We start from the raw sequence: 72,089 nt of genomic DNA, 5'->3' as shown, positions 1-72,089 counted from the left end.
TAATTGGGCCTCCTGGCCTATTGTGGTGCAAAAATAAATAAAATAATATTTCTCATCTTCGAAAAAGTTCAAAAGGTTTGTTCTATAGTAACAACACCCAACACTAAATATATCAGATACGTGGGAATAACTATTGCCGAGTTCATAAAATCTAGTTAATACGGCATTACAAGTATACACTGTCCGTAAATTGTTGCTACAAAACGGTGGCACCTGTCTAGTCATTCTTCCAGGCACCCTGAAGTTGATGAGAGATAATAGTTCAGGGCAATCCCATATTGAATTTACAATTTTGAATAAATTTAAAAGGTCTATATTTTTTCTTCTATCGTTAAGTTTTAACAAATTTAATGTTTTTAGTAAAAAATCGTAATTTAAAAATTCATGACTTATTCTAAGTTTAAAATTTAACTACCGTAAGAATTTTTTTGGACTCTTTCAAGAGAATTTTGGTGACAGTTGTAGTAAGGAGTCCATATTGTAGAGTTATACTCTAACTGGCTTCTCACTAATGAAGTATACATCAACTTCAAAGTGCCTATGTTTTTGAATTCCTTAATTACACGTAACATAAAGCCTAACTTTTAGAGATTTACTAGTAATATTAATTATGTGCCTAATACAGAATAATTTTTTATTAAAAACGATACCCAGGTCGCGCACCTCAGAAGTAGAGCCTAATTGCATATTACCCCTCAAATAATCAAATAAAATTGGGTTTTTTATTCTAAAAAATCTTATTATATGTCATTTTTTGATATTTAATTGTAGTTTATTGGTGGAGCACCACTGGAACTTTTTTATCTAAATACGTCGCAGAGTCACACAATCATTTACGGAATTAATAACATTTAAAATATTCATGTCATCGGCAAACAGAAATATTTCCACATCATCAAATACATCGACATCATATAACACAAGACTTGATATATCTCTCTTATTTTTAAAATGATGAAATCGTAATTTTTTGTAATCTTCAAATGGACATTTTCACTGCGAATTTGAAAAGTAAAATTTGTATAACTATGCTGGATGGTAATACAAAAAAATATTTATCCTTGCTACGTGAAGAATGAATGTCCGCTAACTCAGCAACACATCTGTATAAGAGAGAGCACGAAGATACAACTCATAACAAGGAAGACATAGACGCTTTTCTGTGGCGGATGTTGTAGTGTAAAACAGATTCAGTCGGTTAATGAAAGTTATTAATAAATTAGTTTTTAAATAAATTAAGACTCCTTATTTCTGGCTGCGATACGATCTTACTTACTATTTAATGATGCTCACACTTACACACACCTGAACACTTACTCCAATAATAATACACATAAACACACATCTACACTTACTCTCATGCAAATAGACATAAACACACCCTTTTGTTGTAACTCAATTTAATAATATGTATGATTCTTATTTAGAAACTTCGCTGGTCTGTCTTTAAACCGTATTTTTTGTAATGTTACCATATCATTGTCGACTGTTTGTTTCTTTAAAATAATACCCGCACTCTCTCATGCAGAGATATCTCAGAAGCTTCTTTTGGATTTTCTCTATCATAAAAGAGGATTTTAGTTATCCTCAACTGTAAAGCCGTTACTACCAGTTTTACACTCCTCGTTTTTTTTGCAATATGCCAACAATAGGAATAATATTAAATACTAAATGCTATTAAAGTAACTTCAATTATCGCTATTTATCTTGCGCTTCGAAACTCCGTAACAATGCTCAACATGTTTTGTTGTTTTATGTATGTAAAACAACTAAAATAATAATTAACGTAAAGTTGGCGCCGAAGAGCAACCACTAAGCCAAGAATGTAGGGTTTATGAGTTGTGGTTTGCGTTTTTACTCAGTTGTAAGGAAAAACAATAAAACATACAAGGTTATTGATGACGTTAACACCGTTATATATTTTTTAGTTGTAAACTGGTAGACAAAAGAAATAAAGTTGTAGTAGCCAGAAGCTCAATCACAAATAAATATCGACGTGCTAATAAGCGACGTGATAACAATTTCTCACCATGGTTGTTTATTGTATTTGCGATCAAAATTAAACATCTGTGAACACCTAATATTAATTAATGATTTCAATAATTAATTTATTTATTTACATACATAAGTTTATTGTACATTATTAGAGACATTAGTCCCAACTCCATGGGACTAAAAGTCCTGTGTTGACACTGTAGGAATCATTGGGAGAATTCAGCCAATACAGCACAAATTCAAACAAAAAAAAAAAATATTTCGCCTTCCAAAGCGCATGAGTAAAAGTATAAAAGTACCCCTTTAAATACTTAAAAATCCATTTTTAAGACAATCAACAGGTCTTCCTACCGGTTACGCTTATACAAAAAGCAATGTTTTTTGTCAACAAAGCGCGTTATTCTTTTAAATTTTTTAATTTTTTAATTTCATAAACCGTGATTTTAATGAGATTTATTTTGAAGAATAATAACACAAATAAAAGTGGTGCCAAAACCACAATGCATCTGTTGTACTGCATAAGAAAGCGCACGAGAATAAAACTTACAACAAGGAAGACAGAGACGCTGTTCTGTGGCCGGTGTTTGTGTGAAAGAGACAAAAATGAAAGAAGAAATTCGTTCAATCAGTCGGTTATTGAGAGTTTGCGGGAGTGCACGCTAGTTGATATAAATATGACTGGCGTATTTATTTATTTATTCACATACATAGTATGGACATAATTCCCAACTCCATGGGACTAAAATTCCTGTGTTAAGATGGGACTAGCTATTAGTTGACACAGACACATGCGTATATCACCAAAAATATAGGATTAGAAAAATATTTTTTTTTTTTTAAATACATATATATATGGCACATCAATATGGTAAACAGTAAACTCAAACATTCGAAAAATCATCAAGGAGTTTCCTACTCAAATCCCTCCCACTTAGGAAAATCCGGTTCTTAACTACTTTCTTGAAAATAGTTTTTGTCCTTGAGAGCTTAATACGCTCTTCCGAAATATTGAACCCTCTCGGTGCGATAAATGAGAGATGTCTCTGAGCTAAAATCGTACGGGTTTTGCGTTTGACATAATTTATGCTCTGGGAAAACCTCGTACGGACATTTTGCTGAGACCTCATCTTATTGCTCGACCAAAAGAGTGTAAGTGCTTATTTTAGGTACACTTGTCTCATATCCAGCACCCTCATGTATTGGAAGAACTGTTCTGACGGGTATGTTGGAGGGCGCCTGAATATTTTTCTCAATAATATTTTCTGTGAAATTATTTATTTTTTTATTTTATTTTTATTTACATTACATTTACATTTTTTTTGCACCACAACAGCCCAGGAGGCCTAATTGCAGTGGTGAATTACATCACAGAGCACCCAGGCTTGAGAAAAATAACATTTTAATTTTTACGTTCTCACCGGGAATCGAACCCGGAACCTTCCGCGCGTGAGTCAAGCGTCTTGACCACTACACCACGGAGGCCGCACAACCCCCCCAGCCAGCTATTCCATATATTATATTTAATATTAAATGTCAAAATATTTATGTTTCGCGACTATAATCCTGCTGCGCAATCACATATTTGAATTTTACTTGTCTAAATATGGAAAATATTCCAAAACTTCTATTTTTATTAATTTATTTATTATTAATCATGCTATTTATCGCGTTCAGCCGGCAGTGGCGGTTGGAAAGCCAAATGACAAGAAAAGCAGTCGCCATAGTAATTGAATTACTTATACACTAATCAGTGGCCGACGGACACAAGATTTTCAGCCAAAATCGAAACCGAAATTCGGCTTCTGTTCTCATCTCTGTTGTAATATGTGAATGTTATCATCTCCCCAGAGAGTTGAATCCAGTCCTGGTCGACAAACATTTTGACAAACTTAAAATATTGTTGATAAATCCACTTGGTCCATGAAGAAGTATCGAAATTGAAAAAAATAAAGCTTTCAGGCGTTCCCTGGTGGAATAATTCAATTAGATAAATCTCACCCGCGTAAATAAAGGTCAAACAAACATCAACAGATGAAATAATTGAAGGAACAAATATGTTAAAATATGGGCAGAATGGTGAATGTTACACATTGTGTAAAGTGGCCACTTAAACCAGCCAATGACAGGTCATAAGCCCTGTAAATGCCTAGACTTCCATATTTCTTTATTTAAGGTATTTTCCATCCCTTTTGTAATTTGTTAGACTTTTTTTATGTATTCTTTTTATTCTTTATTTGGGTAACTAACAGCTATATTCATTTTAAATACAAAACACGTTTTCACTTTAAAGTGGCCACTTAAACCAGCCAATGACACGTCATAAGCCTTGTAAATGCCTAGACTTCCATATTCCTTTATCAATTATGTTTTACCTCTCTGTTGCAATAAATTTAAATATGAATAACTCCCTAGGGAGAAAATCCTGCCAGTTTGCAACATTTGGACATACTCAAACATTGTTGAATTAACTACCCGATAAAAAAAGAAATATAAAAATTGGAATATTGTTTTCAGGTGTTGCCTAGTAGGTGATTTGGTTCAGCCGGATGTATCTCACCCGCATGATAAAGATTTCAGCTCCTTCACAAAAGTCAACAGATGGAAGAGTTGAGGAAACGTAGATGTTTAAACATGGGCAGAATGGTGAATTTTACACAGTGTGTAAAGTGGCCACTTAAACCAGCCAATGACAGGTCATAAGCCCTGTAAATGCCTAGACTTCCACATTCACTTATTTAAGGTATTCTCCGTCCCCGTTATAATTTCTTAATCTTAATGACTCCCGAGGGGGCGAAATCCAGTCTTTTGTCTACGAACATTTGGACAAACTCAAATATTGTAATAAAAGTCTGTCCATCTTGTGAAACTTCTCCGCGAGATCAATATCACATTTAATTACTGTGTCTTTCAAAACATCCAGAAGACTCTCAAAATCTACAATGCTTAGTTCCTGAGTTGACACTAGCCTAATTCGAATTATAACAGACCATTATGTAACTCAAGCACTTGTGTGTAGTTTGTGACGTGTTTATAAAATTCCCGTCCATTCCGTTACGCTTGGTCTTCCAAACTCCAACGTCTCACCAGTTCGGTGACAGACGAGCAGTTTTGGGATCGTCATCACTCCTTTTCATCACTTGCTCCGCCCACGAAAGTCAAGTAGTGATGACCACGTAGCAATAGCATTGCGAATTGCGAATTGTATTTGTTTATTTTACTCTTAAAAGACTATGCTCAAAGATCCCCTTGCAAATGGTGCTGTTACGTCTCACATACTTTGATTTAATTGATTTAGGCGGTTAAAATTATTTTACAGTGCATTTTGACTTGAACCTTTCCCTTTCTGTCCTAAAAACATCCGCGCAGTACGGTGCTGTGTAGTCACTACACATGCAAAAAATTAGAGATTTTAAATCGTCAAAGTGTAATATTCATCGGTAATTGCTTCAATTGTTTCTAGTTGAAGTCAAAACTGATAATATTTTTTATCCAATGAGGAAGTTCAGTGTCTTTTTTATTTTTTTTTATTTGTTAATAAAATATTGAACTAAGCCAAAAATATTTATTTTTTATTTTTATGTATTGTATTATCAGCGGTATGATTTTTTAAAGTTTTGTATTTCTGAAATAACTCCACGTGTGACGTCAGAGCTTGTTCTATAACAGTTCTTCTGATTGGTTCGTTTACGGTGACCAAACCGGTTATCCTTCAAAGCTCTCATATCATTGGATGGTTCACATGAACCAGTGACGTCATTCAAAGTAGTGCGTTTTTATTAAAATACATTTTTTTTTCGTACATTTTAAAGAAATTTTACCGTACATATTAATGCTCTAATTTTTACCGCGCGCAAGAAAACATTTTTTGTATCCAATTTCCCGTAGGGCTTAAGTACTTCATTGCTAAAAATATGAAAAAATTCATACTCTCAGTGCGCTCAAAAGAACCGCTTCCAACGAAACGGGAGCTATTAACCCAGCTAACGGGCGTCTAGGAGAAGTACAAGAAATTTTGCCGTTCGCGCGTGTGACGTATAAAAATTGTTTTTCTCTCTCCCAAATATACCCGTATTATCTAAAGTGAGACGTAAAGAGTGTGCGAGACAATTATATATTAGGATACTGTTTTACTACGAACACAACATGCGACACATTGGAAAACATTCTATTGTATAGGTGATATCTCCGATTTTTGATAAAACGCTTTTTGTGTTCCCAATATGCATTCATTATTTAATAAAAAAAACATTTTTATTGATACGTAAAGGTATAACGAAGGAATAATCTCAACCCATCATTTATTGTATTTATGGAGTACTAATACCCGTATGCAGAGACAAAACTTAAGGTGAGGAAAGTACATTGTAATTTCAAATGCAGAGAATAACCCGCACGTGAAGACAATTGAATGTACTCTCCTCACCTTAAGGTTTGTCTCTGCATACGGGTATAAGACTAGTCTTGGGGCTAGTTGACCCAATAATTCAATATGGATTAAGAATATGGGAACTTAGTTTCAAATCTTATACCGTCAGAGTCTTGAACTTACAGGTACAAATCTTAAATAACTATCGTACCTGTAAAAATAAAGATTGAGGCAAAAGACAACAATAAAATATTATTTGTTTATGTTAACGTTTTGCCAATTAACAAACAGTGTCAGTATAAGATAGTGAGAGATTTCCTCGATTGCAGTTTTAAATCCAAAGTAACCCACCAGATCGTGACCCGACAAGTATCGGCACAGCAGCTGACGGTACCACGACAAAAGAACTACTATAGAGATAGAACAATGGGGAGTGTTGTACCAAAACTGTACAATTTAATACCAGCTGTGAGGAAAAAAACCTAAATTATTTTTTTTAAATAGTCAAAACATTAATAAAAACAGCAAGTGAAACTTAAGTGTGCATATAAATATATGTTATTCTTTATTTATTATTAAACTACGTACTTGCATGTAATTTTTTTTTTTAAATGTAATGTAACCCGCAGACAAGCATCAGCTTTGCGGGAACAAATATACAATTATGTGTGTTACTGATTTGTTAAAATAAATAAAACTTTAAAAAAATAAATATTGAAGTTATTATGTGCAATGTGTAAAAGCTACACATCACCGGGAAGGGATAGTTAAATCATACATTTTACTGTAAAGTTTTGTTAAATAAGCATATTTTTCGCGCCAAAAAGGGGAAAGAAACGTAAACTTAAAAAACACAAAATTTATTTTTAATGACCAATTTTGCGAACAAAATAATATTTTAGGTACATATTAATATTAAATTGTCCTGACGAAGAGACGAGTACGTCTGAAAACCGGTAGACATAGAAAAGTTGGTAAGTGGTTATACAGGATGTTCTTTAAATCCTGTCACATCTGAAACCACGATGATCAGTATGGGCAAGAAGACATATTAGCATATTTAAAAAAATAATTAGAACGTAGATTTTGTTAAAAATAAAATATTTAAAAAAACAAATGGTGTCTTACTTCTGCAGGGAAGAAGAGAGGGGGCGTGGCCATGTGATTGAGGGTGTATTAAACTCCCCCTCCCCTCTCCTCGCTTCTTCCTTGCAGAAGTAAGCAACCATTTGTTTTTTTTAATATATTATTTTTGTAAATTCAATTCGTTCTAAATATTTATTTTAATATGCCAATATGTCTTCTTGCTTATACTGATCATCATGGTTTCGGATGTGACGGGGTTTTAAAAACACCTGTATACAAATAAAACATTTATTAAAATGTTTGACTACAAGCTTTAAATATTAACAATACACATTTATAATTTAGATGTATATATATATTTTCGATTTATTTATAGATAATTCATGATCCGTGTCTGAAATTTAACTACCAGCTGACCCGAAAATCGGATTCGATATATGGGTCAGCTGGTAGTAACATATTGATTGTTTCCGGGCAAAATGATCTTCGTTTAATCTTTTTTTTGTTATTTGATTTATTTTTGAAACCAATACAGTCATAGTTATAAACAATAAATACAGAGTAACAACAAATAACAAGAAAGTGGATTTATCAACAATATTTTGAGTTTGTCCGAATTTTTGTAGACAAGGACTGAAAAGGTTGACTGACAAGGTTGATAAATCCACCTGGTCCATGAAGAAGAATAGAAATTGAAAAAATAACATTTTTAGGCGTTGCCTAGTATGTAGGTGAAATAATTCAATTAGATGAATCTCACCCGCATAAATAAATGTTTCAGCTGTTTTACTTCACAAAAATCAACAGATGAAAGAATTGAAGGAATATAGATGTTCGAATATGGGCAGAATGGTGAATGTTACACAGTGTGTAAAATGTTCACTTAAACCAGCCATTGACAGGTCATAAGCCCTCTGTAGATGCCTAGACTTCTATGTTACCTTCTCTGAAATGTTCTTCATCTCTGTTGTAATGTGTTAATACAAAAGTTTAGACAAACTGAAAACATTGTTGATCTTTTTTTAGCTAGGCCACTTTAAGAAATTGCTCTACAATTGCCATATGGCAGTAAGATATAATATTATATTACGTACGAAAAGTTTAATAAACAAAAATGAGTATGGGTGAATAAAAGCGAAATGAGCAATATTAAGTACACGGTACACGCATACATGCCACGAGTTTGAGAAGATATGGGAAAAATATTTTTAGCAATGTTCCGCGAAGCTTATTTTCGTCTGCCGCATCGTCTGACTACAAAATCAACCAAAAGGAATGATTTTTTTCCATTTCCTTTGCATGTTTATCAACATCTTTACAAAATTTTAAAACCAATGAATATATTCGAAACGAAATCCAGTCTTTTGTCTACGAACATTTGGACAAACTCAAATATTGTAGTGAAACCAACTGGTCCAAGAAAAGGTTTAAAAATTGGAAAATTGTTTTCAGGCGTTGCCTAGTATGTGAAATAATTCAGTTAGATAAATCTCTTCGCAACAATAAAGGTTTTAGCTCTTTGACTCCACTAAAATCAACAGATGGAAGAATTGAAGAAATATGGATTTTCAAACATAGGCAAAATGGTGAATGTTACACAGTGTGTAAAGTGGCCACTTAAACCAGCCAATGACAGGTCATAAACCCTGTAAATACCTAGACTTCTATATTCCCTTATTTGAGGTATTCTCCATCCCTGTTGTAATTTGTTAATCTTAATGACTCCTGAGGGGGTGAAATCCAGTCTTTTGTGTACGAACATTTGGACAAACTCAAATATTGTGATGCACTTTTATTTTCTATGAAGCAGAAAAACATGTATTATTTTGTATAATTAATATTTTGTGGTTTATTAAGGAGGGGCCTATTGTCGAGGTCACGTGACCATAACTTAATCACAAATAACTACCGACGTGTTAATTAGCGACGTGATAATATCTCACCATGGTTGTTTATTGTATTTGCGATCACAATGCAACATCCGTGAAAACCTAATATTAAATGTCAAAATATTTACGTTTCGCGACGTATAATCCTGCTGCGCAATCACAATTTTACCGGTGTAAATATGGAAAATATTCCAAAACTGCCATTTTCATTTATCGATTAATTATTTATCATGTTATTTATTGCATTTAGCTGGTGGTTGGCAAGCCAAATGTCATAAAAAGCAGTCGCCATAGTAATTGTAATTTAATTTTTACTTTTTATAAGATACTCCTTACAAACGCGTTGACTTATGACTGCGATAACTTAAGCATATTTATTATTGTTCATTGTGATCGCTGAGAAGGCTCATCGATAGATCTTTTTAATTCAGTAAATAACGTTTAACCTTTAGTATTGGTTTCCAAACATTTGGCAAATAAAATTTCTTGGAAAATTTCTTCTTCTTTTATAAATCTCACATAAGCTTCGTAAAGCTTCGTTTCCTGGTAATGTTGATTCGTCAAGCTGTATAGAGAATTTAGATGTTTTTAAATAGTCACATTAACGATTTTCTACACACTGATCATATAATTTTTATTTTATATTTCACCTTGCGTGGACCCCCTGAATTGTTTAGGGACCCCGAAATCAATTTAAATTTTCCACGGACCCCCTGAATGAACCTGGGGACCCCTGAGGGTCCGTAAGGACCACTTTGGGAAGCACTGATTTAGACGATGCATGTGAAATAGGCCTATAGTGGACTGTCAGTGACGTATTTTGAGAAGAAGTAAATATTTATGTTCTAAAAATATTGCCAGTGATAAAACTACATGGCAAAAAATACAATTATGTACGATATGGTAATACAAGAAGACTGTAACACACAATATGGAAAATTTCATTCATGTATCGCCAACGCTAAAAAACATCCGTTTGAACTTTTTAAGAATCGTTAAAAACGTTTTGTAGACAAAGACCGAATCATCAATATTTATAAAAATCTATGCTTTTACTGGGATTATAACCAATTTAAGTCAAGAATTGAAGAATTGACGTTTAAACTTATTTATGTATTCATTAGACTAAGAAATATTTTATCTCTAAAACTTATAAAAACAGTCTATTATGCTTTAATACAGTCAATCCTGCAGTATGGAATTATAGGCTGGGGAGGAGCTTATAGGACAAACTTAAAATCACTCTCTATTATTCAAAAAAAGATTGCAAAAATAATTCTTAAAAAGCCCAGAACCCATCAAAACTAGTATTCGAAAAACTTAATATACCAACAATTGAAGAAATTTTTAATAAAGCCTCTATCTTACAAACTTTTAAAGAAAAAACAATTGAAGTGCAAAATTCAAGTAACTCTAGATTTTCTAATAATTTAATTTTGCACAGATGTAAAACAACAGCAGCGTTAAACCATTATACGTACATAGGTAAAAAAAACTTTAATAAACTTCCGGAAAACTTAAAATCTATAAAAAAATTATCAAACTTTTAAAACTAAAATTAAAAAACATTTAAGACTCACCCCTTCCTAGACTCCATAGCAAAGAATGTTTATTTTTAATTTACCTTGTTTATTTTTAATTTTAATTTTAATTTACTTTGTTTTAATTTACTTAGTTTATAAAAAAAAAAATGTGAAACGAACTCCCGATCTCTAAACACAAGTATCTATTTTATTAGAGAGGTAGAAACGTTATATATAAGATGTTCTGTATTTACCTATTTTGTATTTCAAAAATGTATTTTGTAAAAAAAAAAAAAAAAACATAGGCAGAATTAAAGAAATTACCGCTAGACAATAGGCCACCAATGAGCAAATATGATTTAACAAAAAGTCAAAAAAATAAATTATTAAATTAATTTATATCATTAGAGTACACATGAGAACATGTTCATGTGTGCCCTATTTCTAGATTCAAAAATAAAAATAAAATAAATAACACAAAGTGCCAATATCTATCACCCTTGTAAGAAATACGTTGGGTTTTAGGATATCTGTAAACAAAAGGCCTGGTGGTGTAGGGGTCAGCATATTTGCCTACCATGCGAGAGGTCTCAGGTTCGATTCCCGACAAAGTTGACATAAAATACTTATTTAAAAAATGTGTTTCTACACTAGAATATTTCATAGTCCCTGGATTGGCACCTGAAGCGTACGACTGGTCATATTACCCTCATGTAACAAAAACGATCAAGATACGCTGCGATTGGTTTACCAATGCAGTGCCCTATGCAATATTAGGTGCGGAAAGGAAATGATGTTGATGATGATGTAAACAAAAATGTTTTTAAACGAAACCGAATTTTCCTATGATAAGGTGGAGTGTTTTTCAAAATTTATTTTTATTTTTTAATAGACTACCTATTAAAATAAGCTAACACTAAAAAAACATATTTTTGTGTATCGTAATATCATTGCTTAGATTTTTGAAGTTAAGTTAAGAAAATATTTTTTACCCAATTTTCCGTGGTGCTGAATTTTCTCATTTTTAAGGAAAATTAAAGTTTAAGTAATCTTTGATTTTCTCTCTGTACCTAATAAAGACGCTGCATTTTTTGTATTGTGGAAAAAAAGGTGTACACCCATAGAATAAGGAATAGTCCAGAAGGAGCGTAGAATCATATTTGAATACATCGGACTGTGTCCAATAATTCCCCCACTTAGACACACTTTCGCCGCGCGCATACTTAAAGTCAGATTGATATTACCGAGTAATATTGTCAGATCGCGAAGAATATAACCATAACACAAATGTAAGGTAAAAAAAAAACAATTTGTTAATTTATCTAAAACTTTATTGTGCACTCGGAAATTTTGATTGACACAACAGAGTAGATAAGTAAAGGGTCATTTTATAAGAGTAATTGATTTCATGATCTTTGAACTTAAAATATAAAATAAATTTTATTTTACATAAAACGGATATTTTTATGTCATGTTAAATAATATTTTATGTTTTAAAGATAATGTCGGCCAAATGTCCACCACGGCGTTGTTTATTCCGAGGTTTAATTTTCATTATTTATCTTATAATATGAGCAAAGTAGGGTTAACATTTTTACTACCCTAGCAATACTATCGAAATTTCCATTTTGTTTCTTCGACAATCTGACAGATGGAAAAATAATTAAATTTTTACGTAATGCATTTGTGACAAACACATTCATTTGATAATTACACATGAAATGTGATTGCATCGTGTTTCTTTACGATCCTAGCAGTATTTCTACACTTTAAAAGGACACAACACGGCATGGTTAAATTCGAATCAGGAGTTGCGTACTGAGCGACGTCTACAAAGAAACTAATGAGTCAAAACGTAAACATACTCATTTATGAGTAGTTGAGTCGCCTTCTGTTTGATGTGCGTGTGCGGTTTCTGGACTATTCTTAACTCTATGTGTGCACCATTAGGTTATGAAAAGATAATGAAATTGATGATTCAAATATTTATAAAATCAAATATTGTAAGATGGAAACACCATCCTTATTCTAATACTATAATCGCCGACAATCTGTATTGAATACCGCAGCGAGACTTATTTTCGGAATCTCTAAGTTCAGTCATATCACTCCACTACTTCGGGAACTACACTGGCTACGTTTTCTACAGAGGGTCGAATACAAACTCTGTTGGCTTATGTATAAGTCACTGCACAACTCTGCTCCGCAATATCTAAGGGAACTATGCATTCCAGATGAACTAGCTGACAGGTGTCTCACGCTTAGATCAGCTACGTCTACGGCGAAAGGAAAAGTTATTTTACCTCTACGCAAACAGCGCACTAAATTTAGTGAACGCGCATTTGCGGTCGTAGGCCCTATGGCATGGAATGCTCTCCCAGCAAGGCTGTGAAAGTGAAGTGATGTTTCGGAAAAAACTTAAAACCCACTTTTTCTCTAAATCAAAATAAATTATTTTAATCAAATTACAAATTCAAAAGAATCACTATGTAAAGCGCCCTTGGGGTATTTTATTACGAAAATGGCGCTGTATAAGTTATTCATAATAATTATAATATTAATAATAATAAGGATGGTATTCCCATCTGTATTCTAACACTATGCCTAGGTGTAATTTTATACCAAGTTTATGAGTAAGGCCCAATGTGATTCACATTTCAGTGGATTGAAAATATATGCGTAAACTGTCCATAATATTTCTATATGCCGACGAGTGCGTATGACGGGATAAGCTTGGAGATTGTGAATGATCGTATTAATAAAATAATTTGGGTGATGGGTTATTTTAGCGGCATGACTTCAGAATATGTGAAGATGATGCATAAAGTGTCCCGACCAGCAAACAAATCTCACGAAAATTTACATATGCCTCATAAACACAATCGTTCGCCCCGTGATCCAGCTGTACGGTTAGGTTATGTTGCGTACTAGGTTAACGAATATCAAGTAAAGAAAATTAAACGCAGCCTCCATGGTGTAATGGCTAAGACGCTTGACTCACGCTTGGCAAAGGCTGTGAAATTAACTCTCGGTGAGAAAATTAAATTTTAAATCTGATTTTTACCAAGCTTAAGTGTTCTGTGCAACTGGGCCTTCTGGCCTGTTGTGGCGCAGAAAAAATAGCTTTGTCCGCCTTGTTGTCTGTTGAACTTCATATTACATTAACGAAAATTAAAAAAATCATAGCATTGATGGCCTCGTGGTACAGATGCAAGGTTTAAATAGGTTCAACAAAGGTTAACAAAAATATTAAAATTATTTATTGACATAAAAGGTGAAATTGGTCAAATAAATAAGTAGAAGTGTACCAACAACAACAACAAACCATCACACCGTTTCCCCGTTAGGGTAGGCAGAGAGGATCGAACGCCACATCACTCTATCTTTGCATACAGATCTCGCTTCCTCTACGTTCATACATCTTCTCATGCACGCGCGCCGATTATTCCGACTTTTGACATGTCCATCTTCAAGTATTTGGTCATGCCATGTCTTCCTCGGTCTTCCTCTATTTCTGCATCCATCAACATTCGCATTGTAAATACTCTTAGCCGTTCTTTCGCTGTCCATTCGTTCTACATGTCCAAACCAGCGCAGAGCTCCTTTATTGATTTTGTCGATAATGCTTGTCTCAGCCTTACATAAGGTACGTGTCTCAACATTTGTGCATCTATCGTACATATTTTTACCACACATTCGCCTGAGAAATCGCATTTTGACAGCATTCAGCCTGCTTTCATCCCTGTTTTTCCAAGTCCTTACTTCGCACCCATACATCAGGGTCGGGACCAGGACTCCGTTGTGATTTGCTAATTTACCAACTATTTTTAAATGAATAACTTATATGTAAATATACTTATATGTAAATATAAGTTATTACATCAAATAATCATGGGTTTTCCCGTTTTTTTTTCCCGATCGTTTAATCTTCGGCCTCCGTGGTGTAGTGGTCAAGACGCTTGACTCACGCACGGAAGGTTCCGGGTTCGATTCCCGGTGAGAACACAAAAATTAAAATGAGATTTTTCTCAAGCCTGGGTGCTCTGTGATGTAATTCACCACTGTGATTAGGCCTCCTGGCCTGTTGTGGTGCAAAAAAAAAAAATGTAAAAATGTAAAATGTAAAAAAAAAAACTTATTTTATCGGGCCTACTCATGATTTACAACACCTGCTTGCACTTGTATATAACATCGAAATTTGTTTAGTCTCCCGCCAGTCTGACGATGTCGGTCACGACGAAACCCGGTCACTGGTAAAAAATTATAAATAAAAGTGGAATAAAACCAGATACATATTTTTATTATTATAATATCTGTTATCTGTTCATTAACTTATAACTTATATTTACAGTAGTTTTCATTACACGATGGGTTTAACAGTCTGTAAAATAATGGCAATTATCAATAAAATAAATGACAAAACTTTGATGATAATAAATGATCACCTTATCAACATCAAAATATGCAAACGTATAAATATAAAATTTATAATAGTGTTTTGAGTATGTCCAAATCTTTGCGGACACGCTGAATTTCCTCCCTAGGGAGTTATTAAGATTTAAATTTGTTGCAACAGAAAGGGGATGTCTTGGCTATGTTAAACGTCTACATTTCCCCAACTCTTTTATCTGTTGACATGTTTGAAGTAAAAGAGCTGAAACTTTTATTAGAGTAGGTGACATTCATCTGGCTGAATTATTTTACCTACTAGGCAACGCCTGAAAACGTAAATTAAATTTAAAAAAAACGGCATGCTAGCTTTTGGAGCTTAAATTTGAATAACGTGTCTGTTTATTATACGTCAGTGGTACAACAACGGCTTTTTACTGAATTTTGAGTCACTACATAAAACAGAAACAGAGAATTGTCACATCCATCACAAGACAGGATGACACGTGAACGACTTCTTAATATTAATTTTATCATGAAAAGGATTGGAAAAGTGTCAAATAATGGAATAGTATGCGCTGAACTTGGCGTCATATTTGCACGAAATTAGTATCAAAATAAATTTTTACGGAGCGGTTAGTAAAATATATATTTTCTTTTTGAATTTTTTATTAATCAAATAAATATCTTTATTTATATATTCATTCATTTATAAAAATGAAAAATAGTTCACATTGACATTTATCATGAGAGTAAACGATTGTAAAAAAATATTGCTGTGTTTCTGTAATCAAATGTCTAATGTTTTAGATTTTAATACATATTAGTAAATATAAGTATTTGATCACTTACCAACTTTTAATGTCTACCGGTTTCAAGACGTACCCGTCTTTTCGTTTAAATAGTAATAATTTTTCAGAGTTCGCCAATCATCTCATAAATTCAAATCACGATTTTAATAAGATCATAATTTAACACTTTGTATACCGGAGCCGTGTAAACACGTGATTATATAACCACGCGGTGTGTTCCGGTCCCGTGAGTTCACGTGATTTACCAGCAGTTCAAAAAAGTGCATTTCATTGACATCTAGTGACTTTTGTAAGTACTTTATCACTGCCAGTAAACTACGTGAAAACACGGGACCGGGACACAACGCGTGGGTATTATAATCACGTGTTTACACGGCTCCGGGATACAAAGCACAAAAAAAGAGTGAGACGCTGTAGGTATATGTGCGAACATTGCAATGCGGCTCTCCATAAAGGCCAATGTTGGCAAAACTATCATGCAAAAATGACTTATTAAATTGTGTCGAATAAATTTGAGAAGTTAACATTGATTTAACCTAGTATTTTCATAATTATTACACGTTTAAGAAACCCTTCACAAAGCATGAAATTTCACAAAAATATGCCGGGCACAGGATAAATTCTATGTGTATTTGGCCGGTACTCAAAGTGTTAACAGGAGTTAAAATCTTACATTTAATTAATAAAAAAGTACTTTAATCAAACAACACGGAGGTGTTTTACATTTAAAAAGCTTTAAAATATGTTTTTTTCCCTAATAAATAATCAAATATCTTTTCAAAATAGTGGAATTTTTTTTTTTTAATTAACTAATCGTGTAATGCCCCTCCCCTTCCAACCCACCCACACTTTTTGGGACATGTCTCCTAATTTTAGTGCATGTTCGGACATGGTGGTTGCATCCTCTTTAACTCTGAATGTAGTTTATGTTTTTTTCGTTAATACTCTGTATACTACAGTGATGGTAAAGGTGAAAGTGTATTTTAGTATTTGCATGTTGGTGTAGTAAGTGTCCTGACGAAGAGACAGGTACTTCTCGAAACCGGTAGACATTAAAAGCCGGTAAGTGGTTTAATACTTACATTAACTAACATTTACTAAAATACATCATTGTAGCTAAATTTGTGGGCAAGTTTATGTTTTACTGAATAGGTGAATTAGTACTAGATTACGTTTGTTAATATTAGATATGGCAGCCAGTGTTTGTTGCGTACAAGTTTTAGAGACATTTAAAGTTATGAGATTTGATAAAGCAAAGACGTCCACTCAGCCAATTAAAATTTTATAAGAAACTAGCGGACCTGACAGACGTTGTCCTGCCCAAACGTTGGCTTGCCTGCTATTCGCTTGGAAAAAGATTTTCATTGATAAGTAGGTACCTAGGTACTTGTTTATGGTTGAATTCCAAAGCATAAAATAAATATTTTTTCAAATATGGCATTCTTTTTGCAAACGTCAAACTACGGTCTTCTCACCAACAGAGGGGTGTACTTATGTAGGGATACGAATTTTAAAATGTATTGAATTTAATATTATTTTAGTATTGCCGAAAATCCAGTAAAAATAAATAAATGGGTAGTAATTATAAGGAATTTAAGGAAAGAATTTGATTGATATCCACAAAAAACAAATGCAGTTTGTAAACATTAAAAAACAAACTGTTTTTACACAAAAAACAACATCTTTCATTTTTTTTTGTAAATGCATTCTCTTCGAATGCAACCCTGGTAGATCGATGAATAAATCATTTATGCTCCTTACTTTTTTTTTACATATTCGATTAAGATTTTAATATCTACGAACACGCACAGCGCAAAGATCTATATTTCTCTGAAAACCGCACGTAGATCGGTTAAGCCGTTTAAGAGGAGTTCAGTGACATCACACGTACAGAGGAATTATATATATAAAGACTAGCGGACCCGATTGACGTTGTCCTGCCCGAATGATAGCTTGTCTGCTATTAATTGGTTCAGCCTACGCAAAATCTCGAAAAATGAAAATTTTCGATAAACTATATACTTAGTGACATTTGACATTGAGATCGCAGCGCCACCTACCGGGTCCAATTGTGAATCATAACCACCCAGGGACCCACCGACAGGGGTGCGCTTTATTCATGAATGCGATTTTCAAAAAGTATTAAATGGCAGTTCATATTATTTTAGTATTACCAGATATCCAGTAAAAAAAAAATTAGGAAGAAATTTTTAGGAATGACTAGGATCCATAAAAAGCGAATGTTTTTCTGTAAACATTCAAAAACAAACTCAAAAATAACAACATCCTTTTTTGTACATGCATTCTCGTCGAATGCAACCCCGGTAGTTCGACGCAAAAAATATTTATGATTCTAACTTCGACAGATTCGATTAAAAATTTGAATGTCTACAAACACGCGCAGCGCAAAGGTCTACATTTCGCTGATAACCGCACATAAATCAGTCAAACCGTTTAGGAGTAGTTCAGTGATATCACGCGTACAAAAGAATTATAAATATATTAATATAAAGATAATTAAATCACTTTTTGTCTTACTATATAGTAATCATAGAATTATAATGTACCAGAAGGCGCGTAGAATCAAGTTTGCATACATCGTACTGTGTCCAAAAGTCCCCCCTTTACCCGATATCCCGCCTGCGCGCATGCGTGAAGTTGACGCGTAATGTTGCCAAACCGCGAACAATATATTATCATAACACAAATATAAGATAAATTTGTGTTTTGTTTTGCTATCTATTCATCAATTTATCGTTTTTTTAATATATTTTTTTCCCATTATAAACAATTATTAATATAAAAATAATGTGACCTAACTGGGGTTACCCGTATCGGGGACACTTACAATATACTTTTAAAATCATTTTTACATGTGAGAATATACAAAGAAGACTTAATATACAGAGATAATTTATTTTATTTTATTATTTTTTACGCCCATAAGGCTTTAACATACATGGAAGTTATATAAAAACAACATAAAATTTAAAAATTACAATATAAAGCAATAAAAATAAGAAGATGAGTATATAAACAACATAAATTTAAAAAATACAATATAAAGAAATAAAAGATAACAACAGTGTTTAGAAGTACAGTTGGTATAAAAATATAACAAAAGGCTCAGACAGTTTTAGACACTACGTATTTATGTTTATATTTAATTTATGTATACCTAAATATTTTTATTATTTATTCAGAAAAACAACAGCAATACAAAAAATATATACAACATTATAAAAAAACATAAAGTAAAGCCAATTAAATTTTCCACATAAACATAATTATAAAAATCAAGTTAAGTTAGATATTCATACATGTATTATTTATAGTATAAAACGCACAATAAAATAACAAAAACATAAATTATTATGAAAATAAAACTTTGTTATCAGTGTTACACAATTTTATTCTTTTACAAGAACACAACTATAGTTTCGGGAGAGCACTCCTCCCATCGACGGGTGATATGCCAACACCTTAGATAAGAATAAAAACCCCCTGCTCTAAGTTTCACTGATTAATCTGTTTATTTTTTGTTTAGATTCGATGACATTGTGAACAATATTCTGTGTTTATTATATTAGTTTTATATCACCCGTCGATGGGAGGAGTGCTCTCCCGAAACTATAGTTGTGTTCTTGTAAAAGAATAAAATTGTGTAACACTGATAACAAAGTTTTATTTTCATAATAATTTATAATGAAGTGTTACGAAGTGAATGCCGATTCAATTAAAAATAACAAAAACATAACTTAAAGTCTATTTTTCGTGAAGCAGTTTATTCAATATTAGTTTGGGCGAATGAGACAATACATCTATCTTTAAAGTAAAATCGAAAAAAATATTACAACAGAGATGAAGAACATTAAAAAGAAGATATTATAGATGTCTAGGCATCTACAGGGCTTATAACCTGTCATTGGCTGGTTAAAGAGGCCACTTTACACACTGTGTAACATTCACCATTCTTCCCAGATTTGAACATCTATATTCCTTCAATTCTTTCATCTGTTGATGTTTGTTAAGTTAAGGAGCTGAAACCTTTATTTATGCGGGTGAGATTTATCTAATTGAATTATCTCTTTTACTTCACAAACATTAATAGATAAAAGCATTGAAGGAATATAGATGTTCAAATATGGGCAGAATGGTGAATGTTACACAGTGTGTAAAGCGGCCACTCAAACCAGTTAATGACAGGTCATAAGCCCTGTAGATGCCAAGACTTATATATTACCTTCTCTTAAATGTTCTTCATCTCTATTGTAATTTGTAAATGTTGACAGCTCCCAGGGAGGAATCCAGTTCTTGTCTACAAAAATTTGGACAAACTCAAAATTTTATCGATAATTATGTACGAAACTGTGTGTATTTGTATTAAAATTTAATGTTAACTTCTCACTGTAATATAGGCTCTGATCTCATAATGGTATAACTAATATGTAATTCACCGATTTTATTTTTGTGAGAATTTTAGGGAAGATTCAGTAGAAAAGTCAACGTGTGAAATAAAACCAGAATATAATAATTTATCATATACAGCGTTTTAAATTTATGTTGACGATCGAATAACATCAATCTCCATTACTCATTTTTTTGAAACCCTCAAACAAATTAAAACAATAGCATGCTCTAAACATAAAAAACTTTGCATTTTATGCTCCAGATAACTTTTTGTTCCTGATCCCGATTCTGTTAAGAAAGTGTAAAAATAAACGGATATGAATATATTTTACAAAGAAAACATATTGTATTATGTACGTGACTAATTAGAATGTATATTATATTATTTTTTGTATTGTTATTCTTCATAAGTATTTTTGTTTTATCATATATAATTATTATTCATTTTAAGATATCTTTTTTTTTCGTCGTTTATTATTATGGCTTAACATGGGCCTTAAAAGCCAATTTATGTTAGTAAATATGTAAACAGATATTATAAATTTACAAATAAAACAAACTAATAATACACGTGATTAGAATAAAACGATAATTAAAAAAATATGTATTTGTATAAAAACGCATGCTTTGTACATTTCTGGCACTTATTAATCTAGAGTATTATATGATTAGAAAACTTCTAATTCTTTAACAAAATGTTTCTTTTTTACTCTATTGCTCGACGGTTAATACGTACACCCACATTTTTTGTTGAGTGAATTTTAACAGTATGATCTCAGATATAGTAACTATGTTAGCGCATTGAACAAATTTTAACTATTTTATACAGGTTACTGTTATCAATGTGTTTCTTTTTTGGGTGATACCGTGTGTGTTGGATGTGTTCCGACTTTTCGGCTACCATTGCAGGAGCCATTTTCAGGGTAAACTGAATGTTTTCTAGACAAAAAGTGTGTGTTTTCTATTCATTTTTGTAGTTTAATTTAAGCCCGTCCGTATTATTAAATACACAGACACCTAAATAACATAAACAAAGATGACGGGCTTAAATTAAACTGAACATGGTTCCCAGTAGTACATACTACAAAAATGAACAGAAATATGCCTACTTCCGACTGCGACACGGTACAAATTACTAGTACTTAAACACACACTTTTCGTCTACAAAACACTCAACTTAACCTGAAGATGGCTCCTGCAATGGTAGCCGAAACGTCGAGGCAAATCCAACACACACGGTATCACCCAAAAAAGAAACACATTGATAACAGGTTACCTGTATAAAATAGTTAAAATTTGTTCAATGCGTTAACATAGTTACTATATCTGAGATCATACTGTTAAAATTCACTAAACAAAAAATGTGGGTGTACGTATTAACCGTCGAGCAATAGAGTCGCCCCTGCGGAGAAAGCCCATTCTATGACGACCACGAACTTAGCTACAGATTACAGCAATAGATACAGATTGTAGGTACTTGCGTTGAGATGTTGAGAATTGCGAGCGCAAGCTGAAACCGTCCATTACACGTTTGTTGTTAAACAAAAACTAAACAATAAGAGCTTAAATGGCAAAAATGCCGTATATAAATAAATAAATACTTGTAAAACGTAATTCCATTATTATTTCGCTATTTAAAATTACAACGTTGAGAATTCCATTAATATTATTCAATAATGAAACACAAACAAACCTACTTTGTCAAATCATCCACGTTTATTACGAGCGGAAAAAAAATACTCACATTTCAAAAATTGACGGCACCGCTTTCCTCACATCAAACTATAAACGCCCACCAAATTTTCACAGTCGCTAGAAAAATCACATCAAACAAAAACCGAACACTCCATAAATAAATAAAAACTTCAACACTCTTTATATTTTATTCGCGTTTACAGCGAAAAGATCACACAGAAATGGAAAAAGCCAATATACGAGATAAAAAGTTAACAAAGTACCCCAAATTTTTATGTAAGTATTTTGCTGAAATTGCGTTCAATAGCCAACTTTGAAAATTTAGTTCTTTTTTTCGTACTGGCAACTTTTAAGCTAATTTCTGTCAAAATTTTTGGTTGAAATGACCGGTGAAATGGAAAATGGCGCCCAGCGTGTGTTTTCCGCGACACGTCCGCGCGGTCGGAAGCGTCGACACTAACTGCTCGGATGGTCAGCGTTTGTGCCAAGTTTTCTTTGTGGTCATCACAGGGGTTGACTACATTTTATTTTAAGACATGTTAATCAACTTAATAAGAATTAAAAACGATTCGGGGATATTTTTTGTAACGCTGTTTGACAGATGGCTCAACAAGTGAGCGGGAGTTTGGGGCAGGTTAGATTAGTTTTCGGAAGTGTTGATTTTTGTAAGAAGCAACATGCGAAATGTTGTACTTTTAATTCTCAGAATTAAATTCATGGAGTTAATTCCATGATAAATAACGTTTTATAAGATCTTAATATGAGTTTTTTTTTTGAATTGTTGAGGAAGTTAAGAGAAAAATATACAAATTTATGATTATATCTATCTATCAAGCATCATAATGCATTGTATATTAAACAATACCTAAGGGAGAAAACATTTTTTATATGATGTTTTAAGTAAATAAAAATAAAGATAACGCAGTTTATTAGAAATGGTAAAAATCATAAATTCTTAATTTGTTGGTATTGTTGCAATGTCTTGATATTAAATGCTCTAGGTATAATACAAACAATCTTTGGCTGAAACTTTATGAGTTCAGAACAATTAAAAAAATAAAATAATTAAAATATAAAAATATAAATAAACCTATTTATTTATTTTTTAATAAAGTTGCAAGAATCTAATCATACGTACATATATATTTAACATGTATTTATTTTTACATTTATATTTTTTTCTTTCTACAAATTAATATAAATATTCATATAGTTAGATTCCTAAACTATTTCTTTAATAGCAAGTTTAAACTTGATTTGGCTAATGTGAAAAATGACAATACAACTGATCTGGTTCCCTAGACTGTGCAATCTTAGAATAGGTGAATTAAAAGTATAATTTGTTGTAGCAATTTCTATATGAAATGGCACATTGTGTCTGGGCTGGTATTTCAAACGCTTTCGCGGCCGTAGAAAATACATTTATCTCGTGTATTTATATAAACAATACACGAAATGTTTTCTACGGCCGCGAGAGCGGTTGAGAAGAGCACCCCCGATTGTCCTTAAAGGTATTCGGAATTTTATCATATTTAGTATGTCGAGTCATTTAAATTGGCTCTTAATAAGTTTATTATATAAAACGCACTTGGTAGAACAAAAAAGAGTATAAGCTTTTTAAATTTAACATGTTCAAATAAATAAATTCAATTTAAAAAAAAGGATAACACATGTTTACTTTTTAATTTTTTTTTTTTTTTTTTTCATTGTAAAATTATCAATATCAATTATACATAAAAATATATTCATAGAATTAAGAATAGTCCAGAAACCGCATACGCACATCAAACAGAAGGCGACTCAACTACTCATAAATGAGTAGGTTTACGTTTTGACCCATTAGTTTCTTTGTAGACGTCGCTCAGTACACAGCTCCTGATTTGAATTCAACTATGCCGTGTTGTGTCCTTTTAAAGTGAAGAAATACTACTAGGATCTTAAAGAAACAGGATGCAATCACATTTCATGTGTAATTAGCTAATGAATGTGTGTATAACAAATGCATTACTTAAAAATTAAATTATTTTTCCATCTGTCAGATTGTCTAAAAAACAAAATGGAAATTTCGTTAGTGTTGCCAGGGTAGTAAATTTTTTTACCCTACTTTGCTCATCTAATGAGAGAATTAATGAAAATTGAACTTCGGATTAAACAACGCCGTGGTGAACATTTGGCCGACATTATCTTCAAAACATAAAATATTATTTAACATGATATAAAAATATTCGTTTTATGTAAAATAAAAATTGTTTTATATTTTAAGTTCAAAATTCATTAATTCAATTACTCTTATTAAATGACGCTTTACTTATCTACTCTGTTGTTACAATCAATATTTCCGAGTGCACAATAAAGTTTTAGAAAAATTAACAAATTGTTTTTTTTTTCCTTACATTTGTGTTATGGTTATATTCTTCGCGATCTGGCAATATTACTCGAGGACTTCAAGTATGCATGCGGCGAAAGTGTGTCTAAGTCCCCACTTAGACACCCGAGTTATTGAACACAGTCCGATGTATTCAAATATGATTTTACGCATCTTCTGGGCTATTTTTAATTTTATGAATATATGTTTACTATTGATAATTTGAGAAGAAAGTTTTTGAGTAAAAAATTAAATTAAATTGAAATAAAAGCTCCATGTTCTAAACCAGACGTCAAAAATACCCTGGGAATATTAATTTAAATTACAAAAAGTTAGTTGCCGTTTGCAATAAATACCTATAAAACTTGTCGGCAATTTAGTCAAAGAAAGCATGTATTGCGCATAAACACATTTAAAAATAATTGTTATCATGTTATCCATAGATTGATATTAATTCGCAACAATACGTTAGGCATCTTACAGAAGTGTTATATTGTGTTTAGGATAAACACATCGATGTATTAGAGAGAATTCTGACATTACTCATTTGTGGAATACTTTTCAGTCTCGATGTCTCCCTAGTTAATAGAATCCAGCCGGGTCTGCAAGCATTTGAACATCCTCAAAACATTTATTTATACATTTTTTCAACGGCCTGTGCCTTTTATGAATATATTTTCCATACTTTATGGAAAATGTATTCATAAAAACCGTATGTAAAATATTTTCATAAAAAACAAAATACAAAACTTTCGTTTATGTAAACAAAATGAGCATCAAAAAGAGACAAAAATGGAAGAAAAAAAACATAAATTTTTCAATACATTACTTGAGCATTTAAGACAAAATATTAAAAAAGTTTCAGAGTTACAGAGACAAATTTTTTTTTTTACATTTTATTTTTGCACCACAACAGGCCAGGAGGCCTAATCACAGTGGTGAATTACATCACAGAGCATCCAGGCTTGAGAAAAATCACATTTTTATTTTTTGTGTTCTCACCGGAAATCGAACCCGGAACCTTCCGTGCGTGAGTCAAGCGTCTTGACCATTACACCACGGAGGCCGCACAATGTATTATAATGCATTCCTTTATGTTATTAACCCTTTGCTTCCTGAAAGTGCAAATTTGTCCCGGTGTAAAATAAGTCGTATATCACTTAAAATGCATTTAATTTTATTTAATTTTATTTGGAAAATCAACAGTTCTACATACATATTATTAGTAAACAAACAGATAGTGTATAAACTCAGAACTAATAACAGATTTCCACGTAGTATACAAAGTTAGCAAAGAAAATATATTACATATCAAATAAATACATAAAATATAAAAATGTTATTTTCATGTACTCAATAATCAAAGATTTTTAAAATATTAATTTTAAGAACATTAAGTTACTGTAAATTGGGCGGGATAAGGACAAAAATGCTTGAAGAGAGGATAAGGAGGGGAGGGGAGATGTACTTATTTATTATTATAATGTCTACTAAGTAACATAATACATTTTTAGTGTAAATTTTAAATCTGACAGAGTGATGTTTGTGTAATCTATATTTTTAAATTTTGTATTGTACACTGAAAAAGTCCTACGAAAAAAAAGCATTTTTAACATACGATGTTTTATTTATTGGTACATGAAACAGGTGGTACCGTCTACAAATCCTGGCTGGCACATGTATTGTTATTAAACCAAGCAGCTCTGTACAGTCAACCATTCCTGTCATAATTTTGTAAAGCAGTAGTTGGTCCGCACACACTCTGCGGTATTGTAGAGAAATGATTCCATGGAAGGTGAAGGCAGTGAGAGTAGATACATAAGAAATACCGGTTTTGTATTTAAGGTACTTTACAAATTTGATTTGAATATTTTCTATTCTACTTATATATATGGCATACTGGGGATTCCATATCTGAGAGGCGTATTCCAAATGGCTTCTGACAAATGTATAATATATTGAAATAAGAGCCTTTGGATTATCAAAGTGTTTACTCATTTGAATTATGAAACCTAACATGCTCAATGCTTTGGAGGTAATTTTATTGATATGCGATTCAAAAAGTAGCTTTGAGTCTAAAAAAATCCCAAGATCTTTAATTTCGTGCTTTCTCATTAGTACATTATTGTTTAGTTTGATATCACAAATCACTGTCAGTCTAAGACTAACTAACTACTGACAGACTACTCCAAAGTAATAATCTAATAGAGTCGCCCACGGAGAAAAACCAATCTATGATTATTGACCACGAAGTTAGCTACATTTATTGTATCGCGGTGTATTGTTTTACTTCTTCTTTGAGACTGATATCTTTATTATGAAATTCAATTTATTTATACAAAGCAGAGATAAGCAAAGAGAATTGAAAATTACATGACAGTAAATTAAATTCAATTGTTTTTTTATGTAATAGTTACTTATAGAAAATACTTGGTACACTTCCACTAGTTTATTCGACTAATGAGGAAGTTCAGTGGTTTTTTTATATTTTTTTATTTGTTAACCTATTAAACTAAGTCAATTTTTTTTTATTTTAATTTTTTTACATCGTATTATCAGCGTTACGATTTTTTGAAGTTTTGTATTTTTGAAATAACTCCGCGTGTAACGTCAGAGGTTCATTTCCGCTTATTCTTATTCAGTTCTTCCCATTGGTCCAGAAGAGACAAGCAGACGGGAAATCTTCCATAGCTCTCAGATCATAGGTTGATTCACATGAACCAGTGACGTCATTCAAAGTAGTGCGTTTTTATTAAATTTTTTATTTTTTCCGTACATTTTCAAGAAACTTTAGGCTACAATTTAATGTTCTAATTTTTACCCCACGCAAGAAAATCTTTTTTTGTATCCAATTTTCCCTAGGGCTGAAGTTCCTCATTGGCGCTTTCACCCTCTAATGGGCATCTTCAGACTGGTCTGATTTCACCCTCTAATGGGCATATTCAGACTGGTCTGATTTCACCCTCTAGTGGGCATCTTCAGACTATTCTGAAGATGCCCAATAGAGATTTCCAATAGAGGGCGAAAACGCTTATTGATCGAAAAAACACGTGGAAGTTTACCAAGTATTTTTAATTCGTAAATTACATACAAATAAAAGCAATTGCATAATTACAATGGAATTTCATCAAAAATAATTATTGTCAACAAATAACTTAAATCAAATATATTGTTTTTGTCTTAAGGATCATAAACAAAGTCTTTCGTGTTAACTAATGAGTTGCATTGAATTTCAAAATAAAAATACTAGTCTCGAAGATTTCGCGAAAGCGATAAAACCGGTCACCGTATATTCCAAATTAGTGGATTAAAGTATCACTCGTCTTATATTTCTATAATAAATAACAATGAACTGTCATCAAGAATTTTCACCTACAAACATAAATGTTTTACAAATCAATATATTTTTTTTAATATTTACGATATCTCTCAAAATCAAATGTTTTGTTTGCTTACAGTTCACGAAAATAAAAATACCGGTTAAAAGAAAAATGTTTATTATTCAGGAAAATTTGATTATATTAAAGTATGATTCGTGTATAATATAATTCGTATTTTTAGTGTAAAAGCCTCTCCCCGACCGGAACAGCGAAAAGTGGTCGGATAGCGTGTTTGGGGCGGTGACAATTTTCTTTTTCCAAAGGTTTCACCTGTGAAAAAACACATTTAATTAGCATCACGGGGTTGTCGAGGGTAAATTAATATCTTTGTTATTCATGTAGACGTTAATTGTTTAATTGTTCAAAAACTAGGGCTGATATTTATTTAGTTCGGAACTTGTGTTAAATATATGCTTGAGACCTTACTGGGTACTGCAGATTGAATGAACCCTGTTAGAATGAACCATTTTGAAACTTTTAAATGTAGGTTCGGTTCAAAACGGTATTAAATGTTTAAATTCACATGTGTAGTATTGATGTGTTGCGTGTTGTCTAGAATTGTTAATTTTTAGTATAATAATCAATTCAAAGAAAACCAAACTTATGCGCATAAGATCACCAAACTATAAAACTCACACAACACCGTCAATTGTACCACATAACTATGCAAGTATCCATAGTGATATTATGCAACCGTGCACGTGTGAAAATATTGAGCAGCATGTTTATTTAGATTTAACTATAGACTGTAGTTTTAAATGGGATGTACATATTAGCAAATTGTGTAAGCGATTAAGAACAATAAGTAATAGAATGTATATATTAAAATATTATGTCCCCGTTGAGGCTGTAGTCTGGTAAAACGCGCGCAAAATTAGGAAATCATACGATTTTGCTATTTTAGAACGAATGTTTTTTTTAATCACGTAATAAAAAAAAATAAAAAAACATGAATTAGATACAACAAATAATTTTTAAATGTATTTCTAGTAAAAAATATACTTAAAAGTTTTATGTAACTAAAATAGAATTCAACAATATTTTGAGTTTGTCCAAATTTTTGTAGACAAGAACTGGATTCAACTCCCTGGGGAGCTGTTTATATTAACATATTACAACAGACATGAAGAACATTTAAGAGAAGTTCAAAAAAAGAAGATGTTCAAATATAGGCAGAATGGTGAATGTTACACAGTGTGTAAAGTGGCCACTTAAACCAGCCATTGACAGGTCATAAGCCTTGTAGATGCCTAGACTTCTATATTACCTTCTCTTAAATGTTCTTCATGTCTGTTGTAATATGTTAAAATAGAATTACTTTTAAACCGGCAGATTACGCCATTTCAAATTAAGACTTACCTTAGGTATCTGGGATCTCAATGAAGACTGAGTATTGAACTAAAATTTGTTTCAATAATTTGAAGATAATAAATTTGACATGAAAGTGACCGCAGCAAAATCTTATTTTTTTGTTTTCGAAAAGAAATACAAGCATTTTAAATCACATACATTTTTGTGACCTTTTTCTTTATTTCTACGTAAAATTATGCCTTCGTTACCGAAAGTATTACTACTTTAAAAAAATATATTTATTGAAATATTTTAGTTAAAACCTTTTTTCATAGAATTGTTTTTTCAATTTTTTTAATGAGGATAATTCTGGTTTAATATTTAATTTATAACAACATCTTATTAACGTTTTTCGACCTTCATACCTGCCCTAACCGCTAGCACATTTGTTTTAAAATAGCAAAATCATATGATTTCCTCATTTTGCGCGCGTTTTACCAGACTACAGCCTTAATACTTTACGAATTATCTCTCTCTGAATCAATTATACGATACGCCATAACTTCCTGGGGGTTATCAAGTGAAACTAATATTAATTTTATTTAAACTTTGCAAAATTCTATGATCAAATTGCTACTACATAAAGATGTATACTACCAGAGACACAATATTTCAATATCGTTGATGTATAAATCTGTAAAAAAAATATTAGTTAGGGCTCTACTTTGGTATAACTTAATTTGTCAACGTGCGTCGCACTCCGCGTATAAACACAAATTGGTACATGATTACAGCACCAGGTTTGCTAGTATGGAAGGGCTAGCTGTTAATAGATATTGCAATAAATATGGCGAAAGGACACTGCAATACAGTATACCGAAAATATTTAACGTGTTACCAAAAAATATTTAAAATACTGAGTTAAATACGGGAGTGAGACGTATGCTCAAATTATGGTTAATCGAAAAAAGATTTTTGTATTAGAGACAGTTTTTAGTTTTTGATAGTGTAATAAAGTATGCTATTATATGTAACGTTTTTCAAGTAAAATTATTATAAATAAAGGTTAAGTATGAATAATCGAAGCAATTTATAAGAACCCGCTGACAAGTTGTATGTATACAACTCAGCGGGACGTTCATTTAAGACTATTGTTTAAATATTAAAAAAAAAAAAATTAAACATTCTTATCACAAAATCGTTTACGTTTTCATATAAAACTTATTTCTCAAATATCAAACGTATTTTAAATGTATTTAGGTCGTTTTATTATCTCAATGTGGGCAAGTTATACTTTTAAATTTATATATATTTTTGAAATTTCTGCACCATGTCTAGTGTACTTGCTGACGAATAATCAAATTAAATGGACAATTAAAACAAAAAAGTATTACACTCACCAAGTGATCTCGCATAAAGATGTATCCCTGTTGACCAATATCCTCTTGGTATATGGAAAATCCGCATTGATAAGTTGAAGGCGTCGAATAACCCAAAACTAAAAAAAAATAAGACAAATTCTATAGGCCCTTTTCACACATGCCACGCAAATCCACCCGGCCCGGTAATTTTACCGCGTTTGTCATACAAACGCATACACAACGTGTCACCTTTTGTAGGGTGAACCCGGAAAATTACCGGGCTGGGTGGATTGGCGCGGCATGCGTGAAAAGGGCCAAAGGGTTTAAGGCATTGCTATATTAACACACATAGACATGCCCTGAGCCTTCAAAAATGATGACACTTAACTCATACCCAAACGCTCAGTCATGCTTAACGCGTATTTATTTTACTCGTTCTTCGACCCAGGCGTGACGTTTAGAATCGAAACCAAAATACCTGCTTATGTCATGAAAACGTAGAAAAATCATGCGGAAAAATTTAAAAAAATAATTATGTAACTTTTTATTGGTAAATATTTATTCACGAGTTAAAAAAAAGCTTAAAACGATTAAAATTCAGATATATATACTGTTTTTTGTAAAAATTTCTTACTTACAGGGCTGCACTGAAAGAAATACGTTTTTAAAAATATAATAAATATCAGGTACCATTATATTTGCATTCCCCAAAACCAGTCAAAAGAAATAAATTAGTCGAAATTATAAGGAATTTAAGAAAATATTCCGTTTAAGACCCACCAAAATCGAATATTGATTTTCAACGTGGAAATAAAAACTTTTTTATAAAAGTACCAAAAATAAGTATCCTCCAATTTTATTATAGATATTTCCTTATAAATTTTTTAAAGTCCATTTTACGTATTTTAAACGATTCTAATTGCAAAAGTTCAGATACATTGAATGGTTTCATCTTTTTGAAGAGTTCATTGGTTGGTGGTAGGCTCAGAGTAATAATGCGTAACCTAGAAAGAAGCCTTATCGCCATGTTTCATAGAACGCAAGCGAGTTGGTTTGTTGGTTAGCAACCAATTGGTGGCCATTTTGTTTTATTTGACAACATAAACATAACGGTTTGATCGGATGCCTTTGTAGCTGTGTTTGGCTTTGTTTGTAAATAACTTGGATATTTACCATACCTATAGTTTTTATCGAGTAGAGGTCGATTAAATTTTACTCGAAAATAGCAACGTTAACATTGAAATCGCATCTAAAATGACGTGTCAAAATTTCAGGCCGCTACGACTCGCCATTTCGGAGATGTGACGGACAAACAAACAAACTCAACACAGAACTTTAGTTCAATGGAGTTGGGTTAATGTAAATAACTCACTATTAGGAAATGGAATCAAGTTGGGGTAAAGTGGAAATCCAACCACGGAACTTTGGTCGGAGACACTAGCCACAGAACCACAACACGATTTAAAGTTAAAGTCCATTTTTAAATTAAAGTCCATTTTACGTATTTTTAACGATTCTGATTACAAAAGTTCAGATACATTAAATGGTTGAATTTTTTTGAGGAGTTCATTGGTTGGTGTTAGGTAAAGGAAGTCATATACCAACTTTAATATTTTACTATGTTGTCGTTGTAGAATGTTTAAGTCATTTTGGTTGAAAAGGCTTTAGAGTTATTATTAGTACGGTATCAAATATTTGTAAAACTGAGATTTCCAGCCGGAAAGCGAGCGACCGTGAATCGACCAGTAACATTAACAAGCCGCAATAAATCTCGGACCAAATGGGCTGCCATAGTGATAGGTGCGCAAATATTGACTGTTTACAGCGCCGACCGAACGAGACACCGAAGGTTGATAATAAATAATTGAACGCCGCAGCGAGGAAAAATGAAACAGGTTGATTTCAAATTTGCTACAAAATGCAGGGGGCTTTTATTACACCTCGAATAGTCTAATTTTTGAAAAAAAGGAATAAAAAAAAAGTGTTCTTAATAAAACATAATATAATACACTAGCTGACCCGACAGAAGTTGTCCTGCCCGAACGTCGGCTTGCCTAAGTAAAAGACTTTTCATTGATAAGTAGGTACCTAGATACTTGTTTGTGATTAAATTCCAAAAGTAAAAATTGTCAATATTAAAAAAAATATTCAATTTAGATAGGTACTTGTGTATGGTTGAATTCCAAAACATAAAACATTTTTTTTTCAAAACTTCGGTCGTCTTACCAACAAAGGGGTATACTTATGTAGGAATACGATTTTTAAAAATGTATTGAATTTAAACTCTTTTAGTATTACCAAAAATCCAATAAAAAGAAATAAATCTGATTGAGATCTGATTGAATCTGATTGAGATCTGAATCTGATTGAGATCCACAAAAAATAAATGTTGTTTGTAAAAAACAAACTTTTTTCATACACAAAAAACAACATCTTTCCATTTTTTCGCAAATGCATTCTCCTCGAATGCAACCCTGGTAGATCGATGAATAAACATTTATGCCCCTTACTTCTTTTTAACACATTGAAGATTTTAATATCTACAAACACGCACAGCGCAAAGATCTATATTTCTCTGAAAACCGCACGTAAATCGCTTAAGCAGTTTAGGAGGAGTACGGTGACATCACACGTACAGCGGAATTATATATATAATGAACAAAATATTATACTCTCAGGAGTTATAAAAAAGACTCATTTGGGAAGGTACATAAAAAGAAAACATTTTTGTGACAATACATAATATCAGTTAATACCTCAGAGTAATAATGCGTAACCTAGAGAGGAGCCCAAACGTAGAAAAACCATTCTTTATTTTATTTATTTCTTAAGTTAGCTTATATTAAAACTAATATAAACTATTATGTACATTTACATCATCTATATATATTTACATTTCCTTACAGTAACTTATACATTTATTTTTAAATTCTTTCAGACACTTTTCATTCTTCATACATTCAGGCATCTCATCATACATTTTTAAACCCTTATACATCAAACAATTTTGCGACTCAGCTCTTTTCAATAATGGTAGTCTTATTTTATCCTTTTGTCTAGTAGCATATTCATGACAATTTTTGTTTAAGACAACTTTATCCTTAAAATATTTTGGTAATTTATCGTGAAAAAATTTATGTATAAATATCAACATATTAAATTTAAGTCTCCTTCTTACAGATAACCATTTTAGTTCATATCTCATTTTTTTTACATTGCTATATTTATTTTTCTTAAGAACTATTCTCATCGCTTTATTTTGTAAAATTTCTAGTTTATTTAAATTTCCTTCGTTCGCTAAAAATAATACTGTTGAGCAGTAATCTATATGTGGAAGAATGACTGTTTTGTAAATTAGTTCTGCAGTATCTTTATTTAATTTATTTCTCAATCTACTAAGGAAAAATATTTTTTTTTTTTTTTTTTATTCTATGACTATTGGGTATTAAGTTAGCTACAGTTCGCATCAAAACAATGGGCCGTTCTTAGGTCGAGAATTGCCAAATGGATATTAATTTGCGTTGTAATTATTTTTAAATATCTACCTGTGTATATATCATTGCAGGGTTATTCCAATTTATTCTTCTATAATTCGCCTATATTTATTTTATAAAACTGAAAATACATATTTGTGTAATTTTTTTTATTTATTTATTCATTTTATTCATAATATATTTATTATATATTTATTGATACATTAACCCAACTCCATTGAACCAAAGTCCTGTGTTAAATTTGTTTGTTTGTCCATCACATCTCCAAAATGGTGAGTCGTGGCGGCCTGAAGTTTTGACACGTCATTTGAGATGCGATTTCAATGTTAACGTTACTATTTTCGAGTAAAATTTTAATCGACCTCTACTCGATAAAAACTCAAACTTTATATGGATGCCTAGTGCGGCTCTGACATATTGCCCATAATCAACTGTCATTATCAAGAGTAAACATACTTTAATTCACAAATGTATCCCCCAAATTGAGAAAAAATTGTATCTGAAGTATATATATTTATATAAGGAAAGTTTTTGAGCAACATAATACATGTGTCGGGACAATAAATTCCAAAAATCAATGTAAATCATGGGAAAATATTCGGAATCAATTACCTGTAAAAACTGACTTCTTTAACACCTTTGACGCTCCTACTGCTGCAACCAAACATACTGCAATTTACCATAGTCGATTTTTATTTATTATAACGTAAATATCCAGGTTATTTACAAACAAAGCCAAGCACAGCTACAAAAGCATCCGATCGAACCGTTATGTTTATGTTGTCAAATAAAACAAAATGGCCAACAATTGGTTGCTAGCCAACAGACCAATATCGCTTGCGTTCTATGAAACAACGTGTTAGGGCTTCTCTCTAGGTTACGCATTATTACTCTGAGGTTAATACGATCCACAATAATAAGACAACATAATATTAGAAACATAAAATACAGTATGATATAACATTTATAGAAAATGTATTAATAACAATCCTCATGAAAAAGATTCAAGTAAATTTATTAAATTGGGAAAAGAAAATATTTTTAAGGACCTTTGGCCGAAATTATTTAGTTTGTTTTTCTTTTTTGTGTTATTTTTTAGGGTGAATTCGATCGCAATTGCATTTTTTGTTTTAACATAGCAAGCTTGATAGCACATTTCGAAGAATGGGGAAGTTCAGTGCTACGAGAAATTGGATATAAAAAATGTTTTTTAACACACTGTAAAAATTAGAGCATTTCTTTTAACGACGAAGTTTCTCGAAACAATAAAAAATAAAGAATAAGAATGGTTTTTAATTACTTTGAAACTACGTCACTAGTTCTTTAGAATTGACTAATCAATTACAGAATTGTTGTGTGTTGCGATAGATTTCCGGTAGTCATGTTCTTCAATGTTTAGTGTATTTTGACCCTACGGGGCTTTAATTTTAAATATCAGCAAAACTCAATGACGACAACTTATGAAATCTTGGGCGGCAATATAAGAAAAGACCCCATAAAATTGTATATGTGCGACGTTTTACTCACGTGTGTGAGATGTGTATGCGTGTGTGTGAGTGCGTAAGTAAAAAAATGTAATTTAAAAAGTGTATTCATATTGAAAAGGGTATAGGGGAGAACTTGAAAAGAGAAGTTTGACTATTTAAGAAAATAAAAAAAATAGTTTATGCCTACTTTCGAAACCTTTTTAAAAATATTTTTCTTAAGTAATGTTATGATGTTTTAAATATGTTGGTAAAAAGCACGGTGAATTTCGAAACTTTATTCTGAATAAAGAATTTTCTTTTAAAAATTAATTGAATTAATAATGTGCAACGAGTCCCATACGGTCAAAATGCTGTGCAAACGATGTATTGTCAACAATAAACAAGGTGGGTATGACAATACGCGTACGTTGGTTCAAACTGAAGATACACATACATGTTATATGCACCTACATGATATATAAATAGGAATAACATATAAAAAAATTGTATGCAACCATTTACCATTTTTTTTATGTGTATCGGTTTCGAGACGTACCTGTCTCTGTGAAAATATTTCACATTAGGAAAGGTTTAAAAAATAATGTTCCTTTGATCACTAATTTAACAACCGTTTAATATAGCCTGTTATACGATATTCCATTGTAATGGTCACCCTAAAACTATTGAACTTACGCCCCTCCCCTTTTTTCAACAATTTATCAAACAATATACAATATTTTCATAATCTAATCAGTGCGCGTTTGTCCTAATCAGTGCATTTGCTTATAAAAATGCATATCGTGTTAGTTTTTTTTTTTGTGCAACAATTATGGTGAAGTGGGTTTTGCGTTTTGGTTTAATTAGTGTCCTGAACCGGTAGACATGAAAAAGTCGGTAAGTGGTCATATACAAATATTTTATAACATTTGGTAAAATGTTTGACCACAAAGTTAATGCTTTAAATATTAATAATAATAACATATAAGTTTAACAATACCATATACGTTTAACATTAAATTATAAAGATTATAGGATTTTGTCACTGTCATTTGCGTCTTTATTTATGGTTTTTGTATTCCACATTTTAATACCCAAACTTATAGATTCAAAACGCTGGCAGTAAAAAGTTTTAGTGGCCACTTTTCTTCCATCACTTGATTTTTGTTGAATAAAAGAAGTGAAAATTTTATTGATGTAAGTGAGATTCGTCTGGATGAATTATTTCACCTAATAACACCTGAACACCATCGTCATCATCATAGTTACAAGTTAAGTGACGCTGTTGTGACGTGCTAAGCTTTGCGCCACATGTTTTTACACAATTAATTGTAGAGGTTTTATTTTAAATCAGTTAAAAAAAACATATTTGGCAATCAACATCATGAAATCTAAGTTCTCAGAATGGGTGATATAATAAAACATGACACTTAATGAATATTCTCAACAGACGAAATTTCAACAGTAATAAATCTGTTTTAATTCTAAAATATTATTTTACACTTGTAGCCAGCTGCATTAGTGAAATCAAGAAAAACGATTTTCACAGTGTAAATGGTAGAATTTTATTTCTGCGTATTCTAGTAAAATAGAGATTTTGGTATTATTTATGTTTTCTCTGGATATTTATTGTTTACTTTTAAAACTGAAAAAGCACACATAATGATAGAACTGTAATTACTTTTTAATACCATTATAAAATACATAATGTACTGCCTTAGAACGGGGAAGCTATCCCTAGTTAGGCAGTTTAGATGAACCAACAGCAAAAATAAAAAATCTATATGTTTACTTTTACTACTTAATTAATTTGTTGAATAAATATTTACTTGTAAATTGCTGTAATAAATGTATAGAAAATAAATGAATAAAAAAAACAAAAAATACGGAACAATTATCGTTTTAAGATTCGACCAATTTTACGTTAGAATTTTATAATCTTTTTTCAAATTGAAATTCAAATGAATTTATTTGACCGAAATAACAACACATTTAAGGCGTTATACTTGGACAACATATCAAACCAGTAGCCCAATCAACGTGCTTAAAAACATACTAAGCATTTGAGCGATCACAATGAACAATTATGAACATGCTTAAGTTTCGCAGTCATAAGTCGATGCGTGTGTAATCTTTTATGATTATGATAAAATTATAAATAAATTTAACAATGAAACTTCTTGGTTGAGTTTGACTTTTTATTATTTTGACCAACGAGCGCTTTCGCCTAAGTAGGCATCTTCAAGACTGGTGAATTGTTTACAACGTTTACCGTTTTTATACTATTCTCAACATATTTTGGAGATAAGATCAAATAATTATTTTAACAGGGGACAGAAACATAAATATTTACAACTAGTTTGCTAAACAGTTAATTTTTTGGAGTTTTTGGACCGAAATTGGGATTAAGTTTTTATTATTTAAAAGGTAGAAAAAGAACACACGGCGAAATACTACAGAGTGGGAAATATACATTTTAACAGATAAAGTTAGCACAATACTTGATTTTTGACAGGGAAGTTAAAAAATAATAAAAAGTAAAACTAAACCAAGAAGTTTCATTGATAAGTTTATTTATAATTTTATCATAATCATTAACGATGGAGTTTTATCAAGAAATATCAACAAAAAACATCAATATGTAATCTTTAAGTCAACAAGTTTCACTAATGTGAAAGACGTTGGTCTCCAAAGCAATCATGTTCAGCTTAATCCGACAGTGCTTCCAATTGACATAACCAGAGGCAGGCTGGTTCTGGAAGCCAGGAGGTAAAACAGCCTGTGCTGACGCTGTCGGAGATATCCACCAGGAACATAAAAATTGATGCTTTCTAAAACGGCTGAGTTCTCGATGGTACCTCTCATAAGGTTGGGTTTAAGTATAACCTCGAAGTTGCAAACTGTTGGAGTCCTAAACATGTCTAAAATGAATGCGGTGAGATAGAGCCACGGCTTACTATCATACTCCTTTAGATATTTTTTTCTGAACCCTCTCCAACACGAATGAATATATTCTTATTTAATTGTTTGTAGTTGATTGATGCATTTTCTGTTCACAAAAGTCCTTGATTTGGAATTCATGTCCAAACGAAAGTAAGCAACTTTCGAATTGGCCAGTATGTAAGAATTTCTATTTCATAGGTAAGCACCAAACATAGGTAGCATGCGTTCAGCACCGTATTAGTTTAAAAAGAAATATCTTACATACAAATATTTTAACTTATTACAACAGAGATGAAGAACATTTCAGAAAAGGTAATATAGAAGTCTAGGCATCTACAGGGCTTATGACCTGTCATTGGCTGGTTTAAGTGGCCACTTTACACACTGTGTAACGTTCACCATTCTGCTCATATTTTAACAACCATATTCTTTGAATTCTTTCATCTGTTGATGTTTGTGAAGTTAAAGAGCTGAAACCTTTATTTATGCGGGTGAGATTCGTCTAATTGAATTATTTCACCTACATACTAGGCAACGCCTGAAAATTTTGAATGGAAATATGCCCGCCCTTATATGTATATAAATTGTTAAATAAATAAAGAAAATAAGAGTCAGACTGATCATCTTACCTTCACGTAACAAAAATTATCAAGATCCACTGCAATTGGTGTACCAATGCAGTGCCATATGCACCATTGGGTGCGGAAAGGAAATGACGATGATGAAAAATGAATTTGAATTAAAATAGCAAGATTATAGATAGACAATTTTCGATGAATTCAGTATATAATTTTCTTACAAAAAAAAACTGTATGTTTCTATATTAAGCGGCATTTTCATAGATAAGCACCTAATATACGAGCATGACTCATTTGATGCATCGACATTTGTCAGGCGATGTTTCAATCCAACTAGAGACACCTGATCGATAGTCATAAACGCTCAAATCGGCAAACAAAGGAATAACGACGGAATTATCTCTGGTGACCTTTACGTGTCTGGGGTAGGTAGGTACCCCATCCGGCCAAGGGGACATAGACGCCGCCTACCCACCCCCTTGCAAAATGTCACATGCCACGGGGAACAAAGGCTTAATATAGCCACTGCCTAAATTGGGTGTTCACATTTTCCAACTGATTGGTGGCCGCATACATAATTCGGATATTCTGAATGAATTAGGTGTATTTGTCTTTGATAAAGGCAACACAGGTTGTTTTACCTACCGCGATGCGGAACCAACCTGCCAATAGCTATGCCGGTAGGTAGAGCAATCTTGTTATTCAACCGTATCGCCTCAGTAGCTCAATTACAAATAACTATCGACGTGCTTAAAAACATACTAAGCATTTGAGCGATCACAGTGAACAATAATAAACATGCTTAAGTTATCGCAGTCACAAGTCAACGCGTGTGTAATCTCTACGTCAACGCTCGTGTCGGTTTGTTTTCCTTGTAAATAAATACAGTTCACTGGCGAAAAATCGGCGTTTACTATAAAAAATAATACAATATATTGCATTTGCAAAATAGTAAGTAGTATCTGATACAAAACATTACAATAATATAACAATTACTATGGCGACTGCTTTTCTTGACATTTGGCTTGCCAACCGCCGAATAAATGCAATAAATAGCATGATAAATAATAAATATAAATAGCAGTTTTGGAATATTTTCCATATTTACACCGGTTAAATTCAAATATGTGATTGTGCAGAGGGATTATACGTCGCGAAACGTAAATATTTGGACATTCAATATTAGGTGTTCATGGATGTTCCTTTGTGATCGCGAATACGATAAACAACCATGGTGAGAAATTGTTATCACGTCGTTTATTAGCACGTTGATAGTTATTTGTAATTGGGCTACAGATATTGATATACTTCATGGCAGTGGAATTTCTTTTAGGAATATCCTAATGAGGAAGTTCAATGGATTTGTTTTATTTGTTAATTTGACTATAAAATCTTCACTAACAAGCTACAAAAAGTGGCTTGGTGGTATTTTAGTTTTAGTAAAAAATATAACAAGGGAATTTTTTTTTTAAATTGTAAAAATGTATAATTATGCTATTAAATAAAAAATAAAAAAACTAAGCCAAAATAATATTTTTTTAATTTTTTACACTGTATTATCAGCGCTATGATTTTTTAAGTTTTTGTATACCTGAAATAACTCCGTGTATGACGTCAGACGTTCTGTTTCGCTTATTCTTTGTCAATTCAGCCGAATGGTCCGTTTACGGTAAGCAAACCGGACATATTTCACAACTCACTTATCATCGGTTGAATTATAATAATCCCAAGTTAAGATTCTTAAGATACTTTAGTTTGTATTCTAAAGCACTAATTTAATTAAGTTTTCTTGTTGCGCAGATGTCAGAGAGTTCTCAAGGTGCGCCAATAACAGATGTTTATCACATCGATTAAAAGTCCTTAGCCAACACTTGAACCATAAGAATATTTTTTATCGGGTCGGTAAAGTGCGGCCATTGTGATTGAGCTGCTAGACTCTACAACAGCAGCGTGTGGAAGTTGAGTTTTTGGATCCCTTCAATGCAAGATTTTACTGTCCCTTGACTGGTACCGTAAAGTGCCGTTTACATGTAGACAATAGAATAGATATGACAATAGTGTCTTGTCCCAGCTCCGTGAGCAGCCTCGACCGAGCAGGACAGAACCTTAGGACAATACGACAATTCAACCGCAGTTCACACGTGAGGGCTGCGAAAATGAATACACGACGGTGCTTGTTACGGACGAATTCACGAAAAATATTTTTATTAATTATATACCAAAATGTATTGGGACGAACTAGATAAAAAAGGATTGTTTTCTGCCGCCATTTTAGAAAGATTTTTTTTGGTAATCATTGTTTCTGCCCGTCTATCTCGGTGGTGACGTCTCGGGACAATGTTTTGTCCTACAAATTACCGTTTACACATGTAGAATGGTGGAGTTCTGGGACAAAACAATATTGTATTGTCTACGCGTAAGCGGCCTTGAAGACTTATCGCATTACCTTACGTGCAACAAAAATGATCTAGACACGCTTAAATTTAAGTACCTATGTAGTGCTCAATGCACTATTGTCTGTGATTAAATAAATGATTAGTAATACAACGTAAATGACGTAAAATTACTTACTTCTTTTGTGCGTGTCCAATGGCTGCCTGACGAGTCTGCTGGGGTCCCGTTCAAATACTCCTCTCATGGCTTTCATAAGTTCATTTTCTTCATTAGCCTTGGGGGCTTTAAGTGCCTCTGCTTCCTCTTCTTCTTTTTTCTTATCAGAGTCCCTATCTTGAGGTTCGGCATGTTTTTTTGGTTCCACTTTGGACACGGGTTTGTTTTTCTTGACGCATTTTGTAGATTTTCGGCCTCTAGGCTTGCACAGCACTGTAGAGTTAATATAAAATGATTTTCTTAAGCGAACCTAATGATAATGGTTTAAAAATTACAGCGAATCTTTGTGATCCGTTTTATTAAATGATTTTTTTATTTAATGAAACAATTTGATACATTTAAGTTAATGATTTTCTAAGAATATAATGGAATATTTCAATGAAAAAAAAACTATTAAATTAATATTCCATTTTAAAATTTTAAGGATCAAATCCAGTATCTGATGCAGTATTTTTACTATCAATCCAAAGAAGGAATCGTGTGTTAGAAATACCACATTGTAAAACGAGGCTAGCACACAGACATGCATATTTTATTGGCCAAATTTTTTAAATTCTTTTTTTACTGATAATATTTCATTGATCCCAAACTTTCAAAATTTTCCTTCTCTTAAAAAACACGCACTATCCAGGATTCAAACTAAAAAAACCAACTCTTTTTTTTCTATGATTTATTTTGTTGCCCTTTAAGGAATATTTTTATGTTTTTTTTTATTTTCTTTTTAATTATTATAAAATAAAAAATTACCTCATAATCTTTTGTACAATAATTTCTTTTCTTTTTCTTATATGACACAAAAATATTATACCTGTTTATTTATTATAGGAGCAAAAATTCATTCATTCATTTCTTGTTTACCCACAAATAGGCCATGCCATTGTGGGATTTTTTGTTTACTATTTTTATTGTTAATATGTATTTCATTGCTATGTAATTATCATTTATTTTTTAAATACTCTATTTTACCTCTACTGTTTATTATAAACAAACAAAAAAAATAATAAATAAATAAATCTGTTTATAAAAAAGACGAAAATTGAGCATGAAAAACAATTAGAAATGACTGAAAATAACAAAAGAGAAGTGTATTGGAAATTAATTCAAATAAAGTCACGTTAATTTGTAATAAAATAATTAACTGTACATTTTTTTACTAAAATTGTGTTTATGACGATGTTGACGATGACGATGACGATGATACGCTGTACATACTTTACGTATATATTATTGATACATATTTACTTATGTAAATAATACGAATATAATATTCAAATTCCTAAATTCTACACAAGTCATGGTCAAAATAGATTTGTCTTCAAAGGTGTAAAAAATTATAATAATCTTCCCAATGAACTAAAAACTATTAAAAATAATATATCAACAAATAAATTTAAAGTAAATCTAAAGAAATTTTTTGAACACGTGTAAAAACTACACTAAATTTTAATTAGTATGAATGTGTTATTGTTTTATGTTTTTTCTTTTTATTTCCCATGTTTGTATTTTTTTTCTTATGTACTCGTATTTAAAATTATATAAACTCTTATGAATAAACAACAACAACAGTGTAAGCCACTCTCCAAGCACAAGAGCTAGTTTCTTTTTTTGGAGAGTTACAGTGATAACATTTACTAGATGTGTAAAAGTAGATATGTATATAATTTTTTTTTAAATGTACCTTTTATGAAATTTATTAATAAAAAAAATAAAATAAAAAAAATGGTATCTATACATATCTTGTAATGGTGAACAAACTAACCCGCATTTAGAATATCCTTGCAATAGTGGTCAGTGTAGGTTGACGTCCAGAAGAAATCTTTGTTGGCTCTCCTAAGGAACGCCGCGCGTTCTTCGTCGTTCCACATCACCTAAAGAGTTTAGAAATATTTTTATTATATCAAATTATTATTATTATACATAAACACACTAATTAACTACTCTCAATCAGAAGAGACATCCGCGTTATTTTATGTACGTAATAAAATCTAGAGTAAAATATTATGCCTGGTACTGGACGACAACATTTTGGTTTGAAAGGGTTCAACCAGTTCTTTCAAAAACTCATAAACGGAGTTGGGACTTAAGTATCAAATAATGTGTAATAAGCTGTGTTAGGTACCGATTTTGCATTTTTTATACTGGCGACTCATTTAAGACAGTAAATATCCTGTTCCTTCCCAAATCCTTCCTATTTTAAAATTCTTGTGCTTCTACCGTCCTGTAAGCAAGTCACATGTGAAAAGTTGTCTCTGATGAATCTTTATCATATTCTGCGTCGCCATATTTCGTACAAAGTGAAGTTAAGTGTTATATAAACAGCCTAAATAATACAGGTCATCATCATCTACACGATACCAGTATCCGTGCCAAGAAACAATCGGAAGAACTTTAAAAGTGAGTAACAATTTCCATCCAGTCCACTAAACTCCAATTACCTCTGTTATCCGTGTACCCCTGAAAGGTATTGAGCTGACCAAACAAGCTGTCTTTAAGTAAATAAATAAACAATAAGTACTGTTCTGATATTCTCGTCTGTGTCTGTTTTCAGTTTTTTAAAGTTTTAGTTCTTTGTCCACAATTACATAAGTGACTTATTTATGGATACATTTTAAAGATTCTAGTTTAAAATGTTGAGTTAAATTGTTATTTTTTTAAACAAGGTGGTCAGATGGCACAAGGAACCATCTGCAATTTTTTCAGTTTTTTAGTTGTCAAGAGTTATAATTATTAAAATTTCAATTTAAATTGAGTCTTATTTCAGCTCTTCTGATCATTAGTCTCTTCTGCCATCTGACTACCGAACATTTCTTTAGTTGGCGTAAGATAAAAGAGGTCGAATACTAACTACATATGACATATAGGTACTACATATATCTTTGATGGGCGGACATAATCGTATAAATTCTAAAGTACAACTTTTTAGGACAGTATAAAAACGTAATTATAAACCCAATTACATATATAGCTACAGAATTAATATTTTGCAAAATAATTCAAGTAATTTGTACAAATAACAGAAATATTCCAGATATACTACTTGAACCATTAAAGATGGGACAGAAATGAGTCTACTTATACTACTAGAACTAACTAATACTATTTGTATCACTCAATGAATGATAGAAATATGTCTACTTGTATTACTGACTGAGACCATCTTGTACTACTCGTATTTTTGCCACTAAAATAATGACACAAATGTGCATACTTATTTTATTAAAACCAAAGTTCGTTAAACACAAAGTTATTTATTGTGTATGCAGACAATTGGTAGAATTCCATATTTAAATTGGTAATGTATCCAAAATAAAACAAGTTTATTGGATTATAATTCTACTTTATTTTTTATAAAATATACAAAGGGTATATTGTGACGCGTTTCGTCTTGTTAGGACATTTTCAAACAAACTAACTTATATATTTACAAAGTTTCCTTATATACTAAAAATAATTGCTATTTTATGTTTGTGGATTTTTATACAAGCCAAAATTAGTAGAGTAATTAAAATTCCATTTATATTAGTCAATCAGACAGATTTTTAATATAAGATTCAAAGAACATAAAAGTGCGTTCATTAAACAAAAGCCTGAAAAATCCCAATTTGCAAAACACCTCATTAATAACAAACATAATTTGACAAACAAATTTAAACCTGAACCATGACACATAGAAAATAAAGGCTATAGACTCAATCTGTTAGAACAGCTAGAAATAATAAAAAATGACAATAACCCAGCTAATATACTTATAAATGAACAGTTAAACCTAGTTAATTCACCTTTACTTAATATTTTCAGAAAATAAAAACTGAATTATTTATAATTGTAATCTTGTAATTGTAAATTTGTTATTTCATATAATGTACGAGTATAATAATTTTTTTATTATATACGTACTAAATATATAAAAACTGGTCATGTTCCCAATCAATTAAATTAAAATGAAATAATTTTATACAATCTGAATGTATTTTTACCTTAGTTGTCATTAAACATTAATGAAACCTGTGTAAAACACCAATGTAGAGTTTCAACAATAATTTTCAAAATAAACCTGTATAAATGAAATAAATATTTTTATAATTATAATATTAATTTTCATACCATATCATACCCTTTCAAATATTTTTAAATAATGGAAGGTTTTTCCCCAACATAACCAAAATGTTCCTCTAATATACTCAGTATACCATAATTGAATTTTAATTACTCTACTTATTTTGGCTTGTATAGAAATCCACAAACATAAAATAGCAAATATTTTTAGTATATAAGGAAACTTTGTAAATATTTAAGTTAGTTTGTTTAAAAATGTCCTAAAAAGACGAAATGCGTCACAATATACCCTTTGTATCTTTATATACATATAATTTCTCTGTACGTGTGATGTCACCGTACTGCTCCTAAACGGCTTAACCGATTTACGTGCGGTTTTCAGAGAAATATAGGTCTTTGCACCGCGCGTGCTCGTAGATATTAAAATCTTCAATCGAATATGTAAACAATAAATTAGGAGCATAAATGTTTTATTCATCGATCTATTAGGGTTGAATTCGATGAGAATGCATTTGCAAAAAAATGGAAAGATGTTGTTTTTTTTTGTGTATAAAAAAAGTTTGTTTTTGAATGTTTACAAACAGCGTTTGTTTTTTGTGGATCTCATTTTGTGTATTTTTTGCATAATTCTTTTGCATCCTTAAATTACATTTTGCATTATTCTTTCCTTAAATTTCTTTTAATTTTTACCCATTTATTTATTTTTATTGGATTTTTGGTAATACTAGAATAATATTAAATTCAAAACATTCATTTAAATCGTATTCCTATATAAGTACACCCCTATGTTGGTGAGAAGACCGGACTTTGACGTTTGCAAAAAGAATGCCATATTTGAAAAAATATTTATTTTATGTTTTGGAATTCAACTATAAACAAGTACCTACTTCAATTCAATATTTTTTTAATATTGAAATTTTTTAGTTATGGAATTTAACTACAAACAAGTATCTAGGTACCTACTTATCAATGAAAAGTCTTTTTCCAAGGCATGCCGACGCCGGCGTTCGGGCAGGACAACGTCAGTCGGGTCAGCTAGTATTTAATAAAAAATTAAAGTAGAATTATAATCCAATAAACTTGTTTTATTTTGGATACATTACTAATTTAAACACAAAGTTGTTTACTTATGTTTTGAGTAGTCATAGAAGTGTACTGTTAATACCATTGATGCAGACATGTACAAGGAACATTTTCGCATATAAATCACAAAATGAACAAAAATGCTGTTATACTTTTATGTCCGCCCATCAAAGATATTATATGCTGTCATATCCCATACCACGACTTTCTTTGTTGAAAGTTAACTATTTTGTTTTAACAAACTGTTAACTATGTAAAGTAAAAGTATTCACAAAAGGACTGACATTTTAACTAGAAAAGTTTCCATCGGTATTCGAATCAGTTTTAATTAAAACAACCCATTCACGTTAGCCTTCAAACCTTGGCCTAGAGTCACCATTATTAGTTGCCTATCCACATTTTAACTTTGCCAATTCGTCGCGAGAACTACAAGACAATCGCCGACAGTGCAGATAATGCAATTTTAAAAACTAATTTAAAAAAAAAAACCGCCTTGTGCCGTTCGAATAGTGAGCAACCACCGGAAAGTTCTTGAGCTAGATTATCGACAAGGTTGACATAAAATATTAATTAAATAAGGTTTGAACACTGCAATTAGTGTATTAATGCAGTGCCCTATACAGCACTCGGTTCGGATGAGGAAATAATGATGACAGTGTCCCGTGATAGTGTTGTCGACTCACAATATGTATTATGTAGGTCCGAGTTCTTTTACAACTTATATCCCATTTTCTAATATGGTTAATTAATCAATTTAGCTCTATTGATATCTTTTGCTGTTCAATATATTCAATATATGTTAGAGACGCCCCTTTTTAATTTACATTTAAGTCAAGATTGAAATGTCACTATCTAAATATTTAAATTGTTCATTTATCCTTCTTTTTTCCTTCCCATCCACTTACCTCTCTTCATAGTTTAGTGTTAATTTTTATATATTTTTATTTTGTTAATCTTTGTTTTTAATTTTTGGAAAAAATTGTAAGATTCAATAAGTCCATGTACTTGTAATTTTCTCAAACTGAACGGTTTGGGTAGGTAGGAAGAAATTGCCTTGCGGCAATATACCCACTCTTATATGTATATAAACTGTACGTGTATATAAAGAGTTAAATAAAATACATAATAAAATAAGTATTGGGGGCGGAAAATTAAATCTTGCCAGGGGCGCTTGTGATCCTAGTTACCAAGCTGCCTAATACACACCCGATTGTGGACGAAATGCAGCGTATCTCGATTGCAAATTAATTACATTTGAATTGTCTATACGTGCATTTTAAAGAAAGCCTGATCTACCGTTGCCTGTTTTTCTATTTATTTTGTATTTAAAGTATCACAAACCACTGCTATCTTGTAGTTTGCAATAAGTCCGCGGGTGACTATGCAGCCAGCGGTAGACGGTACCATAGTGAGGTGAGGGTGACAGTAGCGTGCAAATGAACGACATTCGTGCACCGCACAAATATCGGGGAAGCAAATAACTATGCACGGATAACCGATGTTACTAACTTAGTCAATATCCTACTTTTTATTTATATGTAAATATCTAACATGACTGTTATTTCGAAATTCTCCCTATGAACGAGAAAAAAGTAAAAAAAAGACCATAAAATAATTTATTATACAACTTTGTTTTTAACCACTAATTTTTATTTTTCACCGACTGGTTTCAAAGCAAACAAGCTTCTTTGTCAAGGTTTACGTAACTAATGAATTGATTCCTTTTTATTTTATTTCTATCATGTTCACTAAATACTACACGTGGACCCAATAAATCAAGTGTTTTTTTTCTTACACGGGTGGTAATCAGATATTATTATTTTCGAAGTAAGCCAGGAGAGGACTTAAAGAAATATTGTTTATTTGGTTATTAATTATTGTTTTCTTATTATGAATCGCTTTTTTAATTTCTAAGATTTCTATGTTGTCCAATTTTAATATTTTATTTTGTCTGACTAAAGGTATCTGAAATCAAGGATCTAGGTATCGTATTTGATCATAAACTGAGATTTATACCTCATATTAATGAAATTAATAATAGATCAATGAAATCGTTAGGTTATATTTTAAGAACAGTCAAAGATTTCAAATCAATTTTATCTTTCAAAACGTTGTATGTATCACTTGTCAGGAGTATACTTGAATACAATTCAAGTATCTGGAGCTCATTTTACGGAGTTCATTCGTTAAAACTTGAGAGAGTGCAGATAAAATTTTTACGTTTTATCAACTACAAGCTACCTATTCCTATTGAATCTTTAAACAATGACTTTTTAATGAACACAATTGATTTGGAAAGTTTATCCAGAAGACGGAAACTGAGTGATTTAATGTTTCTCTTTAAGATAATAAATGGCATGTTGGACTCTCTTGACTTGCCAAACATGATTCAACTCCGAATACCTGTTAGGACTACTAGACATAATGTCCCATTTCATATAGATATTGCTGCTATTGATTATGCTATGAATTCACCTATTTCAAGATTGCACAGTCTAGGGAACCAGATCAGTTGTATTGACATTTTTCACATTAGCCAAAGGAAGTTGAAACTTGCTATTAAAGAAATAGTTTAGGATTTTGACTGATGTTAAAGTATTTATGTTTATTTATAAAAAAAAGAAAAAAAGTGTATAAATAAATACATGTCAAATATATTTATAAACGCACGATTAGATTTTTGTTTTTTAATTTTTTAGTTTTTCAAATTTAAATTTTTATATATTAAAAAAAAAAGTTATATTAAAACGGTTGAGAACCCTTGAGCTCTTATCAGGATACAGTTAGTATTATTCCTAGGGCATTCAATATACATTGCAACAATACCAACAAATCAATGATTTATGATTTTTGCTATTTCGAATATACCGCGTTATCTTTTTTTTAAATATTTTTCTAACTTAGTATGTTAAGTATTGAAATCCCGAAGTTATTATATAGAACATTTATAAAACAACTGTGTAATATGTATGGTTATATTGTTATTATATTATTTCATAATTTTGTAATAGAACACGGTATGTAAATTGTATTTATGATTATGTTTATAAAATGCATTTGTGCCGTGTATACACTAATAAAAAAATAAATATATAAATAAACCATCACGCAGTTTCTCTGTAGGCGAGCCGCCATCAGGCGTGTTCCCGGGGTTGCCAGAGATGATAAAACGGCATATCACTCTGTTTTCGCATACATACCCCGCTTTCTCTGCATTCATACATCTTCTCATGGACGCGCGCCGATTATTTTGAATTTTGACATGTCCATCTTCATGTATTTGTATGATTTGTATTCCATCTCAAACAGTATTAATGTATCTTCAGGTGTACCACAGGGTGCTAACCTTGCTCCTTTGCTATTCAATCTGTTCATCAATGATATAAAAAATACTTTTCTTACTTCGTCAATTTAGCTGTTTGCTGATGATACTAAAATTCTCAAACAGATTGACAGCCCTTCCAATTGTTCACTATTACAATCTGATTTATTGTCTTTTAGCACCTGGTGCTTATCCAAAAATCTACATCTCAACTTAAATAAGTGCAAGGTTATGAGATATTTTCGTCTGAACAATCCAATCATATACGACTACTCACTGAACGATGAAATATTATCATCTGTGTCTAGTATACGAGATTTAGGTATTATACTTGACACTAAACTTTCTTTTGCAATTCATATTGAACATGTTATCAATAAATCCTTAAAACTTTTTGGATTTATTAACAAAAGCACAGCTGACTTCAAAAATATCAATAGCCTTAAAACTCTCTTCTGTTCCCTAGTTCGCCCGCACCTAGAGTATTCCTCTGTTATCTGGTCTCCATATTATGATGTTCACATCAAGAATATTGAATCAGTTCAACATCGATTTTTGAGAAAGATAAGCTGGAGGTTGGGCTTATCCAGAGGCCTATTTACGTATAATGAGTTAGAAACTACCTTGAATATATCTTCTCTTCAAGACCGTCGAAATAAATCCGACCTTATAGTCCCATTTAAAATTCTCAACTCACTCTTTGATGCGCCTGAACTACTGAGCTCAATAAAATTAAATATCCCAACTAGAAACCTCAGACAAAACTTACTCTTTCATACATATAACCATAGAACTAACTATGGTTTACATTACCCTAAGCCCAGAATTCTTAGGTCTGCCAACAAACATACCAGTCTTGATTTCTTTGATAACAAGTTGTCTTCTTTCAAACGATCACTGAATCAAATTGAATTATAATCACCCCTCTCCCGCTTCCACTCCCACAAAGTCTACTATAAACCATTGAGTCTTTCTAATTTTTTAATAATAATTTTCCATGTATAAATGTGTTCATAAATATGCCCACTGGGCGTATATATAAATAAATGATTTGGGCATGCCATGTCTTTCTCGGTCTTCCTTGTTTTCTGCATCCATCAACATTCGCAATATTTTTAGCCTTTTATTGGGCGTCCTTTGATTTTGTCGATTGTGCTAATCTCAGCCTCACATAATGCGCGGATCTCGACTTTTCTATTAAAATAAAATATATATTTATTTGACAAATGTAGTCTGCATGGGCGTTTAACCCATCACGTAATGCAGACTGTAAATATAAGTTAGAAGTTAATGAATAGAAAGCAAATAGCTGCTAAACTGCCAATATGTACAGAAAAATATATCCAAATCATCCGCAGAAGCCGTATTCAGCAATCGAATTGCCTATTAATAGGTGAATTCTGACTTGCATTTGTATGGGTTCTAAATGTGTGTAAAACTGTGCATGAGATCTCGTTCTCGTATAATTATCGGGAACATACAAATTGATCTCTTTCATTATATTTGGATTATATCGTGGGTATACAAGGAAAACTGGTTAACTACGTTGTTGGCATATTTGAGTTATGAATACCATTAACTTTAAATTTTTATCCTCTATCTACAGGTAAACTCGGTTAAATGATATTACCGCCATTAACTGAGTTTCAGACAATTGTAGAACGAGTAAAAACATATATATAGCATTTCTTCTCAAATGTTTACAAAGAAAATCACTTAAGTGATTATTTTTCAATTGATGTTTATGTTTTTAATAATGAATGTACAAAGAAAAACGGTTAATTGTCTTTGTCTGGTTTCGTTCATCCAAGGTTTTTATTAAAGTTATACAAAACAGGAGTCATTCCCGAAGAATTCCATCATTGGTAGAAGAGTCTTTCCACTTCCGCTAATGCGACAAAAGCTTTGTCTGAAGATAAAGACAGTGTTGAATTTGATACAACTCAAATTCAGTTAGACAATGTCGCCGGCTTACTCAACCAGCACAAATTTCTTCACAAGGAAAATCAGCTAAATGCGGATTTTATTTTTCTTATCTTACTTAATTATTTTTTTCTTAAAATTCTATAGCTTTTTATTTCATATAAATTCTGATATTTATTGAAATATGTTTCATGAATAATAAACAATAAGTATTTAAAAAAAAAAACGAAACTTGATTTTTAATGAACAACCAAACTTTAAAATTCAATTTACGCAAAACTGGCTTTTTGCAGTTAGCTGGTTTTCCTTGTATACTCACGATATATACTTCCAGAAATCAGCTTAAAGAAATGTTTTACAAGAAAATTTTGACGACGAGATTCGAGGGTGTTATAATCAAGCACCCCTGCTAGAAATAATGATGGATACAATGAATGGGTAATTATTATTTTCTTTAAAATATAAGTATCGCAAAAATCGCTTTTGAACCTTTTCTATTTCAAGGATGTGGTTTGATTCAGAAGACGCATCTATGTATCACATATACTATGTGATACAGAGATGCGGCCAATATCATTTTTTTCTGTACTATTATGTAAATAGTAAATAAATACATCGGACATTATTTTGGGTGGGCTTTTATAAATCTTATTAAATGATGATATTTTGATAAATATTACATGTAATATGTCTAACCTTTCAACACAAGCCGTATATCTTTTTTTAAAATCAAAACTTTGCATTAATTTTCTTTAGAAATTGATGTTTTGTTAAAAATAAAACAAGATTAATATTTGTTTTGCAATCGGACGGGAATCTTCGGTCTGGTGACGTTTTAAAGAATATACTTATTATGTAATGACGGAGTGGATTTTAATCAAGATATTATTGTTAATTAAAATATTAATAAAATAACTAAATGATTACCTCCAGTTGCTTTCCGCCATCTTTCAGCCAATTTCCTTTAACGTCAGCATACCTGTTTTCCGGTCGGCATCTGAAAATCAATATTTTTAAAATAATATTCTTAGCATTTTTATCAGATGTGGTAAATTCGTAGAATTCCGTATTAATTAAAATAAAATACTTGATATGTAGGAACTAGTATTGAATTTTTTAAATTTGGTGTCGGTTGTTTTGCATAGTAAAGAAATCCAAATTGAATTTTTTTTTGCACCACATCAATCAGGCCAGGAGGCCCAATTACAGTGATGAAATTCATCACAGAACACCCAAGCTTGAGAAACATCACATTTAATTATTTTGTTCTCACCGGGAATCGAACCCGGAACCTTCCGTGTGTGAGTCAGGCGTCTTGGTCACTACACCAAATTAAGACTGTGACCAAAGGAAGACGAACTAAGTAATAAAAACAAAATAAACAACGACACAAAACCCCTTTACACTGTAGGAAACGTTCGAAAAATTCAGCCAATACAGCACACACTCAAACTAAAAAGAAAATTAGTTCGCATTCCAAAGCGCATAAGTTAAAGTACGAGTATAAAAGTACTCCCTTCAAATACTTGAAAAACCAATTTTTTTTACAAGAAATATTAGCGTTCTTATAATTTACACGAATATATCAATTTTGGTTTTTCAATATATTAATTTCAACGAGTTGTAAATAACTCACTATTAGAAATTGGAAATCAAGTTGGGGTAGAGTGGGGTTTGAACCTCGGGCCTCTGGCCAGTGAGTCCGCAACACTAGCCACGGGACCACAACCCGATTTAAAAGACAATGGGTCTTTCTATCGGTTTCACTAGGAAGACAATGTTTTTTGAAAGCAATGTTTTTTGTCAATAAAACGAGCTACTCTTTTAAATTTTCAGATTTCATAAACCGTGATTTTAATGAGATTTATTTTGAAGAATAATTACACAAATAAAAGTTGTGCCAAAACCACAATGCATCTGTTTTACTGTATAAGAAAGCGCACGAGAATAGAACTTACAACAAGGAAAACAGAGACGCTGTTCTGTAGCCAGCGTTTGTGTGAAAGAGGCAAAAATGAAAGAAGAAATTCGTTCAATCAGTCGGTTATCAGCAGTAAGCGGGAGTGCACGCTAGTTGATATAAATATGACTGGCGTATTTATTTATTTATTTATTTACATACATAGGTTTATTAAACATTATTTGAGACATAAGTCACAACTCCGTGGGACTAAAAGTCCTGTGTTGAGATGGGACTAGTAATTAGTTGACACAGACACATGAGTATATCACCACAAATATAGAACCAGAAACATTTTTTTTTTTAATACATATATATATATATACGGCACATCAATATGGTAAACAGTTAACTCAAAACATTTGGAAAATCAATAAGGAGTTTCCTACTCAAATCCCTCCCACTAAGGAAAATCCAGTCCATAACTACTTTCTTGAAAATAGTTTTTGTCCTTGAGCGCTTGATACGCTCTTCCGAAATATTGAACACTCTCGGTGCGATAAATGACAGATGTATCCGAGCAAAGTCAAAGAAAACCTCTTACGGACATTTTTTATTTTTTTTATTATTTATTTTATTTAGTTCTATGATTAACAGAGTCTAATATTTATTTACAACACAATATTTACATCTATACTTATTCTAACATTAGTTATCACTATTATACACTTAATATCCTAATTTATAATATTCACTGTTTCATATGTACATTTTCATTAATTATATTCACTATTTACACTATATATTACCTAATATTTTTCACATATATACTTTTGCTGAGACCTCTCCTTATTGTTTGACCAGAAGTGTGTAAGTGCTTCTTTTGTCCAGTTTTTTGTACAGTTGTCTCATATCCAGCACCTTCATGTATTGGAACAACTGTTTTGACGGGTATGTTGGAGGGCGCCTGAATATTATTCTCAATAATAATTTCTGTGAAATTATGAGAGGCTTTAAAATGGATGCCGCACAATCCCCCCAGCCAGCTATTCCATTGATGATTATTTATTTATTTTTCTTCAATATGCTTAAATTATATTATTTTTTTATAAATTATGGAAAACGAATTATGTTTCTGTTTTTTTTAAATGTCTGAACTTCAGAAGATTCTGTCTTTTGCTTAACGATGTTACATCACCGTGTGTAAAGGATTTGTTAAGCATAGCCTTTTAAGTGTTAAAGGAACGAAATGCATATACATTTTATGCAAACTTAAAAAATAATAATTTTAAAATTATTTATTCATAAACCCTTACGGATTACATTGTTAATAATAGTATTTTTAACATCTTTCGTAAAGGTTGTCCGAATCTACTTTTTAGTTTTGTCTGGTAGTTTATTGTGTAATTTCAGTCCCTGGTTTAAAAGTCTCGACTAATGCAAAATATAACGTTAAAAAAGGAAGAAAATATTTTCAAAAAAACATAACTATGACTGTAAATACGGCGGGATTCGGACAGGGATGCATGAAGAAAAGACAGGATAATCAGGGGAAGAGACTTTAAAAAAAGTAGAAATATTTATGTTTCTATCAACCATCATAATGCATTTTAAGTGTCAATTTTAATGCTGTCAGAGTGATACTTGTATAGTCTGAATCTTCAAATTCGTTTTTTTATTTTTTATTATTTAACTTTTTGTACATAATGTTATTTGTACATTTGCGGGCTTATTGCCAAATGGCAATTTCTTCCAACCAACCAATAAAATAAAAGTTTCATTTTTATAATTCAAGTCACAGAACATATTCAACAGAAAAAAAAAGATTAAAAAGTTAAAAATATATAAAAATAGAAATAAACGTATTTGTTTATAAATTACCTTAAATCAAAACTATTACTCAATGGAAAAAAGGAAAAAAGCGGAAAGAGGAAAAAGGAAAGGAGGAGAGATTAAGGAAGAGAAAGGAGATGTTTCTTCAGACGTGATTTAAACAGAGATAATGTAGTAACATCTTTGATGGTGGATGGGAGATGATTCCACAGTCGAGCCGCATGGACACTATATGAGTTAGAGAAGAAAGAGGAATTGTGTATGGGTATTAAGAGAGTGCCTTGAGAATGAGAACGAAGAAGTAAACCATGAACTGATAAGCGTTGAAATTTTTCACACAGTTATTGTATTCTGAACAAGAAATATGGAAAAACGTATTTGTAATATGAGGGTATTTGAAGCAAACTTAGAAATCTCCATTGAAGGAGTTACTAAGATATTTACGAAAAGCTTTGAAAAAATAATTGTGAGATTTCTAATTATACTTCACTATCTCGATGGGGAATGCTAAGTTTGCGGAGTCAAGTAGTATAATTGAAATCTGTTTTTGCAAGATTTGGATACGGTTTTAAATTACGCTGTTATTTAGGTAGGTGGGGTTTTTATGTATAGTTTATTTTGGCATCAATAACTAATTTTTCGTTTTTAGTGGAGATTTCTAAGTTTGCTTCTAGTACCCTCATATGATGTTTTACTTATCGGTTCATGAAGAAGCTAGTGGTGCCGTCTACACATCTGGAACATTTATGTTTATGCATACAATGAGAAAGTTTAGTGGTTTCTAAAAAATATTTTTTATCTGTTAAAAGCTCAGAGTAATGATGCGTAACCTTGAGAGAAGCCCTATCACAATATTTCATAGAACGCAAGCGATGTTGTTTTGTTGGTTAGAAACCAATTGGTGGCTATTTTGTTTTATTTGACAACGTAAACATATCGGTTTGATCGGATGCTTTTGTAGCTGTGCTTGGCTTTGTTTGTAAATAACTTGGATATTTACGTTATAATAAATAAAAATCGACTATGGTGAATTGCAGTATGTTTGGTTGCAGCAGTAGGAGCGTCAAAGGTGTTAAAGGAGTCAGTTTTTACAGGTAATTGATTTCGAATATTTTCCTATGATTTACATTGATTTTTGGCATTTATTGTCCGGAGACGTGTATCATGTTGCTTAAAAACTTTCATTATATCAACATATTTACTTCAGGTACTATTTATCTCAATTTAGGAGATACATTTGTGAATTAAAGTATGTTTGCTGTTGATAATGCCTGTTGATTATGGGAATTATGTCAGGGCCGCACTAGGCATCCATATAAAGTTTGAGTTTTTATCGAGTAGAGGTCGATTCAAATTTTACTCAAAAAAAGCAATTTTAAACCTTGGAATCGCATCTAAAATAACGTGTCCAAATTTCAGGCCGCTACGACTCGCCGTTTTGGAGATGTGACGGACAAACAAACAAACTCAACACGGGACTTTGGTTGGGATTTATGTCTCAATAAATGTAACATAAGTATATTGTGAATTAAATGAATAAATAAATAAAAAAATAAATACACAAATGTATTTTCAGTTTTACAAAACGAATATAGGCGAATTATAGAAAAATAAATTGGAATAACCCTGCAGTAATAAATACACAGGTACATATTAAAAAATATTTACAATGCAAATTAATATCTATTTGGCAATTCTCGACCTGAGTACAGCCGTTTTACAGTTTTGCTGCGAACTGTAGCTAACTTAATACCCAATAGTCATAGAATGGTTTTCCTACGTTTGGGCGCCTCTACAGCTTAGCGCATTATTACTCTGAGGTTAAAAGACTATTTAACTAAGCCAATTTAAAAAAAAGGTGTTTCGTATTATTAGCGCCATGATTTTAGTATGTTTTGCATTTCTGATATTACTCCGCGTGTGGCGTTTCAAGATCTCGTCCGCTTATTCTTGGTCAGTTCTGCCGATTGGTCCGTTGACTTACCTTAAACCGGAAATCTTTTACAACTCTCTTATCATTGGTTGGATTCATATGAACTAGTGACGTCATCTGTTTTTATGAAAATTTTTTTTTATTTTTATTTTCGTACATTTTAAGAAATTTTGTAGTACAATTTTACGCTCTAATTTTCACCGCGCGTAAGCAAACATTTTTATATCCAATTTCCCGTAGGGCAAGAGCCCTTAAGAAGACTTAATTCTGTACAGTCAACTCATCATCATCATTCCCTTTCCGCACCTAATGGTGCATGGGACACTGCATTGGTACACCAATCGACAGTCAATTAATCAATAACAATTACTAAAAATAATTTTGTATAACTGTAATTAGTCCGCAAACGTTCTGCGGTATTTTAGAGAAGTAATTCCATTGTGTAAGACATGTTTAATGGGTTGAGGAAAAGAGGAAAGTAAATTCTTCACTAAGTGGGATAAAATCGATATCTGCCGAAATTATGACAAAATATTTACAAGCCTTCAAATTCCCTTTGAAAACCACCAGATCTGTATATACGATAGGGTCTATAAAAGGTCCACGGATAGTAACGAGAAGTTTTATTCGGTATTCGTGGAGGGAAAGCGCCAAAAATTAAAATACGAGGCTGATTTATCTACACTCGATTTCCTTTTTAAGAATTTTTACCCGAGAGTAGCCACCGAGTCTAAAACAGTTACTCTTCCAAGGTTCTGGTTATATTTTTCACACATAACTATATTCGGCCTCTTCTAGAATATGCTTCCGTGGTCTGGTCTCCATTCTATGTGAATCGCATAAATCACATTGAATCAGTCCAACATCGCTTGCTTTGAAAAGTAGCGTGGATGCTTGGTCTAGAGAGAGGTAACTATTCTTATGCTGATGTAGAAATAATGTTAAATATTTCCAGTCTACAAAAAAGTAAAATTAATATTGACTCCATATGTATGTTCGGCATATGAAATGGAATAATCGATGTGCCATCATTACTGGGACAGGTAAAATTCCGTATTCCAACTTGCAGGTTGAGAAACAATGAAGTACTGTTCATCGATCAGCATAGAATAAACTATAGCCCTAATTCTCCAATGACCCTTTTTTGTCGTATCGTTAATTCAAGACAAGATCTGAACTTTTTCGGTTCAAGTTAACAACGATTTGAACGAGCACTAAATAAATAGTCTAGATCTTGTTTTGATGTTCTTTATGTTTGTCAATGCTTCTTTTTTTAAAAATGTTTTGAACTATTTTTATATTGTTGCATTAATACTACATAAATTGTATAAATGGCCAATGTCCGTTAATAAACGAATAAATACATATGATTTATTCGCCCGAAAACAAAATATAAAAAATAATAGTATTGAATAAATTAGCACAACTTACAGAGTATTAGGCTGGATGGGATGCGCTCTCAACAAGTCGGAATAAACTGTTACGTAGGACGCCATTTTGCGACTGACGAGCCTTCAAAACAAGCGACTTTCCCGCCACAGCGGTAAAGAAAACTTCCGGAAAATACAATATCACAATATTATAATATAAAACAATACGTTTATTTTAAGTTTGCTGGATAATTTCAACGATTGATCCGAAAACCCACATCACGCAACTTTGTGTGCTTTATCATATATTTATTTTAGAACGGTAGCGGAATATTAGATATAATTTTTGCAAACTGGTAATTTGATTCTATTTACTGTCATCGTTCATGGCGATGTTCAGACTGAAGCGTCGTGACCAAAAATTTGACGGTAAAAATTTATCACCGTGTTCCGTTTTCAAATATTTTATTCGTGTAGATCATTCGAATTTTACCAATAATTTACCAACTTATACTTGCTCGTTTTCTAGGTAGGTTAGAAATGGTATTTTCAAATTTTATTTTATTTGAAATACATTATTTTATACATAAAATTTATATAATATTCTCAATAAGTTTTGGGGATATCTACTCATTTTGGAACAAGCGTAAAACAATAATTTACATACAAAGTGTTTCAGAGCCAGACCGTAATAGTTCAGAGGAATATTCCACGTAGTAAACTTTTTTTCAATCCTGACAATTTTTTTCCAAAGACTAGTTTTATGTTTTTTTTTTTGTAATTTGAAAACGGGTAAATCTTTGATTTCTCGGACAACCATCCCTTCCACAAATCCATCTCCTACAGAAAAAAATGAGATAAAAAACGTATTTTACCAATGAAGTGATACGCACCGGACGCGGACCAGGGAAGCGACTGGCAGGGAAGAGGTATGCGTTTGTGGGAGGGATGCTAGTCCGAAAAATTAGGTATTTTCTCCATTTTCAGATTATAAAAAAAAACCTTAAAAAACGATTTAAAAAAAAATATTTTTTTTTTAAGTTTACCACCATGAATGTTCCTGTGAAGTTTTGCGGGCTGGCCCTAAAACATCGTGTATATACGTATTTAGACTTTTTTTTAAACAATCAGGTACAAAAACATTTTTTTTTATTTTATTTTTTTATTTATTTCTTAAGTTAGCTTATATTAAAACTAATATAAACTATTATGTACATTTACATCATCTATATATATTTACATTTCCTTACAGTAACTTATACATTTATTTTTAAATTCTTTCAGACACTTTTCATTCTTCATACATTCAGGCATCTCATCATACATTTTTAAACCCTTATACATCAAACAATTTTGCGACTCAGCTCTTTTCAATAATGGTAGTCTTATTTTATCCTTTTGTCTAGTAGCATATTCATGACAATTTTTGTTTAAGACAACTTTATCCTAAAAATATTTTGGTAATTTATCGTGAAAAAATTTATGTATAAATATCAACATATTAAATTTAAGTCTCCTTCTTACAGATAACCATTTTAGTTCATCTCTCATTTTTTTTACATTGCTATATTTATTTTTCTTAAGAACTATTCTCATCGCTTTATTTTGTAAAATTTCTAGTTTATTTAAATTTCCTTCGTTTGCTAAAAATAATATTGTTGAGCAGTAATCTATATGTGGAAGAATGATTGTTTTGTAAATTAGTTCTGCAGTATCTTTATTTAATTTATTTCTCAATCTACTAAGGAAAAATATTTTTTTTGATAATTTTTCATTAACGTGTTCAAAATTTGCATTTAATGTCAATTTTGAATCAAGTATTTATCCCCAAATATTTCATTTCATTAACCTTTTCTATGGTTTCATTATCAATAAGTACATTCATCCTTGGGTTTGGCTTTTTCCTTCCTAACTCCATGTATTTTGTTTTTCCAACATTAAGCTGAAGTTTAATAAACATATTAAATATTATTTTAACTTTTTTTAAAATACCGTTATTTTTATTAAGGGAAAAAAAACGATGATGATCTCTATAAATCCCTAAGGGTCTGGACAACGCCGCGCTGGCTCACGGCGCATCGCTCGGCAGTTAATGTTTCACAAAATATTCGTTTGTATTCAAACTTACGAATTTCGTCTAGATATGGACCGTGAAAGACTTACTCTGGTATTTTATAAAAATTCGTAAAATTGCTAGATGCTGCACTGGAGGACGGCAGAAATACTGATTTAAATTGCAATTTTTCAATGTTCTTGGACTCCCACCTGAATCGTAGGGCTGATCACATTACCTTAACGTAATGCATGATCAAAATACGCTGCATTTGATTTACAAATGCAGTGCCGTATGCACCTTTGAGTGCGGAAAGGGGAATGATGATGATGTTGATGATTTTCTGCCCTACATTTAAGCAGTTAGATAATCTTCCAGTGGGAGCTACGATTAACTTATAAAAATAAATTCCAAAGGTCATTGAAACCGCATTTGAGAAAATGCGTTCATTTTTTCAAGGTGAAAATAAAATGTAGTAATATTACGTTTTCATGTCATATGGAAATAGTATCCTTCGTGCTAACGTCATGTTTTTTCTTTAGCTTTCTAGTTTCTATGTATAAATTTAAAATATGAGTGAAATCCATCACCGATTCCCTAATATCGTACTTCGACCTTGAAAATTTCACGCTAGCGACAAATAATATCATAAATTTCACTAAATACATTTAAAATAGTTGCGATTTTAATGTTTTTTCGCTCTGATTTCTGATAATTTATGTTTTTAGAAAACAAGATTAGCTTTCAAGTGAAGAAAAGTTAATTTCCGTTAACCTTCTGAGAGGCCATTAAAACGAGTAATATGCTCACGGTGCGGCGTAGATTTGATTCTGAAAATTTTAAAAATAATAAACAATGAAAAACCGAACACGTGCCTAATAAATTACATTTAAAAAAACCTAGGTTGTCGTAACATATCGAAATTTAATGTGCGGATTTATTTTCTACGTGATATATTGACTGGACATCTAGATAGCCCGAATCTGGATTAATTATCCCCTAGAAGCCGCAAGCATGGGGGGAGGCGGGGGGTGCCCAGAGTTACCAACCTCAATATTTCACTCTCCCAATATTGTCCGCGAAAAGCCGTTAGCGGGGGGGAAGGTAGCTGCTATTGTGTCGAAAAATTGGACAAATCAAAATTTCATAGATAGAGTAATTTCTACAAAGTATTTTATTATATGAGAAATTGTTTAAAAATCGGTAGAATTTCCGTCAAATTCGGTAGATTGCTCATAAAATCGGTAGATCTACCGAAAAATCGGTAAGTCTGGCAACGCCGCTCGAATCTGTCTCAAAATTAGCCCTTAGCCGTACGCGTCAAACTGTTTATTCCACGTACTATTCGTCCGTACAAACTATGTCCAGAACTCTCCACTTGTGCGCTTCGCTCGAGAGTATAATGAGGAAGTTCAATGGTTTTTTTTATTATATGCTAATAGACTATCAAAGAAAGCCGAAACGATCGTTTTTTTATTATTTTTATGTATTGTATTATCATCGCTATGATTTTTTAAAGTTTTGTTATTTCGAATTTACATAATTATACCGCCCGCGATGTCACGAATTCAAATCGGTGAGTTTTCCTGTCATTCAAAAGGCGAAGCCCGTACCCATCAAAATACACTTAAGTTTAAAACCATTGCTACCAGTGACGTTTCAAAGTAGTTTGTTTTTATCAAAACCATTTTTATTAATTTTTTCATACATTTTCGAGGAACTTCGCCGTACAATAAAATGGTCTTATTTTTACCGCGTGCAAGAAAACATTTATTATATCTAATTTCCGTAGCACAGAGCTTCTTCATTTCAAAACATTTTCACTAAAGCAATCGTTGAGAAGATGCTCAATAAATTTCGAATAAAGTCTATTCCACTACAGAGTCGTAAATTTTGGCGTTCATAAATTATTAAAGTTAATATCATTTTGCACTTAAATTCGAGAACTATATGGCCATAATACCCGCAAATAAAAACGGTTGCGAATCACGATATTTTCATGGCAGAAGATTAGTATAATATTATTCTAACATTTGCTAAATTGGGGGTTCGTATGATGTAGAGTAATATATTAAAATAATGTTTAAATCAGGGTTGTGTACGACTTACACGATTGGATTTAGATATTTTTTTTTGAAATACAGGTAGTCGTCGACTCACGACCACAGTCGATTCTGATAAACAGGTCGAAAGTAGGTCTGGTCGTAAGTCGGCTCATAGAATCATATGTTTTTTTTTTACATTGTTTTCCACATTCCTGTTATGATTATTTGAAGGACAAGACAAAAATGGGATCATTATCAGGTAACAAATTTTACAAGTGAGCAAAAAAATAATAAAAACCATTTCTGGGACACTTGCTTCATAAACTATTTAATAAAATATATTTTTAATCAATGAAAGCTAACTTAACCTAACCTAATCTAACATTTAAATATAACCTGTGGCGGTATTCTGGATCTACCACCTAGAGAGTGATTGATTTGAAGATTTTTATTTTTTTAATGTGACGACACTTTGCTTTATATAATGGCCACACTGATTATGCGTCAACTGGTGTATAAAACTGCTTAAAAAATGGAAATAAAACTAATGCGGATTGGACAATTCAACTTAATTAAGTGTTTTGGGTAATGCTGTTAAGGTCGCAATAATGTTCTAAATATGTTTGATTTCATCTGTTCATATTTTTTGACGTTTAATCATCAGTGTGGCCATATATGAAGCAAAAATTAGTCGCATGGAAAAAATAATTATCCCTTAAATTAACTATTCTCTAGGGGTAGAGAAGATTCATAATTGCACCCCTAGGCAGAACCCTTCAGTCTTATGATCAGCGCCTAGAGCATTTTGGTCTAGATGTTGGAAGTTAGGAAACAGATTGTAGACTTGATATATCCTTACAATATCATTAATTCTAATGTTGACTCTACATTTTGTTTAGAGAATGTAACTTTGAATGTCGATTGAGAGCGTTCACTACTTTTAATCTTCCAACCTTCATTCATATGGCGCACTTTAATTCATTGTCACGTATGTTAAGATTATATAATTATGTAGAAAGTAATGTTGATATTGATATCTTTAACGATACAATAAATAATTATAGTAGAACTGTAACGCAATTTATAAAACCAAATATTCCCCTGAGTTAGTTGGGTAAAAATATTTGTAATAACCTGTTTGAATAATTTAATGTAATAAATTTCATAATATTAATAGGATTCAGTTAAGCTTGTGCATTTATATCCTTGGTGCATTCATATCTTGGTATTTATATAACATAAAAAAATGTGATTATTTTACCAATGTCGTATGTACTGTTTATTGTTTGTAAACGTTTATTACGTTTATAAATAAAATATTTCAAATGTAATCACAGAAAAAAAGAAACGAACAAAAACGTTTACTTCGAAACAAAAAAAAAAATTTTGAACAGACAAAAAAGGGCTTAATCCGCGATAGCCAAGGTGTCAAAAATGCTCACTTTCGTCTACTTGATATTTTATTTTGAAGGCTCGTAATAAAATAAAATTATATTATTAGATTAATAATTTAAGTGATTTAAAAAAAACATCAACATTCACAACAAAATAACTAATTCAATTTTTTAATGTTCCATCAGTTGACAAAATATATAAAAAAAAAAAAAAAATAAATCTATAAAGATAATAAAAAAAACCATACATTAAGTTATTCACGTAGACGCCAATATTATATTAATATGCAAAATTTTCATACTAAACATTTTGAAAAAAGTTATGTATATCAGGGAATAAATTTCTATAACAATTTGCCCGATGAAATAAAAATTATTAATATCTTTACAAAATTCAAAGTAAAGATAAAAATATTTGTTTATCAACCTCCTTAATTAAATATTGCTTTTTAACATATGAATTATATTTAAGTTTTCTAAAATTAACGAAATCTGTTTTTTTTGTTTTCTTCCTTTTTTTTAATGTTTTTTTCTACAGTACTAGAAGTTTTTTTGTTAAGTAACTTGAAAACCTTATTTTATAATTTTGTTCACCACGTTATATTATTCATGTGGGTGAATGTGTATGTGCGTGTGAGTGAGTGTGCGTGTGCGTGTATATGTGTGTGTAATTATAAATGCGTGCGCACGCATGCTCATTTGCATGCATATGCACTTATTTATAAAAAAAATATTTTATATACCTTTATAATTTTTTTGAAAAAGATGTGTATTTTTGTACTTAAATTATCAATATTGTAATCCCACAGCAAGCACAAGAGGTTGCTTCTTTTTTGGTGTGGTATTCCGTTTCGTTTTTTTTTTTGTACTTTTGCTTTATTATGTATTTCTTTTTGTTAACATGTTGTAACTTTATATTATATTAAATAAAATAAATAAAAAAATAAAAAATATGTAACGTAAAAGCAAACACAATGTCTTGTAAAGCAGAATTTTTTCTTTCAAATTACGTATAGCATTACAGTTTCTTTTTTACTTTTGGTTCTCATTTTTAAATTTATAAAAAAATGGACACGACCCATGTTATATTATAACGCTACTTTGAAAAATATGATATTTACGAAAAGCATCTTGAATATTTAAATTTTGTTTAACTTTCGACTAATCGATCGCCTTGTCAGCCCTGGTTCAACGCTGTCTCCTGTACATTACTTATATTTAACTCAGCTTGAAAAGAAAGTTACTTTGGAAAGTTGCATGTCTAGAAAAAATATATACATACTACATAATATATACTACAGTTTTGATCGTTTGTAATGTTGACCTAGCCATTTAAAAATATATATACTTTGCTTATATGTTCCGAGACAAAAAATATAAAAAAGAATACATATAATATTAAAAACACACGGTTTGTCAGTATGAATTTAAAGAAATAAAAATAAAATAAGTCATGTGCGACAAAATTCACTAATCTACACATTCTGGACATTGGGGCTGTTAACGAAAAGGCACTGTAAATGAAAAACGAATTTCATTCAGTTTTGTGATTGGGAAATATTTGAAGAAAGGATAGGAACATGGAATGGATACCTACCTTCAATATGATGGGAATGTTCTTCAATTTCGGGCACTGGATGACAAAATGAACTAAAAAATGTAACAAAGTTTTCCACGACGCGCGACGATTCCAACCACTTTTTATCCGATTTTTTGTGAAGTCAAAAATGTTGTCAGGTTATTGTTCTAAATCTGAATCTTCTAATTTGGAATTTCTTCTATCTTGATGTTAGGTAGGTACCATAAGAATGGGCCAAAGGAAGGATGGGAACAAAAGGTAATCGGCCAGGAATAGTATCGATAAATGCTGTTATTTACTTAACATACAAGCAAAAGTTGCTCTAACAGGATTTGATAAATGGCAAACTGTGACTTCTGGTGACACGGCTGGGAAGTTATAAAAATTGAAGTTCGACAACGGACGCAGCAGCCTTCTATGACGAGCGTCTTGAGGATACGGCGGTGGACCTGGCTTGGACGCGTGTTGCGCATGCCTCAGGAAAACCTAAACCCAAGTTGCCTCTTCTCTAAACCTGCGGGCTCACGCCTTTCCTGGAAGGCCGTCGATGACGATATTTCGACTTTATTCGGTGGAACTAAGGGGCGCTGGATTGGCGTGGGAGAGGAGAAGGTGCTGGCTGGCGAAAGAGTCACTGGTGATGTCCACATGCTCCACTTAGGAGCGGATGTGGAAAAGAAGAAAGAAGACACGGTTGGGGGCATAAAAATAAATTGATTTCAACAGAGACGGGACATCGCTTATAGCATTATGAAAATGCATATACATAAAGTCTATCTCCGTTCAACATTTCTCTAATAAATAAAAAAAATATCTATTCTTTTTTATAGTTGCACCCAAGTTAAAGCATTTTATCACTACACAAGCGGACCCGACAGACTTTGTCCTGCACGAACGTTGGCTTGCCTGCTAATACCCTGGAAAAATACTTTTCATTAATAAGTAGGTACTTGTTTATGATTGAATTCCCAAACTAAAAATTTTTAATATTCAAAGATTTAATTTAAGTAGGTACTTGTTTATGGTTGAATTCCAAAATATAAAATAATTCATTTTCAAATATAGAATTCTTTTTGCAAATGTCAAACTCAGCTCTTCTCACCAACAGGGGTACACTTTGTTCATGAATGCGTTTTTTAAAAATGTAATGAAGGTCAGTTAATATTATTCTAGTATTACCAAAAATCCAATAAAAATAAATATATGGGAAGAAATTATAATAATCTGATTGGGGTCCATAAAAAGCAAATGTCGTTTGTAAACATTCAAAAACAAACTTTTTTTAAACATAAAAAACAACATCCTTCCATTTTTTATTTAATATGCCTTCTCGTCGAATGCAACCCTGGTAGTTCAATGGTAAAATGATTTATGCTTCTAATTGTTTTAAAAATATTCGATTATAAATTATCTACGAACACGCGCAGCGCAAAGATCTACATTTCGCTGAAAACCGCACGTACATCGGATAAGCCGTTTAAGAGGAGTTCAGTGACAATACACGTACAGAAGAATTGTATATATAAGGATCCGACGGTATTTTTCTGCGTAGCGACACGTCTGAGCATGTCGAAATTATGTTTTCTGAAGTTAAATGCCATTCACTACGTGTTACGTTCACTACCTGTAACGTGGTTATTTGTTATGTTATGTATTTATTTAAAAAATTGTTCGAAAAAAACAATTAATGATTATTCCTTACTAATACATATCATTAGAACAAAAAATTGGTTTAACACCAAACGTGTAACGGACGGTTTCGTCGCTTTGCTTGCAATGAGGAAGTTCAGTGGTTTTTAAATTTTTTTTATTCGTTAATAGACTGTTAAACTAAGTCAAAAAATATTTTTTTAAATTTTTACATATCGTATTATCGGCGCTACGATTTTTTAAAGTTTTGTATTTCTGAAATAACTCCGCGTGTGACGTCAGAGGTTCATTTCCGCTTATTCCCATTCAGTTCTTCCTATTGGTCCAGAAGCGACAAGCAGACCGGAAATCTTCCATAGCTCTTAGATCATAGGTTGATTCACATGAACCAGTGACGTCATTTAAAGTAGTGAGTTTTTATCAGAATTTATTTTATTATTTTTTATGTACATTTTCAAGAAACTTTGCCGTACAATTTAATGCTCTAATTTTTACCCCGCGTAAGAAAACATTTTTTGTATCCAATTTCCCGTAGGGCTGAAGTTCCTCATTCTCGACCTGAGTACCTACGGTACATTATTTTTATGTAAACTATAACGAACGTAGTGGTTGATAACCCTAGAATTATTTTTTCCTACTTGGGCGGGTCTATATCGGTAGCGCATTATTACTTTGAGCCTGTAATCAGCCTGGATCCCATAGTTTTTGTATATTATATTTATTTATCTTATTTTTTTCTTTTATAGTTTTTTTTCTAGTTTAATGTTAGTATAATAGTAACGATTAACAAATATGCTAATGATATGGTGTTAATTTATTTGATATATTTTGTATACAAGTGGAAGGTACGATGTCATAGTTAAAGTTAAAGTTCTCCCTACTGATTACATAGATACACTACCGATCCCTCCACCATCAAGTTTTGATGTAAGTACATCGGTGTGTACCTATAGTCCAGATCTTGTCTCGATGTCCCTTATGTTTGTCAATGCTTCTTTCTTTTTTCTTTAAATGTTTTAAACTATTCTTTTATTGTAATATTTAAACCTTATAAATTGTATACATGGACAATGTCCGTTAATAAATAAATAAATAAATAAAATGCTGACATACATACGTGTATATGTACATATTTCTTGTTATTTTTCTTTTTATACTCATATTTTAATATTGTTTTTTAGTTTTTATTTTTTGTATATCTAAAAAACACATTATATTATTAACATATTACAACAGAGATAAAGAACGTTTCAGAGAAGGTAACATAGAAGTCTAGGCATCTACAGAAGGCTTATGACCTGTCAATGGCTGGTTTAAGTGAACATTTTACACCCTGTGTAACATTCACCATTCTGCCCATATTCGAACATCTATATTCCTTCAATTCTTTCATCTGTTGATGTTTGTTAAGATAAAGAGCTGAAACCTTTATTTATGCGGGTGAGATTTATCTAATTGAATTATCTCTTTTACTTCACAAGCATCAACAGATGAAAGCATTGAGAACTCCCCGGGGAGCTGATAACATTATATTATTGTTATATTTTATACTGTAAAAGGCACTTGTGCCGCATAACAAATAAATAAATAAAATAAACAATAAATGTTATTTATTTTATTATACATTTATTACGTAAACCTGTTTATACGCACCGTGTTTGATTTTTATGTTTTTTTTACACCTTCGATTGCTTCTCAGACGAAAGGGTCATCTTTTCTCCTCCTGGACGTGGGTCTAGGCTCCCTGTACGCTTGGGACCCTCGCCATAACGCCAGGCCGGGGGCAGATATCCTATGTTCGAACTCCGTCCTGCCGGGGTATGCGGTGAACCAGGTGCGGATGCTCTGGGCAGCTGTGCAAAACAAAATACAAATTTGAATATTTAAATGTTTGGTTTTTAATAACAAGCTAAGTGCGTAATGATGCTGCACACTCCGTGGACCGCAAGACAAATATACGTCTTCATCTCGATTATGATGGGAAGATAAGGGCGTCATAAAACAAATTCTCGCTAGTGATTACGAAGATACACTACCGACTTTTGGGTAGGTACGTCGATATGAAACTAGGAAAAGGTACGATGTCATAGTTAAAGCTAAAGTTCTCCCTACCGATTACGTAGATACACCACCGATCCCCCCACCATCAAGTTTTGATGTAAGTACATCGGTTTGTACCGACGGGTCTAGTACCACATAGTGGAGTGAAAACCAAAGTTATTTATTTACCAATTAATTCTTAGGTCTGTCAACAAATATCTTAGTCTAAGTATATTTAACAAGTTGTCTATTTTAATGCGATCACTGAATTAAATTAAATTATAACCAACTCTCTTCCGATTTAAAAAAAAAAAATTTGGTTGTTTATTTTTCCATACATCAGAACTTAAGCAAAATACAACGATACTTTTTTTTTAAATACACATTAAAAAATACACAGCCTCAAACTCCAGATAAAAAAAGTATTGATAACCTTGACAGTAAAATGTTTGGTGAATTGTTACTTACTAAAATCAAAGGCCGCTTCTCCAGGCACCCCTATACTGGGCCAAAGGGCCGGAGAGTGGACGTACGGCTTCCTCTCCAATAGGGGAGCTGGTCGGTTAGGAGGAGGAAGAGGACTATCCTTATCTCCTACGAGGGCTTCGTAGCGTACCACAGGGAACCCTGCGAACAAAATTGTTTGATACTTAATGGATTCGGCTTTTAATTGGCAAATTGGAAACCAAATGTAAATAAAGCGCGGTTTTTAATTTGTCACGTTTTCAACTGTACAGGGTCAAATTATAATGAGATGCCTGAAAATATAAAAGGTTAATAAAATTTCAGAGTTTTTTTCAATAATCCGACAGCATAAAAATATAAACGTTTAACTTCAAAACTTTAGAAACTAGAAGAAAGGTAAATGACATGTTATATTTATATAAGGTTGTAAATGGTAGATTGGAAAGTTCAAGCTGTTTAAGTACTATAAAAATTTCTGTTCCTAATGGTCATACCTTAAGGAACCCAAAATTATTCCAAATAGAGTCATTAAAAAATAATGTGACCTTCTTTAATCCAGTGTCAAGAATGTGCAGATTATACAACTCCATTGAAAATGTAGAGATCGACATTTTTGACGCTGGATTGTTTAGGTTTAAGAAGTGTATACACAATGCGTTTTTATTTTGATATATTATTTTTTTACGTCTAATTTTGATGGATTACTTTTTATTTATTTATTTATTTTTTAAGTTTTTTTACAATAAACATAAATGATAAAACAGATTTTTGTTAATTGAACAAATGTTTTTATGTGCAAAAGTGTTTTAAAATTCACCTCGTCTAGTATAGTCGATTTCATATGTTGAAGCCATTTTGTCGTCCATATTACCGCACGGCTGTTCAAGCATTTCTGTACACACATCCGCCATCTGGAAAGAAAAACCACACATTATTTTTCTAGTATTTTTATTCTATGTCCGGTCAAACGAAGAAGAAAGTTCTAGCTGTGAAATAGAACCAAAACCTCAGACGAGTGTTTTCGACTTGGTGGCAATTCTCGGTTAAATATCCTGAAAAAGGAAATCAAGTAGATAAGTCTATGCTTTAAGTTCTGGGGTCGACTCTTAGAAGCGTGGATGTGAAATATTGGTCCAAGGTGGTTTTACACCGCAATATTTTATTGTTCCTGGACTGGCACCTGGAGCGTAAGATCACTTAACATCATTTGTAACAAAAATGATCCAGAAAATTGGAGTTACGATGCATTGCTCTAAGCAACACTGAGTGCGGGCAGGAAAATGATGACGTTTTTTCATCGTCATTTTCCTATCCGCACCCAGTGAAAACAATAAGGTACTGCTAACTTACTTTTCCGATTTTTATGACAACGTATTGATTAACTTAACTTTGTTTATAGAGTCGATAAACCGGCTAACATAAATTTATTTCAAGAATACAAATTAATAAAACATGTTTTTGATATCAAAAATATATTGAGCTTTAACTTATTTAACTTAATTTAACACTTTGAAAACTGGCCCATATTGTGTAACTTTTAATACAGTACCTACAAATATAGATGTGAAGATTTTCTCCTATAATTATTATGTCTTATGTAGTGTACCCGAAACTTAAGTTCTTATTGATATTAAACTCGAATGTGGCATAAAAGTTCAAATTGTTTTAATTAAACAAAGTTTGATTATGTCCAAATGCTTGCAGACTGGCTGGATTTCCTCCCTAGGGAGTTGTTCATATTTAAATTTATTTCAACAGAGAGGGAAAAAAATTTGAGAAGGGAATATGGAAGTC

The 72,089-nt window shown here is 31.7% G+C and overlaps 1 protein-coding gene across 5 annotated transcripts; it reads right to left on the bottom strand.

The window, feature by feature from the left end:
* Window positions 1-28,010: 28,010 nt before the first annotated feature.
* Window positions 28,011-71,202, bottom strand: LOC148278673 (uncharacterized). Of its 5 annotated transcripts, XM_088231040.1 has the most exons (7): window positions 59,131-59,192; window positions 52,961-53,030; window positions 46,669-46,740; window positions 43,409-43,517; window positions 41,611-41,862; window positions 30,601-30,698; window positions 28,011-28,180 (listed from the first exon to the last, which is right to left on the bottom strand). In XM_088231040.1, the coding sequence occupies exons 4-7, from the start codon at window positions 43,512-43,514 to the stop codon at window positions 28,088-28,090; spliced, it is 549 nt and encodes a 182-aa protein (XP_088087166.1). In that variant the 5' UTR covers window positions 43,515-43,517; window positions 46,669-46,740; window positions 52,961-53,030; window positions 59,131-59,192; the 3' UTR covers window positions 28,011-28,087. The 5 variants fall into 5 exon arrangements, 3 of the variants coding, with proteins under 3 accessions (XP_088087166.1, XP_088087165.1, XP_088087164.1); XM_088231039.1 differs by lacking the exons at window positions 46,669-46,740; window positions 59,131-59,192 and adding an exon at window positions 69,444-69,511; XM_088231038.1 differs by lacking the exon at window positions 46,669-46,740 and having other exon boundaries at window positions 59,131-59,457.
* Between the last annotated feature and the right edge of the window lie 887 nt (window positions 71,203-72,089).

This window comes from Micrasema longulum, unplaced genomic scaffold (genome assembly GCF_059751315.1).
Source record: "Micrasema longulum isolate JH-2025_06_02 unplaced genomic scaffold, ASM5975131v1 h1tg000843l, whole genome shotgun sequence".
Taxonomy (NCBI): Eukaryota; Metazoa; Arthropoda; class Insecta; order Trichoptera; family Brachycentridae; genus Micrasema; species Micrasema longulum.
This window is presented reverse-complemented; position numbering and strand designations above follow the sequence as displayed.

Bases quoted from the DNA above. Each gene is read 5' to 3' on its own strand.
- LOC148278673 (XM_088231038.1), bottom strand. From the start codon at position 59,195: ATGGCGTCCTACGTAACAGTTTATTCCGACTTGTTGAGAGCGCATCCC. The intron at 53,031-59,130 runs GTAAGTTGTGCT...ATTGATTTTCAG, and splicing joins CCCATCCAGCCTAATACTCT to ATGCCGACCGGAAAACAGGT. The intron at 43,518-52,960 runs GTAATCATTTAG...TAAACTCTTTAG, and splicing joins ATGGCGGAAAGCAACTGGAG to GTGATGTGGAACGACGAAGA.